At 46.1% G+C, this 71,094-nt stretch overlaps 1 protein-coding gene across 5 annotated transcripts; it reads left to right on the forward strand.

The window, feature by feature from the left end:
• The first annotated feature begins 7,949 nt into the window (after window positions 1-7,949).
• GPAM (glycerol-3-phosphate acyltransferase, mitochondrial) lies at window positions 7,950-41,238 on the forward strand. Of its 5 annotated transcripts, none has more exons than XM_040624478.1 (21): window positions 7,950-8,094; window positions 9,804-9,934; window positions 11,090-11,212; window positions 14,398-14,471; window positions 16,731-16,844; window positions 18,547-18,693; window positions 19,705-19,801; window positions 20,451-20,587; window positions 23,207-23,306; window positions 23,629-23,841; window positions 25,686-25,799; window positions 27,284-27,369; window positions 28,203-28,318; window positions 29,774-29,844; window positions 30,903-31,167; window positions 31,731-31,873; window positions 33,195-33,272; window positions 33,903-34,043; window positions 35,362-35,551; window positions 36,765-36,823; window positions 37,485-41,238. In XM_040624478.1, the coding sequence occupies exons 2-21, from the start codon at window positions 9,833-9,835 to the stop codon at window positions 37,599-37,601; spliced, it is 2,487 nt and encodes an 828-aa protein (XP_040480412.1). In that variant the 5' UTR covers window positions 7,950-8,094; window positions 9,804-9,832; the 3' UTR covers window positions 37,602-41,238. The 5 variants fall into 5 exon arrangements, with proteins under 5 accessions (XP_040480412.1, XP_040480413.1, XP_040480411.1 ...); XM_040624479.1 differs by having other exon boundaries at window positions 7,952-8,198; XM_040624477.1 differs by having other exon boundaries at window positions 7,952-8,138.
• The last annotated feature ends 29,856 nt before the right edge of the window (window positions 41,239-71,094 follow it).

Consider the following 71,094-nt stretch of genomic DNA (forward strand, 5'->3'; position numbering starts at 1 on the left):
CCTCCCTCAGTGACCTTTGTGAATAGAGCTTCTATAATAACCTGCAGTTTACATGTAGCATATGCAAGAAATAAACTTTGTTGTCTTAAGACTCTGAGACATTTGTTACAGTATCATAACCTAGGCCATCCTGACTGATACAGAGACACCCTTTCCAGAACAAAGTAACCTTAAGAGTTCACATGAGTTCCAAAGATTTTAGGACAAATTCTTTGCCAGGATTCAAGCTCAAAGAATTAGGATTTTTCTTTTGTCTCCAAAGTTTCTGCAAGAGGAGACTATTAACAGTCATAATAATAGCTACTTTTGTAAATCTTAACCAGGCAGCAGATGCAATGATCTTGCATACAGTATTCCATTTAATCTCAAAATAACCCAATAAGGACATGAGCAAATCCACTTTAAAAATGAGAGGATTGAGGCTCAGAGAGGTTAAATAACTTGCCCAGGGGTCACACAGCTGGTAAATGGCAGAATCAAGATTGGAATCCAGGATGTCTGGCTCCAAAGTCCTTGCAGAGTTCTCAGACATTCTGCTAGAAGGATTCAGGGTTGGCCCACTGATGTCCTCACTCGCAGCTCAGTTCTTAAGCCAGCCTCACCTGAGTATCTTTATAGAGTGGGGTTTACCATTAAGATGTGCTTTCAGACCTGGGACCTGACTACTCTAAGCTCTCACCTAAGCTGGCTGAAAATGTATGGTATGTGTTTGTGCTCTAAAAACAGATAGATCTAAAATTCAGATAGATCTGAATTCAAATTGAAGTTCTGCCAGGTACTGGATTTACCTGACATCTCCTCATGCCTCTGCATCTCCATCTGAAAAAATGCGGTTAATAGTTATTCCTGGCTCATGGGGCTGTGGGGAGGATGGGCCCCTTGTTTTTCTGTTTGCTCTCAGATCCATCCCCCATCCTCCCCTGCTCTACTTTATGTCTGGGAGGAGAGTGGTCCCTGTAAACTCATTCCTTAGGCTTCTTTGCAGTTTGCTTCAGCCAACAGGAGGGGCTTGCAGGTAGAGGGAGGGCAGAAAGGGGGGAAAGCCAGGGAGGGTGTCCCTCCTTTTTCAGGTAGCACCTCCAACCGTGGCGGCTCTGTGATTTGGGGTCCTCCTAGGCAGCCCCTCTCTCCTTGGTCCCTGGCTCCTGGTGGCTCTGGCTCCTGGTTCTGTTAATATCTTACTTTGTTGCTCCAACCCTAGGGTACTGATCTGTTGTTGCTAACCTCTGGGCTGCCCCATGATTCCCTTTTGTTCTTTCAGCTTTTCCAAGACCTTTCTAAGAAGGATTCTGTATGAAAATCACACTTCTGGTGGTCTGGCATGGACTGTTTTCCAAATTGTGCCACGACTGATTCAGAGGATTGCTTGAGATAATGCCTGTGAAGTACTGAGAACAGTGCTTGGCACATAAAACATGTTCAACCAATGGTAGCTTATAAAATGTGCTTACTTTCCTCTTACCCAGATTCTCTGTGGCCAGTTGGCCCCAGGCAGGCCCCTGCCCGCATCATAGCTCCTGAGTCACTGCTTCCTCCTTCTAGGTTGGCCAGGTCCATGGACCTGGGCTTCTGTTTTAATTCATCCTTCTCTAATCTTTACAGAATAAAGAGCATGTGAATTCCTCCATGATTTTTTTTTTAAGATTTTTATTTATTCATTTGACACAGAGAGACAGCCAGCGAGAGAGGGAACACAAGCAGGGGGGTGGGAGAGGAAGAAGCAGGCTCCCAGCAGAAAAGCCCGACGTGGGGCTCGATCCCAGAACTCCAGGATCATGCCCTGAGCCAAAGGCAGACGCTTAACAACTGAGCCACCCAGGCGCCCCATCCTCCATGATATTTTTGACTCATGTCACAATGTTATTCATAGTTTTCAAAACTTCTTACTATGGCATAAAAAGCCCTGCTTTATCTGGCCCCTCTGGCTTCCCAACACCTCCCTTTGCCACTTTCCTACTTGTTCCACTCCAGCCCACGCTGCTCACTTCTGTCTGCCGGCTCTGTCCTCCTGCAGGGCTTTGGCACCTGGACTTCCCTTCCTTGGAAAGGTCTTCTCTGGGCTCCTATCAGACAAGGTCCTTCTCACACCACAGCCTCGGAGTAGCTGCTCCTTCCTTAGAGAGGCCCTCCCTGATCACCTTCTCTCATGCTGGTCACCTCTGTTGTCCTCTCTGACAGGCTGTTTGGATCTTCATTATACTTTCCATTGTCTCCCTTCTGACCTGCCAGAGGCCATTAGACTCTTAACACCACCTGGGCAGGATCTGTGTGACATCCCCGTATCTTCATCTTGTATCCTCAGGCACTAAAAAGATTGGCAAAAAAGGGGCTCTCAGTCAGTATGTTATGAAAGGAAGGGTGTTGAAGTAATCTCATGTCAAGGGTCCGTAAAAGTCCAATAGCGATCATTTTTGGGATTCCCCTCTTCTCCCTTATCCTAACACTTGTGTTGTACAGAATGCCTGACAGCCAGTTTCCTTCACCATTGCTCCTTGCCCGGGCGGTGCATGGTATGGGAAGCTCCATTCCCTCCACAACACACTTGGCCAGCAGGATCTTCACGGAGGCTCCCAAGGCTCTAGACTTCCAGTCCTCTGAGTCCTCCCATGGTCACGCTCCTGCAGACTGGCCACCTCCACGGCCCTGCATGAGGCAATCTCAAATGGAATCCAGAGCCAGCACCCTCAACACTTAGCCCCTTCTCAGCATTTGGGCCATGCGGGTCCCTGCCCCCTTTTCAGACAACCTCTTCTCACACAACCCCACTTCATTCCACAGGAAAAACAAAAGGCCCATTCAGGGTTTGTCTTCTTGGTGACCAACCCAATTGTTTCTCATTTTTTGTTTTTCAGTAACAAAAAGGCAGTTAATTGCAATTACTCAGCCTCCCTTAAAGGCTTGGGGAATCTCAAGACTTAAACCAAAGCACCTGGCTACACTCCTGGGAGAAGGGGGAAAAATGCCTTCCATTTCTTAAGAATGAACTAATAGTTGGGGAAAAAAAAATCCGACTTACAAGCTAATTTCTTAATTACCCTGCTCCACGAGTTATCTGATCCAGTGCCCCAGATCCCCTCTGGAACTGGTGCCCTGCCCTGAGGCGCAGCTCATGGCTGAAACAAAGTCTGGAATCCTACCTAGTTCCTGCGGGCTTTCCTTCTGGGGGGTGGGGGGTTGGGGGCTGAGTCCTGTCAGGTAGCCCATCCCGTAGGAGATGCGAAGGCAGATCTCCCAGAAGCCTGCCTGTGTCCTGCTTGGGTTATTAGAAGTTTGTGGCTTAATTTACTAATAAAGCAGTTTTTAGTAGAATTGAAGTCCTTATTCTGCCACAAGTGTGGTAAAAGTGAGTCAGAGGGGTTCCACTGTCTTCTGGCTTAAGGTACTTTCTAAATGACAGGCTCTAAGGTCACTTCCATCGCCAAAAAACCCAGCATGATAACACTGGTAGGGACTACTTCTTAACTCTTCTCTCTTTTTTCCCCTATATAGTTGAGTCATTCTAGTGGCTAGAATTGTGCTCAAAATTAAATGTGAGTTAGGAATAACTAACTGTGAGTAGCAGAACACAAGATTTACTGGCTTAAACAGGTAGAGATTTAACAAAAATCCAGAGGTGTGTGATTGGTGGTGCTGGGTTTGGACATTAAGTTACAGAACCAATGGGGGAAAGAAGTGAAAAAGAAGCAGTACCAGCCATCTGTTCCCTTCTACTAAGAAAAGCTTCTCTGGAAATCCTCAAGTTTGACTTTGTCTTAGGTCTCATTGCCCAGAACTGGGTCATATGACCATGTTGGTTGCAACAGATGGTCAGAGTATGTATGTCAAAGAGTGTCTTTATTTTGTCTTGGTTTTGAAATATATAAATATTTGGGGGAAAGAATTCTAGATTGCCAGTTTTTTCTTTGAGTACTTTGTTTTTTATTCATTTATTTTTTAAAAGATTTTATTTATGTGAGAGAGAGAGAGAATAAGCCGGGAGAGGGGGTGAGGGAGAAGCAGGCTCCCCGCTGAGCAGCCCATCCTAGGACCCCTAGATCATGACCTAAGCCAAAAGCAGATGCTTAACCGACTGAGCTACCCAGGCACCCTCTTTGAGGACTTGAAAGGTGCCGCTTCCCTGATTTCTTGTTTGCAAATTTCTGATAAGAAATCTGTTGTTATTTTATCTTTGTTCCTTTGCATAGTGATGTATCTTCTCTCTGCTTTTAAGATTTTCACTTTACCGCTGGTTTTAAGCAATTTAATTGTGACGTTCCTTGGTATAGTCTTCTTCATATTTCTACTGAGAGTTTGTTGGGCTTCTTGGATTTGTGAGTTTATAGTTTTTATCAAATTTGGGAAGTTTTCAGCTACTATTTCTTCGACTTTTTTTCTGTCCCCTCCTCATTCCCATATTTCTTCTGTCCTTCAGGGACTCCAGTTATGTGTATGTTAAAGTCACTGATACTCTGTTTGTTTGTATTTTCAGGCTTTTTATTCCCTCTGTATTGCATTTTGGATAGTTTCTATTGCAATGTTTTCAGGTTCTTTAACCTTTTTTTTTTTTCTTTTCTAGTAATGTTTAATCTGCTGTTAGTCCCATAGAAATGTAGGGGTGTATGGGTTAAAAATCTCAGACAATGTTTTTATGATTTCTAGGTATTTACTTGGAGTCTTTTTAAAGATTTTCCATATCTCTACTTCCTTGGCCATATAGAATACAGTTATAATTATGTATGTCCTAATTTACTAATTCTATAATTTCTGTGACTCTTTCAATTGATTCATTTTTCTTTTAAAAAAAATTTATTTATTTATTGGAGAGAGAGAGAGAGCATGAGTGGGGTGGAGGGGCAAAAGGAGAGGGATAAGCAGACACCCCACTGAGCAGGGAGCCCTGTGTGGGGATCAATCCCAGGACCTTGGGGCCATGACCTGAGCCAAAGGCAGATGCTTAACTGACTGAACCACCCAGGCACCCCTCTGTGACCCTTTCAATTGATTGATTTTTCTCCTTATATGAGCCATTTTTTCCCATTTTTTTTGTTTGTTTTTTTGCATGCCTGATCATTTTTGATTGGATGCCAGACATTGTGAATTTTATCGTATTGGGTGCTGGGTATTTCTGATTTCCTATAAGTACTGTTGTGCTGTTTTGGGATACTTTGTTCTCAGAAACAGCTTGATTCTTTTGGTGCTGGCCTTTGAGATTTGTTTGGTAGGACCAGAACAGCATTTACTCTATGATTATTTTTACCCCACTATTGAGACAAGACCTTTTGAGTCATGAATTGTGAGGTTTCTGATTTGAGTGCCAGGATCAGGTCCTATATAATCCCTAGGTATCTTTCTTTCCCACTCTGATTTGTAGGAACAAGAACAATCCCCTGCCCTGTGGAAGCTTTGGTGATTGTTCTCACTCTCTGTCTAGGTGGCTCCTTCCCTAGCCATGGGTAGCTTCCTCATGCTCAGGGGCTAATCAGCTGAAGACTGGAACAAGGCCTTCTATAGGTCTCCAGAGCTCCCCCTTTCACTGTATAGTTCTCTTCTCTCCAGCACTCAACTCCCAGCTCCCACTGTTTTCGTTTTCCCAGTCTCCCAGTTCTATCTCCTCAATTTAGGAAGTCTGTCTAGTCCTTGACCCCCTTCTCTGCACTGCTGCCTGGCAGCTCTCTTAGGCAGTAAGCAGAGGCAGAGTGCTCACCTCCTTCATCTGCTTTCCCTTATGGACCACTGTTCTGCATTTATTTAATCAATTTATTTAGTTGTGTTAGCAACTAAATTCAGTCAATGTTGTTCCATCTTGGCTGGCTAGACTGAATTACTATAAATTATTGTTGTTCTGTTGAGGAAACAGATTGCTGTGTCAACTGTTTCCAAAACAGTTCTCATTATGTAACCTGAAACACCTTGCACTGCAATCCACATCTCCTGCAAGTACAGTACATCCTTGCACAATGGGTATTACAGAAGAGTCGCCTACAAATAAACTCTGTGTAAGATAATCTGATTTTTTCCTCTGGCTTCCATTTTCATTCCTGCAATGCTCGCTCTCCTTCATTTCTCATCACTTTCTCTTTAGCAGTGACTTCAAACCCTGAGACTTGCCTTTGTTTTCTCCTCTCGTTTTTTTTTTTTTTTCTTTTTAGTCAGGGACCAGTAATCCATACACAAAATGTCATGATGTTTTGGGATTGGAATTCATCATATTCTTGTCAACACAGTCCTTGAGTACTCAGGTGTGTGCTTGGAGTTAAGGGGTGTGTGGGGTTGAATAAAGGCGAGGTCTTTGACTTCAAGCAGCTCAGTTGTTTGTTTTTTTTTTTTTTTTTTTATGAATAGCTACTCCTACAGTTTTGGATTGTTTTAAAAGAAGGAAACCTCTGCCTTTTGAGATGGACTTAGAAGTAGAAAGTTCAAGAAAAGGAATTCTTGTTTTTCTTCCTGCTCCTCAGCTTCAACGGTATTTATTGAGTGTTTACTACAACAAAGTGTTATTGTATTACCTAAGAGACTGAGACAAGTCACTGACATTGATGATGAGTTCATGTTATGGAAGAATGAAACATATTGATAAAGACCCAAGGTGTGTCACCACAGTAAACCTGTCAGATTTCACAGAAGGGTGTGATTACTGAGGTCTGGAGAGATTAGGGAAGGCTTAGAGACTTAGCTCAAGAAAGAACTACAGAATTTAGGAAAACGTGGTGTGAGCGCAATTAGGAATATGGGAGCCCATGGCTTGTCTAGGGACAACCAGAGAGGTTGGAGTAGGAGCTTCTACTGGAGAACAGTGTGGAGAGTAGAGGCCTATCTGTAGAGTAGAGAGTAGAGGCCTATCTGTAGAGTAGAGAGTAGAGGCCTAGGCATTTGGACTGTGCAGAGCTCTGGATGGTTTTTTGATGGGAGGACATGGAAGATGTGTTTCCATGAGAGGGCTAGGGTTAATGTGTGCAGAGTTGATGAGGACTGGTGGCAGAGGTGTGAGAGCAGGGACTATGCTATGGTTTAATCATCTTTGTATTTCCATCTGCTGGTTCAAACTTAATGCTTGTTGCTAAGGTGCATGTAAAAGGTTATCCTTCCCTTCCCAAATTGCTAATATTCTTGATAACCACTGGCCCTGTCAAAGGCATGACAAACATTGCGAAAGAACTTCTTCGTGCCCCATGAAGCATTAAAGGTAGGCAAATTTGGACTCAGGGTCTTTCAAGCCTTGTTTCTCCTTCAACTCATTTTGTTCCCTTGAGGAAAAGGCACTTAGCCACTGTTACAGAAATTACACAACAGGGTCGTTCCCAATCCGCACCTCCCTCGACCCGAACAATTTCTTTTTTTTTTTTTTTAAACCTTTTTTTTTTTTTAAAGATTTTATTTATTCATTTGACAGAGATAGAGACAGCCAGCGAGAGAGGGAACACAAGCAGGGGGAGTGGGAGAGGAAGAAGCAGGCTCCCAGCAGAGGAGCCTGATGTGGGGCTCGATCCCAGAACGCCGGGATCACGCCCTGAGCCGAAGGCAGTCGCTTAACGACTGAGCCACCCAGGCGCCCCATGACCCGAACAATTTCTGCATGCTCTTACAGATCTCATAAGACAGACCACACATACACACGGGAACCAAAGAGCCCAAGCGAACACTCCCAAAGGAGGCCTGCGCAGGCACAGACTTCCAGATGGACAGAACTGACACAATGTAGCCTCAGGCGCACGTGCACGAGCGCGCACCGCCGCGCGCGCACACGCACATCCTCACGTGACTCAGCGCCCAGGCGGAGTAACCACTCGATTAGGCACTCACACTCCATTATTGGCCCCATCGGCCCCCTGGTGTGCACACTTTCTACTCCCATCCGCACGCGGAGCCCGGGAGCCGCCCCCCGCCCCCCGCCCCCAGGGACCGTCCCCCCACCCGGGGCCGGCGGACTCGCCGAGGCTCGGCTCACTGGCGGGCGCCGGTTGCGTCATCGGGACGCGACATTGCAGCAACACCGGTGGAGACTTGAAGTGCCGGCAGCTGCAGGAGCGGAAGCCCGAGCCGGCGGAGCTGCCCGGTGCGCACCGCGAGGGCGAGAGCGGCTGCGGGACGCTGCTCGGGCCCGGAGCACCGCGACAGGTGCGTCGTCGCTCTCTCCGCTGGACCCGGCGCGACTCCGGCAGGTTGTCCATCTCCCCGGAGCTCCAGGATTCCCCCGGAGAAATGGGCCCGGCTCGTGCCGGGTAGGGGTCGGGAGACCGAGCTGCCGCATGGGCTCCCGTGGGGAGGAGGGAAGTTCCTGTGGACTGAATAGCCTACGCACCTGAGGGGATCTTGGGGGGCATTGGCTTTCAGGCAGCTGGGGTGCTTTGCAAGCGGCTGGTGCTGGGAACAATCCCATGACACTTAACCAGTGATTGGCCTGAGCTCCCACCGTGTGCCAGACACTGTGTTAGGCGTTTTATAGGTACTGTCCAGCCCTCCCAGCCACCCCAGGAGGTAAGATCTATCATATTATACCCATTTTCCAGATGGGGAAACCAAGGCATAGAAGTTAAATCAACTTGTTCAAAGTCAACACAGATGGTCCGCAGTGGGGGATTCGAACTTGAGTATGGTTGGCCTCAGAGCTGATTCTGGTATCTCTGTTCCTTTAAAAATCCCAGAGTTGGTTCCCGTCAGTTGATAGTCTGGCGCCTCCAGATCTTGTTTTACTTCTCGACCTTGGATAAACGCTGTAGGGAGGGAGGAGCGAACCGTGACTTCCTATTGGCACCCGACGCTCTCCCTCCACTACTCCCATCGCTGGGGCCAGCAGCGACTTCTTTTTCGCAGGCAGCAATGGGGCTCCCCCTGTTGTAGCTACATTCTGCATATGAAACTGATAGCTGATTTATTTCATAATAGTGAAGAGCTTTCATGCCAGGTGCATTGCTTTACTGTTCTCTCAACTGGCCTATTATGTTAGGTTGATGTCATGTTAAATTGTTAAGGACGTACTATATGGTTGTGCGGAGGATAATAGTTACCGCAGCAAACCCATAACACTGGGGAGTAACACTGGTACCCCGGGCGTGACCTTTCAGAGTTTTAAAGGAATCATTTAAGACAGGGTGAGAAATAGCCAAAAGCTAATGCAATTTGAGAATTATGTTAGGGAGTTTTTATGTTTTAGGTTAATCTGTTTTCTTTAGCAGTTCATTGTTAAAGAACATTTTCCCTTAGGGTACGAAAAGGCTTATTGAAAAGGATGAAAACTTTTAAATCAGGTATTTCAAGATGGTATGGTTTTGATTTAGAGCTTTGTAGATGTATTAAAAGTGCAAATATTGCATTTAAGGCTTCGCAAGAAAATTGAGAGCTTAATTCATTTTAAGTGGGAAACTTTAGAGGTGCTCTCTTTGCCTTCACCATTTTTACATTGCATAGTGGGTATGACCAAAAATTCCTAGCACGTAATTTAAAAAAAATTATCTACTTGTGCAGGTACATGTAACTTCTATTTAATTAAGTAAACACATACCTTCATCCCCCCGGGAACCATTAATGCAAATGAAATAATTCTTTGTCACCTACCTGAAATAAGCTTGCACATTTATGGCGGTTTTGTTCAGGAAATCTAAAAATACAAATGTTGATTTAAAAAAAATAATCAGAACAGTCTGCCAGAGTTGTTGAGTTTAAAACACATCAAAGTCTGCTTTTACACATTGACTAAACATGGTGGCAGTCCACCAGTAGTTCATTTGACACCCTATAATGGAGCAAAATAATGTCGAGGTCAGAATTTAGAGTTTTGGTCTTTATCTGAATTAGTCATTAATTTAAATGGTGTATATTTTTTATAGCACATGATTTGGGAGTTACCTCTTGTGACATGGATGAATCTGCACTGACCCTTGGCACAATAGATGTTTCTTATCTGCCAAATTCATCAGAATACAGTGTTGGTCGATGTAAACATGCAAATGAGGAATGGGTAAGTGTAATACAGGTTAGAAACATTCAACCTAAAGATGTTTGTTCCAGTGTTGTTTATGAAGGTAGCTGGAAGCAACATGTCAAATAGAGGTTCATAGCTAAAGAAACTGCCTCCTGCTGTTTGAAGATATGTTTATGGAGCCTAATATTTAAACATTCTTATGGTTTTATGTTAATTGGAAAGAAAAAATTGGGTGGGATATTTAAGCATAGTGATTGTGTTAAAAAGCAAAATACTTTGCATAGAAAAAAACCTACTAGTTGTTTTAGGTGGTGTACTTATAAAGATACTTTCTGTATCTATTTTCCATAATGTGATAAGTATGAATTTCAAAATGGAAATAAAATTTTTAAAAAAGGAATAAATTTTAGTATGAATCTCCATTCAAAGGATATGCATTTTCCTGTATTTTTTTTTCTATTTTGACAACATGGCTTGTTTAAAATATTCCTTGAACACTATCTGCTTTATATAAAAAATGATGTCAGAGTTTTTTTGTTTTTTTGTTTTTTTTTTGCTTATTTTTGAGAATGTTGTATCAGTGGGATATGAGCAACTAATGAACTCAATGAGCAAAATGTTTAGAACAGAGGAGCAGAATTTGACCCTAATTGGACTGTACATACAGCTATGATTTAAATTCCAGCCTTTAAACTCTGTTGTCAGGCTAAAGGAATGTTATATAAGTTTACCTTGTTTTTTATTTAAAGTAAAATATTTTAAGCTGTGTGTAACAACTTGCTTACTGTGTAAGGCTTTGTAGTACTTTTGTGGGAGTCTGTGATTGAAGACGAATAAGATTAACTGTTAACATATGGATCCAGGAGTCTGGTTTTATTCATCCTGCTGCTGTCACGGGCTGTTTAACCTTGCACAACTGTTTTTGAACTTCTGAATGTTCAGTAGTAATTGCTAGCTATTACTATTCTTAGGTGCTCAGCTTTTGCTTATGTTCCAAGTTTTGTTCCAAGTGTTGATGACGGAGGGGAGTACCATGAAGGAAAATCACTCTGAGAAACTTATACTACCAAAAGAAACCTAAGTCTAGGTTTCTCTTATATCTGAAATATCTTAGTTTTAGAGATCAAGTGGAAAAATATGGTTGGTTCTCTTGCCATTCAGACACTTTTTTTCCCCATTAACATTTTTTAGGGTGAGTGTGGTTTCAGACCTACTGTCTTCAGATCTGCAACCTTAAAATGGAAAGAAAGCCTAATGAGCCGGAAAAGGCCATTTGTCGGAAGATGTTGTTATTCCTGTACTCCTCAGAGCTGGGTAAGAATGTAACTGCTTGTTGACCTTTAATAAACAGAGTGAAATTCCAACTTTGTGTGAATTTTATTATTGGGTAGTCTTAATGGACTTAATTCGTTTTTAGCACTTAGGCCCATGTTTATAAACCAGATATTCCAAGTAATGATGTTGACTCAGTTTTTCTTTCCATTCATTTATTCAGTAAATATTGGTCAAACAGTTGATGCTAAGTGATAATTTGGTTCTTTTTTAGTTTAGTTTTTTTTTTTTTAAAGATTTTATTTATTTGAGAGAGAGAGAGAATGGGTACACACTTGAGAGAGATAGAGCACGAGACGGGGGAGGGGCAGAGGGAGAAGCAGACTCCCTGTGGAGCAGGGAGCCCAACACAGGACTCGATCCCAGAACCCTGGAATCGTGACCTGAGCTGAAGGCAGCTGCTTAACTGACTGAGCCACCCAGGTGCCCTGGTTCTTTTTTGGTTTAGTCTGACTTTAGGGGAAGAGTAGATCTTACTTTTAGATCACTCTTCTTTTTTTATTTTTTATTTAAGTTCAGCTAGCCAACATATAGTACATAATTAGTTTTTGATGTAGTGTTCAATGATTCATTAGTTGCTTAACACTCAGTGCTCATCGATCACGTGCCTTCCTTAATTCTAAAGAGTTGGTGGGAACCTTCATATCACTTCTAGATGTTGAACTTTTGACTCACTGTTACAATCCTAGTGAGATGAGCAAGAGATAGCAGGACAGAGTGAAGTTTTAAAGCTGTGGCTTTGCCCTACTCTCCTTTTTCTAAGTTTCTATTGTGGGGGGATGGGTAGGGAGGGTGGGTGTCTGTTGACTATGATAGTGAAGGAGGGTTACTAAAATGTTAGGATGGGGGTGCCTGGATGGCTCAGTCAGATAGGTGTCTGACTCCTGATTTCTGCTCAGGTCATGATTTCAGGGTTGTGAGATGGAGCTGTGCATTGGGCTCTGTGCTCAGCGTGGAGTCTGTGGGGTCTGCTTGAGATTCTCTTTCTCTCCCCCCCCCAAAATAAATAAAATCTTTTTAAAACATAAAATAAGGGGTCCCTGGGTGGCGGAGTCAGTTAAGTATCTGCCTTTCACTCAGGTCATGATCTCAGGGTCCTGGGATCAAGTCCCGAGTCGAGTCTGCTTCTCCCTCTCCCTCTCCCTGCTGCTTGTACTTGCTCAGGTGCGCGTTCTCTCTCTCTCTCTCTCTCTCTCTCTCAAATAAATAAATAAGTCTTTAACAAATAAAATGTTGGGATGAAGATTTTAAATAGCGTATGTCTGGGTTTGTTTGTATTTTGGTGAAACAAGCACATGTCATGCAGAATCTTCCACGTTACAGTGTAGTACTTGAAGAGTCAGTTGGATGAAAGGCGAGCCTCTGTTGGTGATTTGCTAGAGGGCTGTGTTAGCCCAGGAGTACAGAACCGAATGTGGCTGTGTTCTTGAGCAGCAGAGTTACCCTTTAAAAGGTATACCTGGACGTTAAGCTCTCTTTGGAATGGGTCAGTTATCAGGACAGAAATTCTGCCATTTGAGTGCCTTTCATTTATAGACACTGCTTATAACCTGTGTGGATAGCTGACTGTGCTGTGTGAATTTTCTACTCAAGGTCTGCTTGGCAGGAAGTAGAATTCTGAGTCTGGTATAAAGGGATTCACTAACTTGGGAAAGATTTGTGTGGGACCCAAGCAATTTATGTTAAATATTCTGGTCTGCTCAAGAATGTCTTAATTATAAATATTGTTCCTTTTAAATCACAAGTGCCTTATTGCAGGAATTTGGTAAACTTGAAGGACCATGATATTTCTAATCCAGGAGTAAAGCCAGTTCAGATTAATAGGCCAATAGAAATACAAATTTAAATAAATGATCATGTGGCTTTTCTTTTTAGACTGGCACCTCATCTAATTCTAATGTCAAATGCTTAAAAGGTCAAAATAATACCTTGGCTTTAATGTGTTCTTTTTTTAAAAAAAAGATTTATTTATTTTAGAAAGAGAGAGCACACATGCATGAGCATGGGGGAGGGGCAGAAGGAGAGGGAGAGAAAGTCCCAAGCAGATTCTGTGCTGAGCAGGGAGCCCAATGTGGGGCTTGATCCCAGGACCGTGAGATCATGACCTGAGCTGAAACCAGGAGTCTGAAGCTCAATCTACTGAGCCTCCCAGGCGTCCTGACTCTGATGTGTTCTTAAGTCAGGAGAGAGTATAGGAGATTATTTGGTGGTGGTGGTGGGGGGGTGTTTTGGGATGGGCATAGATAAGTTGTATAGTAAGTAATTGATTTTTGTTTAGATACGGTACCTTATGGAGTTGAACTTGATCTTAAAGTTCTTCCATGGCATGTTTATTTAAAATAATTTTAAACAGTACTTTCATAGTAATTTTTTTATATTTGCTACCCTTTCTCTGATATCCTGTTTTCCTTATCTCTAAAGAGATTCCACGTAAATATTTTTATATCTTCTATTGAAAGTACATTATGCTTTCCCAGCATTTATTTGTGGAATGTTTACCTTTTTGTCCATACTGATAAAGCTACAGACTTTCTCTTTCCAGAAGAACTATCTCTGAGTTCTCCTTTAAGGTTTCCTATAAAAGAGAATGACCTTTAGTCATACATTTTCCAATTAAGTAAACAGTCATTTTAGAGAAATAAATACCATACTCTTCTGAGCAAGATGCAGATTTGAATATTAAAACCGCCGTCAGCCTCAATTTTCATATCTGTAAAATGGGGATAATAATTATTGTGTCAGGATTATTGCCAGATTTAATAATGTAATGATAACTATGTGGTACTTAGTATGGTATTTTTTCATTTGGGGAACACTGAACTCTCCAGTATTCCTGTCAGTAATTTAATAAGCTCTCAGTAGCTTCAGCTCTTTTGGGTTGGAGGTAGGCAGTGAGGCAGGAAAGGGAGGCGCAATTTCCTTTGCAAGGTGGTAAGCCTTAATTCTGAGTTTGTGACCTTCTTTGGAGACTAAAAAGTACTTTTCAATAAAACATAATTTTTCTTCATCACTTAGATTTTTGAGGCAATGCTTCACTTTATACTTGACTTTGCTTAACTATGCTTAACTTTATATACTTTGTAAAAGTTATCAAGAAGTAGTAATGTGAGCTCTTCACCAGCCATCCAGTTGTATACTTATGTCTACATTTATTTTGTTTCATGTAGGATAAGTTTTTCAACTCCAGTATCCCATCTTTGGGTTTGCGGAATGTTATTTATATCAATGAAACTCACACAAGGTAAAAAGAAATTTCTTTTATTTCTAATACATCTCAAAAGAAAAACTACAATAATCAGTGGATTTACTCTAAGAGGAATTACTTCCTCTTTTTGAGAATTAATAGAATTGAGCTTCTGACACAAGAGGTCTTATCTAAAAATTGGAAGCAGCACAGCCCCCTGAGAGACCGGTTACTATTACCACTATGTAATTATATAGTAACTATTTCATGAGAGTGTAGATATCACTTATAGCTTTCTCTTTTTATTTGCATATTGATTTTATATCTGAAGTGTGCCAAAACGTGATAAAGATTTGTCTGAGGAAAGGGTAAGTTCGAATGTCTTATCTATTATTATTATTTTATGCTTAAAAATTGAAATCAGCCTAATCTGTGGAGTTTTAGAAGATTCCTGTATTGAGCAAATTTTTTTCATTTTACTACTAGCTTAAGGCTTTCTTTAGAATTCTTCCAGACGTCAGGCACTTGGAGATGGGCTGTGGCATCCCAGTGAGAGAAAAGAGGCTTTGTTTTATGTGAATCTAGGCTAGGGGCTAGGGAGGAGGGAGGGGAAGTTGTGTGGATGTCTGTGAGGCAGGAGAGAATGGCAGCCAAAAATGCCGCCAGTCCTTATAATTAGTTCTAAGAGTAAATGCCTGGAATAGGTCAGCAGTAGGTTCAGGTGATGAGACATGCTTGAAATTGTGCGAAAGTTGATCCAAGACGTCAGACACTTAAATTTGAAGGCTTTCCAATGTTCCTGATCATATTTTGGTGATGAGATCATAAGTGAGCTTGACAATACCTGCATGTAAAAGTTTTTTTTTTTTTTTAATAGAACCAAAGTCAAGGGACATACTTTTTCCCATTCCCATGTTACCCTTCTCTCTCTCTCTCTGTCTTAAATTTAAAGGAGAGAGGAGAAATTCTGGCCCCCTGATTTTTCCCCTCTTTTTTGACTTAAGCTCCTAAGGGATCTCATAGAGTCTCTTCTTGTTTACATAAGTAGCCATGTTATCTATAAAGCCAAAGGATTCATTTGTTGTGTCCAATTGAAGGCAGTTAAGAAAAAAAGCATACGCTGTACTGACTAGGTGATCTGAAACCAGTCCGTGAGATGAGCTGCGTGTGCAGTTGAGCTGAGCTGGCTGCTTCGCTTCTCTGCGTGTTACATGAGGCAAACCCTGGACTTTTACACACACACACACACACACACTACTTTCAGTCCATTGCAAAAGGATTTCATCAAGAGCTGGGACTTTGCACATTCCAATAACAATTGTGAAAGTATTCACTCAAGGAAGAATTTAGAATTAAACACTTAACACAGTGGGTCAAGTTTGCAGAGAATTGAGACAAAGGAAAGGAGGTAGAAAAAGAGAATGTCAGGAAAAGAGATGAAGGAATGAGTGATTCATCAACAGTTCTGCCTCCAGTTACTTTTCCTTCACTGAGGGCTTTTCAGAATTCATGAATTTATATTTGAAATCTGTCCATTTGAATGTCTTTATGGGCGACATGATAATGAGGCATTATATAATCATTACAAATGGTTTCAGATCATTGCGTATGAAGGTTTGTAACATTGTCATTCTGAGGTCTCTGTCCCCAAGCCCCCATATAAATAACACATAGTTACCAACCCCAATGGGAATACATCCTATCCCTTAGGTATGTCAGATGTTGGGGGGTAAAAAGGTAAGAACTTCTGGCTTCATAAGCCCAGTGTACAAATGTCTAAACCATACTTAAGTTATCCTTGACTTTTCTCAGTTAATTAGCTTTGTCAATTCCATATGAGAGTCAGTGATTACCTTAGATTAAAAAATTACCTTTAATAAAAAAATTAGCCCTTCATGTAGAAAAGACTTCCAAATTATCTCTTTATAGTTTATAGGTATAAGTTATATAGCATATATATATATATATATATATGGCATTCAACATACTTGCTTTTTAAAAATGTATTAATAAAGTAAGACATTTTTATTTCTTTTGTTTTTATATTTGGTTTATTATTTGGCAGAGTAACACCATTCAAGCATTTTACTACAGAAATTCCAAGTTTAAATTTTAGTTGAGAGTACATGAAATCAGGAATGAAATTGTCTGCATGGGTCATCCTGAGCTACTAAGGACAGTTTGCTATAGGAGAATACCGCATTTCAGGAATAGATGAAACAAGGCTTTGTGTTTACAGAAGGGAAACTACAAGTCAAGCAGTTTGTTTTAGGTGTTCCTAGACTATTTCTCTGCTAAGTCTTTTTCACATTGCAGGCACCGAGGATGGCTTGCAAGGCGTCTTTCTTATGTGCTTTTTGTTCAAGAGCGAGATGTCCATAAAGGCTTGTTTGCCACCAATGTGGCTGAAAATGTACTGAACAGCAGTAGGTAAGGGTGAGGATGATGTTATAAAGGGAAGAGGCAGGGATGAGGGAGTGGGAGGGGGGAGTGGGGTAGGAATTGCCTTCCTTTATTAACCTTTAGTTTCTCTGGGACTCTGTCTCAAGAGGGATTTCCATTTCCAAATGTTAAATGTTAAACTCCAAAGGGAAGCAAGGAAAGGCAGTAAAACAGATGGTTTTGTTCTTAGCAGTCTTGTTTTATGCATTAACAGTCGAATGGGCTTCTTATTGGAATTCAGAGATACACGTATTTCCAGTTCTCTGTTAAGTGTTCTGTAATATGAATGTTTGGGACATTGTGTTTCCTATCATTATAGCCAAAAGAGAAACACATGTGATATTTCTGTTAAACAGTTATTGAGTACCTAGGCACAAATTTTTGTGCTAGAAAATCCTTAGTAGAAATTTTAAGAGAATAAGGTTCTGTCCTTGCTCTCAGAACAGCTTGCTTACAAATGGGAGGGACTGACTTGAATTCAGATGGAGTGGGGAAATAAATCATTCTCAAGTTTAGGCATTGAAATACGGGAGTTTTCATGAAGGTTGGTCTCTGATCCACCTCACTGATGTCACCATGGTAGATGTCTACCTGGATTTGGGGAACCAGAGGCCAGAGTGGTTTGAAAGGTTGCTTAGAAACGGAGGCCCTGTAGTGTGGTTGTTGAGGCCTGAACGGTGGTGGCACATAGTAGGTACTTAATAAGTGTTTATTGAATGAATGAGTAAATAAGATTTTGTTATCTTTTCAGTTACTTGTAAAAACATTCCTGGCCAGATTGAAATAAAGGTATTAAAGGAATAGGCCTAGGGTGCATCTGTGTCCTGTGGAATTGGTCTTTTGTATTAATGAATTATGGGGCTATGTGGGATTTTGCTGTGTACTAGTCTAAAATCAGTAGTAACAGTGGGAGAAAACATAATTATTTGAAACTCTTTTGGGTTATTGTATATTCTTTATTCTAGGTAAAAACCTTCAAGTGTGTTTCATTCCATCCAGATGTTTTGACTAATAACTAGGATATTAAAAGTGATTTAAAGAGGTTTAACCTCATGTTCTTCCCTAAGTCACATGGAAAATTCACAAAACTGGATTAAATCTTACCTCTTACTTCACTGCTTATTGCTCTGTGTTGTTTTAATCTTGAGCTGTGCCTTTCTTAAATTACTGGGTTGATATGGAAAACACTTGTAAATATTTATGCTCCTCTTTGATCCCTCCTAGAGAGTTTTACGTATAGTTCTAATAAAGTCACCATAAAAATGAGTAATACATTAGTACTTTAAAAGAAAAATCACACATTGCTTTGGCAGTGGGCTTTGGATACCTCTGAATTATATGCCTAAAAGGATAACCTTTCTTTCTCTCCCCTCTGCTGGAGTGTAACTTTGTATCCCCCGTAGCATACCTGGAACACTCCAAATCAGGTGGTTGTTACCCAGTGAATTTGAGTTAAAATCTTCAAGATGCCTTCCAGATTCCTCAGGGATCCATTGATTTAGGAATATAATATCCTTAATATTTATTAGGCAGCCAAACAAAACATATCTCATTTGAGCTTATTTTCATGTTAATCACAGATAAAGGAAAAGATACATGTTGTTTTGTAATTTATAGCTACGACTTAGAAAATACTGAAAGCAGAATGTAGCCTAGAATGAATTACATTGTCTTTCTGTTTTGAAATCAGAGTACAAGAGGCAATTGCACAAGTGGCTGCTGAATTAAACCCCGATGGTTCTGCTCAGCAGCAGTCAAAAGCCATCAATAAAGTGAAAAAGAAAGCCGAGAAGATCCTTCAAGAAATGGTTGCCACCGTCTCACCAACAATGATCAGGTACTAAAAGGCAAAGCAAAAAGCTTTCAGTGAGAGCCGTCCTGTTTTGAGCAAACAGGGACTGAACCATTGGACTTTCCTAGCACAGTGGTTTTGGTCCAAAGGAAGTTTGGACATATTCTGATGTTAAAACTCCTTTTTATTTTATTTATTTTTTATTTTTTTAAAGATTTTATTTATTTGAGAGAGAGATCATGAGTAAGGGGGAAAGGTAGAGGGAGAAGCAGAGTGCCCGCTGATCAGGGAGCCCAATGCAGGACTAGATCCCGGACCCTGGGATCATGACCTGAGCTGAAGGCAGACGCTTAACCGACTGAGCCACCCAGGGGCCCAAACTCCTTTTTATATTCTTTTTTTTTTTTTTTAAGATTTTATTTATTTGACAGAGATAGAGACAGCCAGCGAGAGAGGGAACACAAGCAGGGGGAGTGAGAGAGGAAGAAGCAGGCTCATAGCGGAAGAGCCTGACATGTGGCTCGATCCCATAACTCCAGGATCACGCCCTGAGCCGAAGGCAGACGCTTAACCGCTGTGCCACCCAGGCGCCCCTCCTTTTTATATTCTTATTCAACTTCCATGGGAATGTGCCTTCCATGGGGAGTAGGCTTTAAGGGTCCTTAATCTTTGTTAATCGATAGCAGCCACTGTATGACTGCGACCTCTCTTTAGACTTGTGAGCTGGGTTTCACATATCCATATCTTAAACAGAGTGGTTTTATACTGCTTTCTGCTCACCTAAATGTTTGGTTGATGATTTGCTTCTGAAGTGTAAAGTGTGCTATTTGAGTGAAATGTGAGACTTCAGTCTGTAATAAATACATGTATCTCTAAGTATGCATGTAAAGGTCAGCTCTTTAATCCAGTAGTTCAGGTATAGACACAGACATACACTAAGTTACTTACAAGTGCTTTTAGATTGTAGGTTCAGAAACTTAAGTAGACAAAAGTCAACTCTCTCTAAATGTATGTATATACATTTAAATATCTTTTTTTTTTTCAACCTTCTTTTAGACTGACGGGATGGGTGTTGCTCAAATTGTTCAACAGCTTCTTCTGGAATATTCAGATTCACAAAGGCCAACTTGAGATGGTTAAAGCTGCAACTGAGGCAAGAATTTGTGTGATATGTCATTCCGTTGTCCCCATGTTTGCGGAGTGATTTCAGAGTTCTTTTGTATGGAAATGTTCTCTTGTGTCCGGTGTGCGTCCATCCCATTTGGAAGATTTCCCCCATGTGACATGACCACAGTAGCTGTGCTTGCGGGGCGGGGGGTGAGTAAAGGAGGACCTGCCAGAAATATGCTGGATTCCTTTCGTGAGTTACCTTGCAACAACTCGGAAATGAGGTAGAACAATCCGTATTTATAAGTGAAGAAATAAAAGCACAGATAGATTAAGATTTCCCAATCATGGCTAGTAAGTGACTGCCCATGATTTCAAGCCAAACCAAGCTTGACGTAAACCCTCTGCTCTTTTGACATGATCAGAGCGGCCCCTCACAAGATACATAAAGTTCATTTGAATTCTCGATTGTGCTGCTCCTTCCCCAACTCTTTTTTTTTTTTTTAAATTGTGGTAGTTGTTGTTTTCAGCTAAGAAAGTATTGAATTGGAAGAAGTTCCTGTTGCTGGAAAATGTTTTTAAAGAATGAGTCATTGATCAGCCAGCATTTGCGTGATTCTATCCAAAAATGAAGTTGCAAAATGTGATTGAAGCTCACATTTGAATTTTAAATTTGGCATTTTTTCTTTTACTAGATGAATTTGCCACTTATATTTCTACCAGTTCACAGATCACATATTGACTATCTTCTGCTGACTTTCATTCTCTTCTGCCATAACATCAAAGCACCATACATTGCTTCAGGCAACAATCTTAACATTCCCATTTTCAGGTAAGAACAACTTATTTTGAAATTTAAGGTATGGAAAAGATTATATTTTGAATTTTTGTTTTTTTCATTATATGTTTTGAAACATGTTATTGTAAAGATGACATTAGCTTTTTTGCTTTCATTATAAAAGTAATGCATGTTTATTGTGGAAAATTTGAAAGGTACAAAAAAACATTAAGACTATCCCCCATTATTTCTATGTTTTATGTGGGATACTTGGTGAACTGTGAATACCTCAGCTTCGTGGGCAATATTTATCAAATGGCTAAAGGCAATTAGAAAGACAAGATAGCAAATTACCATATCGGGCTTGGCAGTAGGGAAGGTGGTGTGGGGATATGGGTCACAGTGTTGGTATAAAGTCAGTAAGAAGAACCATAATATCTGTTAACTTTGACCTGATAATTTAGTAATGCTAGACACGTAATAATTATAATATGACACAAAAAGTATATTTTAGAGGTTTTCAGTGCATTCCATTCAGAGGAAATAGTATGTGAAGAGGCCAAGAGGTTCAAATGCACGGTATGGTCAAGAAACGGCAGATGATTCAGTAGGGTTAGAATGCAGGATGCAATGGGAAGGGTCAGAGGCCAGAAGTGATCATTGCATAAGGAGTGAGAGCTAGATCACAGCAGTTTTTAAGCCGAGAATTCAGAGTGTATCCTGTAGTTGAAAAGTGATCAGATTTGCATTTTGAAAAGTCATTCTGGATTAGAGGGGGTTAGAACGATTCTGACTCTATTACAGTAGTTCAGGCAAAAGATAATGAAGGCTTAAATTAAAATTTGTAGTGGTGCTCTTGGTGAGGAGGGCATAGAGTGGGAAAGTATTTGGTAAGGTGAATTGGTAAGACAAAATGCTAGTCTAGAGAGGGGGAGATGAGGGAGGAAGACTCCCAGATATTGGCCACTGGGGAGCTGGATAGGTGGTAGAGCCGATCACCAATGGGGAATGGGTGAGGAGGAGGTTTGGTTGGTTGGGGACATTGAAGGTTCAGATTTAAAAGCAGAGAGCATCTGTGACTTCAGCTCTGAGCAGTAGGGGGTATGAGGAGGATGGATTTACAGTAACTGGAGGGCAAGTAGGCTGGCAGGTTGTGCAGGTAAGGTCTCACAAATGGCCCTCATAACCTTTGTGCATTGTGAAATCTGACCCTCAGCCTCACAGTCCAAGGAGCTCCTTCCTAATCCATTGGCTCAGAGTTCTGTGGCTAACTGGACTCATGGGAATGGCTGAAGGGAAGCCATTCATTCGTGTAGTCAGCGGATACTTACCCCGCTGTACTTTAGACAAGAGTGAAGAAGTTACATAGTCCTTGCCTTCGAATAGTTCATAATCTACTGGGGAATATAGACAAACAGCTATAATGCAATGCGATACACCCCTACGGGGCAGACATGCTCCTCTGGGACCAGAATATCTGTGTTTACTCTCTTGGGAGCCTCTTCCCAGTACTGGGGAAACTGGGAAGTTGCGTTAGAAAGTCACCAGAAAGTTGGTAGCAGGCATAGACTTAGAGCAAAGAAGACTGTTCCCTTGGGGCTTTGGGGAGGCCCTGCCCCTTAAGTTACTCATCAGAGTAACTCCTGTACTCATTCCCTCCAGGTTCTCAGCTTGCAATTGCTCCTGGAAGGATCGCATTGAAATGTGTGTTAGAAGTTGATCATTTCTCATAATTCAGCTTTCCTTTTCATGAGCTCTGTGCCAGTCGTTGTTTAGCTCATCCTTCCTTCAGAGGTGACAGTCGATGACCTGGCCTGTGTATTGCCCCTTTCTTTTGTTACACGCCAGTCTGCCCATTCACGAACCACTTTTCAGGGTGGGTTGTTCCTGTGGGAGGTTCATCTCATTCATTATGAACTTTTCTGTAGTTTTGCTCTCAGAGAGTGATAGAAGATAGTGAAAACATATATTAATATCACTATTTGAAAAGAATAGGAGGAGGTTCTGAGTTTAGAAAGGTTGCCTTAAGTATTATAAAATTTCAGCTCAGTATCAAAATACATCAGTGTCGTGGAAAGAACCATGGGGTTGAGAAAAGAATCATTTTATCCCCGTGTAAGTGTATACGAAGCACATTTTTGTTTCATGTTTTGGGAAAATGGTTATGCTTGGTTTTGGTTTGGTAAAATTACCCTTGTCTTACAGAGACACTCTCTAAGCAGTACTTTCTTGAGAAAATTTCCCCAAAGGAGCTTTTGTAACATCACATTCATTTTGTAATAAATGTGCCCAAGGCAGATTCCAGGATGTCTTAACAGTGTCCTGAGATCCTTGACAGTTTTAAGATTTAGCAGTATTTCATCATCCTCTTAAAATCTGTACCATTACCTTTGCAGGGTACTATATTGTACAAACTTCTTTTGGTTTGGAAGACACGTTAGTAGGTTAGTAGAGCTTCAGTACCCAAAGTGATATTCTAAAGGCTGACGAATGATGCAAATGATTGAAACATGTCAATAACATGGAAAATGGAAAAAGGCCACATTTTCACTGTCAGCAGCTTGAACAACACATGTGGTGTATATTCCTATGGCATATGTTTTGAAGTAACTTGGAATTTGAGTATTCTTACATTTTTCTTTGTAAATAATGGATGCATTCTTCAATTTATAGTACCTTGATCCGTAAGCTTGGGGGCTTTTTCATACGACGGAGGCTGGATGAAACGCCAGATGGACGGAAGGATATTCTCTATAGAGCTTTGCTCCATGGGGTATGTATGCTCTCTCATCATCCTTAAAGCCCTTATAGTAGTTATCACAGCAGAAGGAAAAACAGACTTGATTGAGATTATTAAAAAAAAAAAAAGTTGTCTATGTAATTATTTAAGTGGTTATTTTTCGGGTATCGGGTTGATGATTATGTCTTTTATCACCAAAATACAGCATTGGAGGAGCTGTCTTACTGTTATTCATGTGAGTAAAATATTTTGTCAGTAGTGAAGTTACAGGTTTTTGTTTAAGATTTAACTTTGCTGAGCTTATCCTAAGTTGGGCGGTCTTGAATTCATGGTTTACATTCTCCTTACATTCCAGCATATAGTGGAACTACTTCGACAGCAGCAGTTCTTAGAGATTTTTCTGGAAGGCACACGCTCTAGGAGTGGGAAAACCTCCTGTGCTCGGGCAGGACTTTTGTCAGTGGTGGTAGATACTTTGTCTATGAATACCATCCCAGACATCTTGATAATACCTGTTGGAATCTCCTATGATCGTATTATCGAAGGTCACTACAATGGCGAACAGCTGGTAAGAGGACTGCCTTCCCAAACGTCTTCTTCACTTTCAAGTCTTTTGCTTTCAGATGCGGGCTTTTGGAATCAGCTAGGGATTTTATGCTACTATTTAAAGCACTGTAAGAAACATGGTAGAGTGGGTGTGGTGAGTGGCTTTCATCTCTTGTGTCCTTCTGGTGGTGCTGATGTGTTTTCCTGCACATCTTCTTTATCCATAAATTCTTCTGTTGGTAGACACTTGGGCTGCTTCCATACTTTGGCTGATGTAAATGATGCTGCAGTAAACATGGGGTGCATGTATCCCTTTGAATTAGTGTTTTTGTATTTTTGGGTAAATACCCAGTAGTGTGATTATGGGATTGTAGGGTAGCTCTGTGTTTAATTTTTTGAGGAACCTCCATACTGTTTTCCACAGTGGCTGCACCAGTTTGCATTCCCACCAGCAGTGCGTGAGGGTTCCTTTTTCTCCACATCTTTGAAACACTTGTTCTTGTGTTTTTGAAGCTAGCCATTCTGACAGGTGTGATCTCATTGTAGTTTTGATTTGCATTTCCCTGATTATGTGTCTGTTGGCATCTGTATGTCTTCTTTGGAGAACTCTCTGTTCATGTCTTCTGCCCATTTTTTAAAAAAGATTTATTTATTTATTTGAGAGAAAGAAGGTGCGTGGAGGCAGGGTGAGGAGGGGCAGAGGGATAGGGAGAGAGAGAATCTCAAGCAGACTCTGTGCTGAGCATGGAGCCTGATGTGGGGCTTGATCTCATGACGCTGCGATGATGACCTAAGCCAAAACCCAGAGTCGGATGCCCAAGTGACTGCACTACCCAGGTGCCCCTGCCCATTTTTTAATTGGATTATTTGATTTTTAGGTGTTGACTTGTGTAAGTTCTTTATATCTTTTGAATACTCTTTATCGCATATGTTGTTTGCAAATATCTTCTCCCATGCAATAGGTTGTCTTTATTTAGTTTTGTTGAATATTTCCCTTGCTGTTCAGAAACTTTTTATTTTCATGTAGTCCTAATAATTTATTTTTGCTTTTATTTCCCTTGTTGCGAGACATACCTAGAAAAATGTCGTTATGGTCAGTGTCAGAGAAATTACTGCCTGTGCTCTCTCAGGGATTTTCATGGTTTCAGGTCTCACATTTAGGTCTTTAATCCATTTTGAGTCTATGTTTGTGTATGGTGTAAGAAAGTGGTCCAGTTTCATTCTTTTGCATATAGCTGTCCAGTTTTCCCAACACCATTTGTAGAAAGGACAGTCTTTTTCCCAATGCATGTTCTTGCCTCCTTTGTTGAAGAGTAATTGATCAAATAATTGTGGGTAAATTTCTGGACTTTCTATTGTGTCCCATTGATCTATGTGTCTATTTTTGTGCCAGTACCGTAATTTGCAGTGGTGTTTTCGTGAATGGCGTAAACAGTGTACTAAGTGAATTAGTGTTAGGTGTTCTGGTTTTCATTGACCAAACCGCCTCTCCCAATAAAAGGATTACATCTTTTAGCATCTTTGCATGCTAAACATTTTATGACAGGTCTCCGTCAATGACTACGTATTTTCCTTCTTTATTTAGTGTTGTCCTTTTCAGTACAAGCCTCCAGTTTCCATTAAAAAAAATAAATAAATGGCGGGTACCTGGGTGGCTCAGTTGGTTAAGCGTGCGAGCCTTGGTTTTGACTCAGGTCATGATCTCAGGCTCGTGAGATGGAGCCCTGCGTCAGGCTCTGCGCTTGGTGGGGAGTCTGCTGGAGATTCTTTTTCCCTCTGCACCTCCTTCAAGTGGCATTTTTTGGATAACAGAGTACCTGTTAGCTTTATTTCTTACCATGCTCTTCTTTCAAAATTGGAATTTAGGGGAAACCTAAGAAGAATGAGAGCCTTTGGAGCATAGCTAGAGGAGTTATCAGAATGTTACGAAAAAACTATGGATGTGTCAGAGTGGATTTTGCACAGCCATTTTCCTTAAAGGTGAGTATCTGTTGGAATGAAGCAGTGTGAAAGCGTTGGCAAGCCCTGTGTCAAAGATGTGGGCTTTGGTCCTGCCTCTGCTGCCTCCTCTCCATGTGCCCACGATTTCTTCTCTTGTAAAATGAGGACTATGTCAAGAATGGCGGTTCCTACATTTTCCCACCAAAGTATGCCTGTTGACAGAGGACAGCAAATGTCTGTCTTTGGGAGATGCCAGGGTCAACATTTATTGCTATTGTTTGTTTTTTAGTTCATGAGAATTCTGCATGTTGCTTCATAATATATGTTGGTATTTTATATTATGTTTTAAAATTGCCTTTAGAGGAAATTTTGCAAAACCCCAAAAATCTGGGTAAAATTGACAGTCTAGGATGATGTTCTACTGAGTGGAATCCAGCACGCACCCATGCAAAGGGAGAGTGCCATTCTTGTGCAGAAGCCTGGCGCTGGTGGGTCCCTGAGTTCCTGGCAGTTTTAAATTCCTACGATTTTCAAAGTGGTGATGGAGAAGGAGAGGGATGAGTAAGGGAATCGGGAGCCCAGGGATAAGGAGCAGAGGTCCTGCTTTTCCTTTTGTTCCATTCTTAGTTTTACATTAAAGATCCCAACTGCCATATAGATGCTTTCTGGCCTTGCACGCTTTCCACTTCAAGGAGCCTTGTCATGGTACCACTTTATCTTTTTCAAAATGATTGCACAATTTCTCCATATTGTTATGATTCGCTTTTGGATTGAGGTTCTTTTGAATATTATGTGACCCTTAGGTTGTCAGATTTCCTTTAAAAAGCATGGTTGTGTTAATTATTACTAATAAAAATATTGGGAATGTCAGATAATTTTGTGTAGTTGTGAGAAAAGTTAAGTGTTTTCCTTTAACTTTTTTTTTTTTTTTAAAGATTTTATTTATTTATGTGATAGAGAGACAGCCAGTGAGAGAGGGAACACAGCAGGGGAGTGGGAGAGGAAGAAGCAGGCTCCCAGTGGAGGAGCCCGATGTGGGACTCGATCCCGGAATGCCGGGATCACTCCCTGAGCCGAAGGCAGACACCTAACGACTGCGCTACCCAGGCACCCCTCCTTTAACTTTTAAATAATTTTGCTTAAGGGGTACGTGGCCAGCTCAGTTGGTAGAGCATGCAACTCTTGATGTTGGGGTCATGAGTTCAAGCCCCACGCTGGGCATGGGGCCTACTTAAAAACATTTTTTTAAAATTTAAATTAAAAAATACATAATTTTGCTTAAGCATCATTGTCCCATCCTTTTATCATCGGTCCTTGGATTTCATGCTTGCCAAAATTCTAGGCATCGTCCTGCACTTCCAAAGGTAGTTTATGATCTAGAAAGTACTTCTACTCTGTAGCATGGCTCATTTTATAAAGTACTTCCTTTTTACTTTTCGAAGATCAAATTATATTTTATATATGTTTATGTAAGCAAGACAATGAGAGTTAATAACTGCGTTGTATCCACCCTTCCTCCCCAGGAATATTTAGAAAGCCAACGTCAGAAACCTGCATCTGCCCCCCTGTCTCTGGAGCAGGCATTGTTACCAGCTATACTTCCTCTACGGTAAGATTTGTGGACATTTTTATCCCAACGAAACTGTCAAATATCTGTTATTTCTGGCATTGCCCAGAAAAAGAGGTTAAGTTTACGAAGAATGTGCACATTCTCATTTTCACTTCCTCACTTTGGGTGACTTTTCTCTTGGTGTCCGGTACAGGAGAGTGAAGTGACACGTTTGCATATTAGTCCGGAGGTTTTCGATTATTGGAGTTATAACATCTTTTTGATCGTATGAATCAGCTAGGAGTTCTTATCTGATTTCTGCTTTTGAATGTTGGAACTGAATTCCTTTTGGTAGTAGCTTAGGTGATGCATCTTAACCGTAAGTGCAGCGTATAAAAGAGTGTTCCCGTGTACGTTTTCCAGAATTCAAGTTGAATGGTAACTTAGAGAAATCAAATATTAAGCCCTTCCCCTAATGTGTTCAGGTGTCAAAATGTTAGAAATGTTTTAAAATGAGGTATCTTGTTTTCTGTAGTTTTTTCAGCCAGTGGATTTTGGGGGTGATGTACCAATAGGTTATTTAATCGTAACTCAATAAAATCTTTTGGTCAGGAAAATGTCTTAGATAAAATAAGGTATATTTTGGAGGAAAACAGTGCATAGAAATCATCTATCTGTGGTTTAAATTTAGACTATGTAGTAATTGCAAGTATTTAAGACATTGATACCTTAGTTCTAGATAGTTTGCTTAGAAAAGAGTGTGGTCATCGAACCTTCCATCAGGAACCAGGGATGTACTGTATGGTGACTAACATAATGTAATAAAAAAAATTAAAAAAGAAAAAAAAGAAAAGAGTGTGGTTGTAGAGTCTAATTAAAAAAAATCTTTTCAGACCCAGTGATGCTGCTGACGAAGGTGCAGACACGTCCGTTAATGAGTCCAGAAATGCGACAGACGACGCCTTACGAAGGAGACTGATTGCGAATCTGGCTGAGCACGTTCTGTTCAGTAAGTACGGTACCAAACCCTTCGTCCTGCCGTTCAGACCCAGCATGGCGCAGGGCACCGCACTGCCTGTGGAATCTGCTGGACTTAGATTCCCTTCCGGTGCCTCCTACACACGTGTCCTGCGCTCGTCCGGGGGCACAGGTGCGCGCAGCTAATTCAGGCGCCAGTGAGCCAGAGCAGAGTGAGTTACGCGCAGAACTAGCTTTCTCGAAGTCCCGGATGCCAACATGTGCCCTGTCGTAGGAACTGCTTCAGAATCCTGTGGCAGTGGCTGGCCCCTTGGTGCGCAGCCCAGGTGGGCTCTCCTTGCCATGCCCTGAGCCTCCCTCCTAGGCGGGCCGGACCCTCAGCACTTCCCGGAGGCCCCGTCGTGGGGACTTCCTCACCTCCTCTGGCTCCTGCCACTCCAGCTGTTCCTACTCCTGCTTCACGGGAGGTTGGGGTGTGCTTTCTTAAGCACATCCCTTTGTGTCTCTCTACCCAGATAACCAGGGATGTGGCCGTCTGGTCTCTAAAAATGTTATTTTATGGTTTTGTATTGTGCTGTTTTCCATTTATAACACAAATATTTATTCATGTTTTTTAAAAAACTCTTTATAAATATTCTTTTTAATGGCTATGACTTTTTTCGTTTTTTAAACACTGGAGACAACACTAACTGTGAATGAAATATTCACAAATTCACTATCAGAAAATTCACACACGGTGTGTTAGTTTCAGATTATTCCATAGATGTTCTTTTATTTGATTTATATGATTCTAATTTTCTACAAATTCCGAGTATTGGGTTGTGGACTACAGTAATTCTCAAACGTATTTCTGTCCTCTCCCTCCGTACCTCGGACCTGGCAGGTGGGTCGTTTCCTCCTCGGCCCGGTGAACGAGGCAGCATTTTCATCTTACCCATGAGGAAGCTGCGGCATGGGGCTTGAAGTAATCTCCCCCCAAGTTATGAAATTAGGCAGTGTAGAAATTAGACTCGAGCCCAGATTTTCTGACTTCAGATCTGCCCCTTCTCCCACTGCACCTCTGGAGTGACGGCATCTCTGCCCGCAGGAGAGAGCAGTAGAGGGGCGGCTGCCAGAGCCCGGAGCCAGAAGCGCAGAAGGGGGAGACCCCGTAGAACTGCCAGGACAGGCTTCTCCTTCGGGTCTGGGTATTTCCGTGAAGGTGTCCCTTGGCCATTCGGTAACTAAATTCCACTGGCCTGTTTGCGAAGCGGAGCTGTCTTCGGCGGGATTCTGCTAGTGATGCTCGTGATCTCTAATGAGGGTCTGTGGGCCGGAACGTGGTGTCACATTGTCATTTCCTTTTGGTAAATTCTAGTTACAGGAAATGTGGTAGATGTAGAGGTATTTATAGTTGTAAATACTCCCATTTGAGATTTAGGTACTTTTAGAGACTTCCAGCTGTATTTGAAAAAAGGTAACCTAAAGCTCTGTGTTCGCCTTCCAGCTGCTAGCAAGTCCTGTGCCATTATGTCCACACACATTGTGGCCTGCCTGCTTCTCTACAGACACAGGCAGGTACGTGTGCGGTGTCCCCTGCGGGGGGCGGGGGGAGGTGGCGCGTGGGAATGCCTCGGCAGCTGCTCAGACGCTTGTTCGCCACTGGACATGGCCCAGGCCTGGCTTATGCTTCTGAGATGAGCAGTAACGTAAGCCAAGCACCTGCCCACAGGAGCTTACAGACCTGATGGAGGAAGGAGTCTGCGTGAAAAAAACTCAGACTGCGTAACACAGACGACAGTAGGACATTCTTTGAGTAACATAGTTCACGTAAAGAAGGCATATTGTTGCGTTGACGTGCAGTAAGTGTTCTGACAGCTGATGACAGCTATTTGACGTGTATTTAGGGCCACACTCCCTTCATGCGCTCGTCTAAGTGCTGTGATGGCAAAGACCACATCTGTTCCATTCACAGTCGTGTTCTCAACACCAAACATAGTGCCTACGTGTGCATGTGTGTGTACACACATAGATATACATACATGTACATACTACTTATGTACACACATCTTACACACACACACACACACACACACATATATATGTAAGCACCAAGTAAGTGGTTGTCAGATAAATATTTAAAATGAGGAAAATTGGGGCGCCTGGGTGGCTCAGTCAGTTAAGCAGCTGCCTTCGGCTCAGCTCATGATCCTGGGGTCCTGGGACTCCGTGGGGAATCTGCTTCTCCCTCTCCCTGCTTGTGCTGTCTCGTTCTCTCTCACTCTCAAATAAATAAAGTCATTTAAAAAAAAAATAAAATGGGGGGATTACTGCTGAAACATAAGCACTTCTTTCTTTTAGATGGCTTCTTCTGCCCTTTGTGATCTTACATGCTCCTGTCATGTGTTGTGACCAGAGCGTTCTCTGGATGTGAATATTTTGACTTTCTGGAGGACCAGCTTTTTTCACCAGTTTTCTGACATCCTGTGTCCTAATATTCTGGCCCCTTTTCTCTCTGTGGCAACAGCGGGCTGCAGGAAAGCCAAGGCAAGAAATAAAATCCTCGGAATGGCGTCTTGGCCTTTTGGGAGGCAGGTTTTCCACTGTCGTGAGACCATTTCTGTCTGTTTCTCCAGGGAATTGATCTCTCCACATTGGTGGAGGACTTCTTTGTGATGAAGGAGGAAGTCCTGGCTCGTGATTTTGACCTGGGCTTCTCAGGAAACTCCGAAGATGTAGTCATGCACGCCATACAGCTGCTGGGAAATTGTGTCACAATCACGCACACCAGCAGGAACGATGAGTTTTTTATTACTCCCAGCACAACTGTCCCGTCAGTCTTTGAACTCAACTTCTACAGCAACGGGGTGCTCCATGTCTTCATCATGGAGGCCATCATAGGTGCGGCCTGCCCTGAAGTAGCTTCGTGGGGGGAGAAAGGGCCTAAAGCACATAGTGGTGTCTGTCGATTTGGATGGTAGCCTCTCGTTGGAGGGGATGTGTTGCTATAGTTTTAGTTTTCAAATGGAAATGTAATCTTTGTATCACTCTAGCTCGTGTTTACATTTATCCATCAGTGAGCAGTTACTGAGCTGCCGTGCATAGTATTACACTTACTACTGAGGACGAGAGGGGAGGCGTTCTGCTGTCAGGAGCTGGGAACCTGAGTGGGACGAGACGTACACATGGCAGTACCGTGCGTGTAGGCGATGAAGAGGGAACAGAGGAGAAGGAGAGCGGGAGGGACCGAAGCCCCTGAGGAAGGGGTTGGATGGAGTGGGATCACATGGAATCACGAGGAGTGAATCCTGAAGGGATTTACTCGACAGTTTTCTCCAGTGAACGCAGATAATTCTTTTTGATGTGTTCACGGTCTAGTAAGGCAATCCAAGTTTTCTGAGCCAGTTGAAGTTTTTCTTGGATCGGTAAGGCTGCTGGCTTCATTGATGCTGTTCTCTCCTCAGCCTGCAGCCTTTACGCAGTTCTGAACAAGAGGGGCTCGGGAGGGCCTGCGGGGCCGTCCCCCAGCTTGGTCAGCCAGGAGCAGCTGGTGCGGAAGGCCGCCAGCCTGTGCTACCTGCTGTCTAATGAAGGCACCATATCGCTCGTAAGTGAAGACTCTTCAGTGTTGCCTGTGGTCTTTTTCTTGAGAATTTTTATGGAAACATAAGCCACTTTTGTTTTTCTCTCAGAGAATGGTGTGTTATTGAAGCTTTACGTTCTCCCCCGAGTCTCAGGCCGGTATGCTATCTTGTTTGCTACTGGGGTCACTGCTCCACTGAACACATCATGTAGTTACGAGGCGTGATAGGACAGGTTGTTCAACGTTCTCCGTGAGTCAGATCCATAGTTACTGCGCTCTTATTATACATAAGGCACTGGGTCAGAGGCTTGTAAATAATTAACAGGCCCAGAGGATAAGAGCCAGAAACAGTCTTAAAAATCATCTGTTCAAGCCCTTGTCATTTTACAAATGGGAAAACTAAGGCTCAGCAGGACCCATGAGCATTTATGTTATATACAAGCACTTCTAGACATTCAGAATGAGGCGTACGTATTAAGCAATACATTCTTTTTCCTCAAAATCATCAGCAAATAGTATTCATATTCTATTTAAAGTCTAATACTCTCACTTATTTGAATGTGTCCTGGGACATTTGTGCGTACCTGTATTGTGAATATGGTCCTCACAGCGTTCTTTGCATATGGTATATTGTTGCCCTGTTGGGGAATCTGTTTTGCATGAACCTTGGGGCACAGGGTGAGTTGGGATGGGTGGACAGAGCTCCCAAGATTGTCCTTTTCCTGGGTCATTTTTGAGTTATTTGAATATTTGTTTCCTCCTGCACCACCTCTATGTACAGTGTTTACTGTAAGGGAGCATTTGCAGAGAAACTGTCTTACGAAGGAAAAGAAATTGGCGGTAGGGGCCTGATGAGCAGCCCTTCTGAGGACTTGCTCTACTGTGGGAGAGACTGTGCTCAGGGCGCCTGTGCGGGTGGTGTGGCACTGGGTGCTCTGCCAGACACACAACAAGGGCTCTTCTTGGGCGTTGCCCTTGACCATGCATTTATCAGGAGGGTGGGCCTGGGGAATCTTTGGACTTGCGCAGTAGAACCAGGTAGTTGATATGGAAGCATTTGGCCGTTACCTCGTACAGTGGTTTCGGTCTATAAAAAGGTCAGTGACAGGGCGCCTGGGTGGCTCAGTCCATTAAGCATCTGGCTTTGGCTCAGGTCATGATCCCAGGACCATGGGATCGAGCCCCATGTCGGGCTCCCTGCTCAGCAGGGAGCCTGCTTCTCCATCTCTCTTTGCCTCTCCCTGCCCCCACTCATGCTTTGTTTCTCTCTCAAATAAATAAAATCTTAAAAAAAAAAAAAAGAAAAGGTCAGTGACATTTATATTGAAATGCCTTTTCTTTTCAGCCCTGCCAGACGTTTTACCAAATTTGCCATGAAACAGTGGGAAGGTTTATCCAGTATGGCATTCTGGTAGTGGCAGAGGTAAGAGGAGTGCTTTCCTTCATTTGCCTTTATTTAGTTTGCTCTTTCTTATCTTTTCTACCAATTATTTTAACCAGTGTTACAACCGATTATTTTAGCCACTAATTACATTCAATATGTAGTCAAGTCCACATGAAGAGAAAAGTAAGAATAGGAAGAGTAAACATCTTTTGGGATTGTTTTTAATATTTTGGTTTCCTTTGTGTAACTGGTGTTGTCTAGAACATATTGACTCCGTGACACCCCAGGGTTTTCATTCCAGGAGGAGATGTTTTACATATTTGTGTGCTTGTAGCTTGCACACGCGCATTTTTCTCTTTTGAGATTTTAATTTTTGTCGATTTAGTGTAGCGAGTATGGCCTGGGAAAATAGACAGCAGTTTAGAGGAGGTGAGGGTGTCTTTATCTGTTCTGTCCGGTAGCTTCCCCCCACTACCTCTTTCTTTCCTTCTTTCCTTCCGCTCTGTTTCCCGAGTGTCTCTGAGTTTGGAACTGGAGGTGGGTTGACAGCGTGAACGGCTAACAGAGAGTAGGGAGGCAGGGAGAGGGGCTGCTCACCTGACCGCCAGCCACGCAGAGGTCCGTGCGCCCATGCATGCTTATTTCCTGTTCGCCATCTCTTTGGCCTAGCAAGATGATCAGGAAGATATTAGTCCTGGTCTTGCTGAGCAGCAGTGGGACAAGAAGCTTCCTGAGCCTTTGTCTTGGAGGAGTGACGAAGAAGATGAAGACAGTGATTTTGGTGAGGAGCAGCGAGATTGCTACCTGAAGGTACTTCGGTGGAGAATTCTGGTGGACGTTACAGGGAGGAGTTGAGGTTTATGTTGCCCTAGTTAATGAGCTTCTTAGAAACTGAGCCTCTGTAGACGTGGTGATATTTCTGGCACCCACAGACCAGCTGCGGTCCTTTCTGCCCAATAAACACACTCAGATGTTTGAGGTGAGTGAATACCCCCAGTTGCTCACTTTGGCACAGGTGGTGGCAAAGGAAACAAAAGTGCAGATTGGGAAGATGAACACCACCACGAGTGAGACCCTTCCCGACCCCGTCAGTAGAATGCCTGGGGCACAAACTGGTTTCCCCGCACCTGCGCTCTCTCCTGAAGAGGCAGGACTGTGTTCAGTCATTAGCAAGGCCGGGCCGCGCCAGGCCAGGATGGTGCAGGGATTGCTCCTCAGCTGCCACGGCCGGTGGCTCTTTCGGAGGCATGCTCGGTCTTGCCAGCCCTCCTCAAATTTCATACATTGAGCCCTTTGCCTTGAATTAAAACAAATCCCATCATAGGAGAAACTTTAGATTTTTTAAAAGATTGATTGTCCCTGATTTATAATTTTGATTATATTTTGATTAGATTTGATTATAATTTTGATTAGATTTTTTAAAAGATTGATTGTCCCTGATAATGACCCATTTTCCCCAACTACCTTAAATGGATGACTGTATAATAGCCCAGATACACACACACACACACACACACACACACACACACAGAGCCTCAGGACAGGTCACTTCTGGAGAGTCCACCTGGCCTTTTTGGGTGTGATCAGCTGTGAGATGGGGCAGTGGCCTTGCTGCTACCCTGCAGAGGGGCTGAGCCGAGTGTGCCTGATTTGGGTGGGGGCAGTGAGAGCCCCCTGTGCCACCCAGCACCCCATCACCACTACCGTCACTCCCCGCGGTGCCAGCCTGTGGGCCAAAGGCCGTGGGGGGTGGCAGGAGGTGAGGGCTGGGGAGGACTGAGCTGACTTTGGTGGTCTTGGCACGTGCCCTCTTTCACACTTGAGCGAAACCCGGGAGGGTCCAGCCTGGGACCAGCTGTGTTCAGTGATGACGCTATGTCATTCAGGTAGGCCAGTTTCTTTCCAGGGAGCTGTTCAGTGAGTGCAAACCTCAAATACTGTAGAAAACAATGACTCCGATAAAGAACGCATTTCAAAAGCCGGAGTCCTTTTCAGCAGAGGGTCTGTGCCCCCGAGCGGGGGGCTGCTCCCCCGGGGGTCGCCTGGCCACTGACGGCTCTGAGGACGTTGCGTGTCAGCCTGCGTGTTCTCTCCCTTCTCCGTGACCATCCCCCCCTTGCTGTCCCAGGTGAGCCAGTCCAAGGAGCACCAGCAGTTCATCACCTTCTTACAGAGGCTCCTCGGGCCTTTGCTGGAGGCCTACAGCTCCGCCGCCATCTTCGTGCACAACTTCAGCGGTCCGGTTCCCGAGCCTGAGTACCTGCAGAAGCTGCACAAGTACCTGGTCACCAGAACGGAACGAAGCGTTGCCGTGTACGGTAGGCCTGTCCCTGCTTCGCTGCTCGGAGAAGCTCCGCTTTGTTGATTACGGGAATCCGCTACCTGTAGACCGTTGGGAAGAAATTATCCTGCCCTCTAACTTCCTAGACTCCTGTTGTTACCTGTTCCAGAATGTTCTCTAAATGGAACGATACAGTTTATATACTCTTGTGTGTGGCTTTTCCACTGAGCGTTACAAGTGGGAGGCCTCCGTGTTCGTCCACGTGGTTGTTTGTTTACTCTTGTTGCTTCATGGGGATCCCCCGTATAAATATTTACTGCATTTTATTTGTGTCCATCATTGAGGGATAGTCGGGGTGTCTGCACTCGAGAGCTGCGGTGACTGGTGTTGCCCCGAACATGTTTGAGCGCATGGGTGCGGGCCTTAGCTCATTGACGCTGGGCGGCAGGTAGGCCCAGAGCTGCCTGTCAGAGCCTCCGTGGGCCCCGCGCGTGGTTCCTGGGGGGCGTGCCGCTCTGCAGTCCGGCAGCGGCGTGTTTCCGGGGCTCGCCTCTGGCCAGTGCTCGGTCATGTCTGCGTGATGAGAGGAGCGACTGAGGTGGGAGCAGTGTTTTCTACAGTGATGGCTTAGGACTGAAACTGCTGGGAATCCAGACTTTTTAGACCCAGAAGGGCTCTCGAGATAATTTCTCTCTAGACGTCTCTCCATATATAGACCTATATAGTTCTAGATTTCTCTCTAGATAGACATCTGGAGATAGAGCCACCCACTTTACAGATGAGGAAACTATCGTAGATCGCATAGCTAGTTAATGCATACACTGGGTTCAACACTCTTTTTTTCTGACCTCTGGATTTGTGCTCTTCCGGTTGCACTGATACAGGACTCGTCTATGCGTCACTGCAGTTGAACAGAAATTCTACCCACTGTCTTGTTTGCTTCTCTAAAAATCCTTCAAGATGGATGTTGTAGGTGTTTCTCCTTCTCTTCCTTTCTCTCGTTCCCTCCCTTCCTCTCTCTCTTTTCTTCTTGCTCTTTTTGCCTTAAAAGATGACAAAATAGGTTTAAAGAAAAACAGCAAATCCTTTGGGACCTCCCGGGCTGCCAGTGGCCGGAGTGGAGCTTGACCCCAGTCTGCTGACTTGCTCAAACCCTCTCCAGGGCCTCCTACACTTTCTTACTGTGGACATTGGGGTTTTCGTGTTTGCTGGGCCTCAGCTTTTGACAAGGTTTTATCCTTTTTCTGCAGCTGAGAGTGCCACGTACTGCCTTGTGAAGAATGCTGTGAAAATGTTTAAGGATATCGGGGTGAGTACCCACCGCTTATGGTAGGAAGGCATGTGTTAACTTCTGTTTCTGCTCAGATCTGGTTTGAGCCACCTGCATTTGGGGTGGGCCCTGAGAAAGCAGTTTCTGCTGGACTGATCATGAACACATTTCTGGGGATTGGGAAGGGGACAGGCATGTTGAAGGTGAGGCCCATCAGTACAGATTTATTTGAATGTTCCAGAATTGTCCTGGTTTTCACCTTCATCCCCAAACCATTTACATATAACAGGTGGCAGTGTGTTTCAACATGTTACTGCAGTTTTCGGCAGGGATGTTATGCCATATGATTTTCAGTTACTGTGTTTCTACCGGTATTGCTGGAAGTTTCCTCCCGTGTACTGTACTCCATGTGTCACGTGGGACGGGAATTCCATGGAGGTACTAATGGCCTTTGTGAGGGACTCTGTGACTTTATTCTAACACAGATTTTAAAGTATAGTACACTGATTGGACTCTACCCAAAAAACCCCACACCTGCATCCGTAACCCTACTGATGAACACCCACACGTCTGTTTACTTAAAGCCAGGATATCGTTTTACGTGCCTTGACTGCCTTTTGGGGTCTAGAACACAGGTCAGGGTTGGGGACAGAAATATCTTCTTGTTTTGGTTTGTCTTTAATTTCAACTTTCTCTCTAGGTTTTCAAAGAGACCAAACAAAAGAGAGTGTCTGTTTTAGAACTCAGCAGCACGTTTCTACCTCAGGGCAACCGGCAAAAGCTCCTCGAGTACATTCTGAGTTTTGTGGTGCTATAGGTCACTCCTAGGACCTCTGGCAAGTGGGGGGCCTTGGACGAGTCCCTCGCGGGCTCTGGCCTCTGGCTCGCGAGCTGAAGGTGCCAGCGTGTGGGCAGGCCTGCCCTGTCCTGCTGTGACGTGCTGGAAGACAAGTGCCTTCCCCCCCATGGGGCTGTGCTTACCCCTACTCTGAGATGACACGGCGGCGTCCATGTGATGCTAGGGGGCCCCCGGCCTCTGCTTGCAACTCGTCATCGGTAGATGACACAGTGAAATCTCAAAAAATTATTTTGGAGTTTATTAAAGATTTCCCTTTTAAGTATAACCGTTAAGGACTAAGTTACTGTGATGGGCACAAAAATGTAGATTCATTCTAGAACCGAATCTTATATAGTACACTTAATACTGTCAGATAATTTGTCGGTATATTTTCTGATTAATGGTTAATGCTTCCTTTAAACATAATTGAGTCATCCGTTCACTGTTCTTTGTTTTGTTTTGTTTTTTTAGTCTTATCTTTGTCAATAGTAGCTAAATTTTAAAGGGGACACCTTTCATCCCAAAGTGCTTTACAAACGAATGGGCTGATCTGTGTCACATCCAGGTATCACTGTGCTGTCCTTTGCAGTCAGATTTAGAAAGTGTTTGAAGAGCTATCTGAAAACACAATATTCGTTTAGGTCGGAAATAGAGCTAATGGGATCAAACAGTTAACATCAGGAGGTAAATTTGGCCAGAACACAGACTTTGAACTTCTGCTCATATAAAAAAGTGCCATTGAGTTTTAAATGACCAGCAAGTATTTAGGAGCAACTCCTGTTTCATGTCTGTACCCCTTCCCGCCTCTCAGGTGGCACCTGCCTCTCACAGGTACAGCGGTTTCTGGGAGGTTCTCGGTAGACTGCGTGAGCGGGAAGTGCCGTGGCCAGAGGCTGCTGACCTGGGGCTCTCACGTACCGTGTACAGGTTGCGCCCTGCAGCAGTCCGTGTGACTGGGGCCTGCTCAAGTTGTGTGGCGTACAGCCGTGTGCCATGTGGGTGGTAGCCCTGTCGACTGCTCAGTGGTTGGAGGCAGTTCGCGATTCTTAGCTGTGAGGAAAAACCATGGTTTTCTAAAAACGTGTATGGGTTACATGCCTAAACCCAATGCCACATAGTGGCAAATTATTATGAAAAATTGTCTGTTCATAATGGGTAGGTGCCTTCTTATGAGCAGGGAGCATAACTGTTCATTGTAATTTTGGTGATTTCATAAAGATCATGTGATATTGAAACATTTTCTAACAGCTTATTCCTTCTCTCCACGGTATTATGGAATTAGGAATTTTTCCTGACGAATATTGTGTATAGTCTTTGAATGGAAAATACTGAGAATTAAGTTTGTACTTTTATAAGCTTGGACTTGAAACACTAATGGTATCTCATGGATATCCTGTGTCTGTCGGGGACTGATCGGTATCACGTCGTATGAAGGATCTTGTCTGAAACTCATAGCAATAATGCTGTGCTGGTGTGAGCTTTTTCCAGTCTTCTCAAATTCCATGTTTAAAATCTGTTTGTTCTTTATAGGAATTCACGTGCCCTTAAGCCATTGTCAGTGTTGTCACGGCCCTGGTGTGGAGCAGGGTCTCTGCCAGGTATCCCTCCGTTGCACAAACGGGGGGACGAAGGAACACTTCTGTTGGCTGGAGCTGTGCATGTGGGGGAACACCCAGGGAGAGTTATTTATCCCCGGGGGTGTTCCTTTCCTGGGCGGGCAGTCACTGCACTAGTCTCTCTCATTCTCCCTCTAGATTACAGATCACGGGTTGCTCAAGTTCTCTCTCAGCTACCTGGGAAGTCAAGGTTGGGACTGATTTCGAGTGGTCTGTGCTGTCCCACCTGTGACTTCCGCTAAGAGCTGCTGCTTCGCCAGCCTGAGCAGGGAACAGTGGCTTCCCTGGCTTTATTTTCCTTTTCTGTTGGTTCGTTTTCTAGAAATATAATCAGATGCTTTGGGGAATGCAATGTATGATTTGCTAGCTCGCAACTTAACTCACTGTGAGAATAAATATGCATGCTTTTTGTAATTAACTGGTGCTTTGAAAACCTTTTTTAAGGAAGAAAAATCTCAACCAAAGCTATGCTCATCCAGACAAGCTGACCCTGAGTTAATTTCGCACAACTCATTCTTCAGTGCCTCATTACTGACAAACATACATCATCACAGTAAGGCTTCCAGTTAGCACTGTTTTGCTTAAAGATTTATTCTCACTGTTTTCCAAAAGCGAATGGCTTCCATGTTAAGATTATACAAACTAGGTGCTTGTAAATAATTTATTACAGTTTACTCTACTGCATTTCTGTAAAACTGAAATGCATGCCCTCCAGGGGAAGACTGTGAGTCAAATTAAAAAACAAAATCCAATAATAAGCACTATGAATCTGCACGCTTTCCAACCGAGAATGTCCTAAGTGATTTCAGAAAAGAGGAAGAATGTTTTGCTCCCTTAAATTTCAAGAAAAGCAAAGGGAAGGAACTTGTGTGAGACGTGTAGAACTAGTAAAAGAGAAAGTACTCCCAAGTCCTCCTTCTCAGATCTGTTCAGTCTTTCAAAGTCATGAGGATGAGTGGAGAAAATACATCAGGTATTGCCACGAAATGTAGACGCAGAGTGTGGGACTTCCCGGCGCCTGAAGGGAAAAGCATTTCCCGTGGTTCTCCACGTAATCTCGGTGTTCTGTGAGACGTTCATAGGTGTTTTGTAGAAGATGCGTTGCTGGTAAATGTGTACGTGGATCCTCTTTTTTAGATACAGCGTGCTCTAGCTCGGCGTAGGCTCAGGGCGTGCCAGTCCCAAGCCTGTTTAACCCAGCGTTTCCAAACTGTTGTGACCCCGGGACCTCTTTCCCCCTTGGCGTCCCTATGAACCTCTCACTAGTATGCCGTGGAAAACATTTTGGGAAGCGCTACGTTCGATAGTTCTGTAAGGGGACAAAACCATACGAGACGGCAGGGAGGCAGACTTTGCAGGCGTTCTGTACGATCACCTGCTCTACTTAGTGGATGTAGGTTTCCCCCTGGAGATGATAAGCACAGAAAACTGTAATATAGGAGGTCAGGTCTCTTTCCTTTGATGGAGAGATCAGCCATCCATGATCCTGGGTTTTTCCCTCAAAGTAATAAAATTAACACAAGGATTAACTGGGGTAAATAATTAAGATTTTAATTCAGATCTAGAAGAAAATATTGCACAACTGAATGCAGATTTTTATCCACAGATAGTTCTAGTGTTTAGAAATGATAAGACCTATCATTGAAGTTTATAAGACTTAATTTGGATGTAAATCTGTTTTTTAAAACACTCTTTTTAGGAACTTGAGACTTGGCATCTGGCGTTCTAGTTTAATACAAACTAATGATTGCATTTGAAAGAATTTTGACTTTATTTCTAAACATCTGAATCTCTGAAATGCCTTGATGGAAGGTGTTATTTTCCTGTTGTACAAAGAAATGTTAAATTGTTGTAAAAAGAATTACTATAAAGTACTGTGAAATAATACTGCGTGATTTTGTGAGTGAAACTTACTTGGAAACGTTGATTGATTTTTATGCCCGTTAATGTAAGAAGCACAGAAGTGTAGTTTTGTTTTAATAAACCAAACAATGAATATATTCTTGATGTCTTGCATTTGTAGTTAACAGTTCCCGACGTAATTCATTAGACAATTATTCTTGTTTGACTTTACATAGAACTTTATTAAAATGCTTATAAGAAATAATCTTGTGTAAATGTGTGAGCCTGCAGTGCATGGTTTTATTACCGATCCATAGCTCTCCAACTTTGATCAAGCATTTGCTCTCCTTAGTAAATGTTCACATTACAGAGATACACTTTGAGTTCCTATAAAGATTCCTTTAAACTTGGTGCTTCTGTCATATTTTTATATACTAAAGTTTTAGGTCTTTTTTCCACTAGTTCATAGTATTCACTCAAAAAATAGTAGTTGACTTTTTTGACAAGTAAGGCAAGTACTTCCTTACGGGACTATTTTCTGTGGATCCCTTGAAATCACTCAGTGCAGCCATCTCAAGAGCATGCCCTCTTGCTGTCCATGTCCTTTGGGTACGTAACATGCCTGCGAACCTGACATTCAAGACCGTCCCATCTGTTCTCCACCAGACCCTCTATCTGAACTTTGCCCTTTGCCCCCTCTGGTTTGCTCTGGAAGGTGTTGCCAGGACTATGTCCTTGCTCTTTGGTGCATTCATTTCTTTCTTTGCATTAGCAGCTCTCTTGCGGCGGCCAAATGTGACCTTCCCTTTATCATATCAAATTCCATTTTTTACAACCACTCACTCGAAGAGGATGTTCATTTTGAAGGCTAATCTCTTAATGTTCCGTTCTGTGCCCACTCATTTTAGTCCTTTTTATTCCTTTTTTAAACACCTTGCAGTCTGCTACACACACACCTAGTGAAATTCTTGTGTCCTTTTTTGACAAATACAAAGGCGTTTTCCTAATTGTTGTCCATGGCACCTGCGATGTCCATACCGCAGCCTGGCCTCTCCGTGAGAAGCCACTTCTGCCCTTCTAGTTTCCTTGGCCCTCTGGTCTTCTGTCTCCTTTGCAACTCCACCTTCTCCAGCTCTTCCTTGCCTCCACTCTTTATCGGATTGTCCTGGTGTTGTTGCTGGAGCCTCTGAGTTATTCTGAAACCTGTATTGGTTTTGTATGAAAGTACCCAATTTTTTTGTGTTGGTACAACAAACGATGTGATCGTGTGCACTGGCTTGCTGGGCCATTTCTGCCTCGTCAGCGGCCATTCCGTGCCTTCTGGCCTGGGAGAAAGCAGCTATGAGAGCGCTAGTTCCAGAGGCCCCTTCTGGGAGCCAGAGGGCGATCCGTGGTTGGGAGATGGTTAACCTTGCTCGTCTGTATTAAGCAGGGATGAAGTCTCAAAGCAAAGCTTTGATGAGGACTACTGGGTAATGTTTAACCAGGCAGGCAGTGGGCATCTGAGTCAGCCTTTGATGTCGGGCTCATTGCCATGCCCACGTCAAGGAAAGGGTACGTCAAAACAAGCCAGGGTTGCCACTGTCCGTGGCCTTGGTACTAGTGCCAAAGTTGCTTCTGGCAAGGAATGATGAGAAGAAGCAAACAAGCTCAATTTCCAGCCTTCTGGGAAAATGTCTTGCCACCTGCACATTGCAGGTCAGTTGAAAATTAGAAAAGAATCCATACAGAGACCCCCTCAAGCACCTGTCAAAAGTCCTTAACTTACACAGCCAAGATAGAGAACTTAGTAAAGTGATGTGATTACATAAGGCAAGAGCAGATGTAGATAACCTTTCCCCTTGCTTCCTTTTGGGTTCTGTATTGGTGGGCTGATCCTATACCTAGACCCCCATTTGCTTGCCGTGGTCCCTTGTAACTATTAGTAATGCCCTTTTTGACTCTCGGAAGAGTCTAGGTGCGGATAATAGCTTACGCGGTCACTGTATCCATGGGGCATGCACCTGCCAGTCAGCGACAGAGAGGATCCTGCTAGAGTTGAGAGAGAAGCTACTTTTTTTGTGATACCATTAGCTTGTTATAAAAGAGAGACGTGGAAATTATTTACATGATAAAAGATTTCACAAGTTCACTGGAATGGCCAGCTTCACTGGGTGCCATTTCAATAATGATTTATCTCAGGCTACATGCTTTCTGAGAATGTCACCATCTCTAAAGAAGAAATAATCCATGTCATGTAGAACTACTTCGGTGTCTCCTTACTCTGGGAGAACTTTATCTCTAACTTTCATGCTAACTGATTGAATCTCTCCACTCTCTCCTTTAGAGTGTGATCCGACAGCTATGACTATTGCTTGCAATATTTTTCCTTGAGATTTTTCTGGAAGCATAATGCATCCTTTGGTTACAGTTTCGGCTACACTCCTTTCAACTAAAACTCGTTCAAAGTGGGGAAGAAACTTTCTAGACACCTGTACTGCCAGGACTTTGGCCACTGTAGTTTGTGCTTGACTACTTTTTTTTTTTTTTAAAAAAACATACTCAGGGTTCACTACCTGAGAACTTTAACCATTTTTGAATTTACTTGTAAGGAAATGTTTATAAACATCTAGCTTCTGCTTCTTGAACCAGTCTGAGCACTTATGGGGAGACAGAAGAGAAACAGCCCACATAGTCTCCAAGTAAACTTTCAGTTTTCCAGAATCCCACTAAGCCCATCTCCTTTAGTACTTCTGGAGGGTTTGAGACCAAATGAATATGCTTCGTTATTTCTCTATGGTTCCAATGGTGAGCAAAATATCCCTGCTTCTATTTGTATGATTCTAGGCATGCATGGTGGGGAAGAGAGCTACCTGTCTCTCTTCACCTAATAAGGAAAAACCACAACAACATGGGGCCCATGACGATTTCAAGGCGGGCTTGAATATGGCCACTTTCTGTTGGTCAGTGGTTCTCAAGGGGGAATTGCCAGACAAGCAGTATCAGCACCACCTGGGAACTTGTTGGGAAAACAAATACTTTTGGCCCCACCCCAGCGCTCCGGAATCTGTTCTAACAAACCCTCAGTGATTCATAGTTTGAGAACCCCCACTCAGATACACTGCCTTGGCAAAAATTGGAGTTTCACCCTATATTCAGGAAGTGAAAACAAGGGACGAAGATGGGTAATAAATACTCTTTCCAGAATGGCTTCTTCTCAGGAAAGTATGAACGCCATCAAGTCAACTTGACCGCACTGGGCTGCAGGATGACGGGCCTTGGACCCTCTGCATGTTGGGGTGCATCTCCATTGGGCAATGGTAATACTGAGCCTCGTCATTGCTCAGCCATGTCTGTAGGTGAAGGCAGGCGTACCTTCAGCTTGTGCGACTTGTCATCTGGTGGTTCTCAGCACTCAATTTATCAAAAGCAAGGCTTACCCAAGTTTTGTTGTGTGTGTGAATTTTATACGGCCCTTCAAATCCGTTTTTATTATTTTTAATAAAAAGTCTTTTGCTTGAGCCAGTTAACTTTCTTCCAGTTTCACATCATCATGTAATTTTCCAAGTTCCACACTAAATGCAGAAATTACCTCGACATCACTGCACGGGAGTGCGATCACGTCACTTACTGGTTTGCATTCCGTTTGGCCGGGTGGTCAGATGATCATGTTTCTGTTCTAGATTTCTTTCATCAGCTTCCTGTGTGAGCACGGGCGATTTCCTCCTTCGTAAAACTTGGGGGCTGAATGCTAGGTGATTCCTCATTTCCCCTTCAGAGCTAAACTTTTCTGAAGTAGAGAAAAGCAAATTCCACCCAATTGCAACATTTCAAATTTACAAAACACTTCCACATTCATTCCACCTAATTTCTTCTTCAAGAATGAATTGTGGGGGTGCCTGGGTGGCTCAGTCGGTTAAATGTCTGCCTTCAGCTCAGGTCATGATCCCGGGGTCCTGGGATCAAGTCCCGGGTAGGGCTGTCTGCTCAGCGGGGAGTCTGCTTCTCTCTGCCCCTCCTCCCTGCTCATGCGACTCGCTCAGAGGACTTGCAGAAGCCCTCTTCAACCGTGCTGCTGGCACAGAGTCGAGCAGGAGGAGAGCCTCCGAGGTTGAACATGGCTAAAACCGGCCACCGTTTGTCTGTCTGTCACGGCTCAGAGCCAACGCAGTGATCACCATACGTGTTGGAGGAGGCTATGGAGAGAACGTGACCTCCCGTTGACCCGCAGGCTGGACCAGGGCCCCAGGAGGCTCGCACCCCTCCCCTGTACATTTCGCCTGGAATGTACATTTCGCCTACCATTTCCGCCCTAGCGGCCATTTCCAGGAGGTAGCGCTGAGAGAGCAAGGAGTCGTTCAGGTCTTCTAGAGGGCTCCGTGACGGAACCCAGTGAAGGTCTCTATGTGAACTGCAAAGATGCTGGTGCGGAGACCTACTTGTTTTGCGGCTGCCCAGGACAAGCCTCGTAAGTAAGTTCCCTCGTTTGCTTAAGGCTGCACTACCCATCTGGAGTGGTCTGCCTCCTCGGTGTCTCTTTGCCCTTAGTATACAAGGGCCGGTTTGTGAATAATCGTCTGATAGTATTTTTCGTATCCTGTGTGTCAGGCACCATACCAGTCACTTGGTGGTGGTCCCAAGACCCTCAGAGGAAACTGAGTGGAAGCAATTAGTCAAGGTCACGTGGCTGGCAGGCTGTGATCCTCAGCGCTGTGTTTTACGAATGCTCATTGAAGGCACTCAGGCTCCCTGGTGGGTCCACGTCTGCAAGAGAGAATGAATAACATGGACGCAGAATCTGTACTTTATTTGGGAGGTGTTTTGAACACCAGGCAGGCTTTGGTTGGGCTCACCCCGAAGTCTTCCACTGTGTTCACTGGGTTGCAAAAGTCACTGTCTCTCCTATGGAGGGAAGAGGTGAGGTTCCATCCTGTCCTCCCCCAGGGCAGTCTGCGGTCCTGGCCCCTCCGTCTGGGGTCAGAAGATCTCCCCTCCCCTACAAAGCACCGAATAAATCACTTCTAAGTCTGCACTCCTGGGACAGTAATGGTATAAACAGGGTCAGAGCTCCATCATGCTCTAAGGCTCAAAACTGCAAGTCATTTTTTAATGGAAAGTTTGTTTCTATCTCTGGATTGGGGGGGTGGGGGTTAGAATCTGCTTTGTAGGAGCCTTCCAGCCTGATTAACTTTTCTCCACTGGAGTTCCCGCTCACTGTAGGCACAAAGCAGGCAAATTAATTTGGAAAGAATGTCTCAGATGGGCAGTGGAACACAGCCGTTGTTTTTGATCAGGACGAAACTTAATTTTTATTGGCAACAACCTTCCATTGAGGTCATTCCCAATGAAAGTTCACTGTGCTCTCTAATCCATTGTACCGGGAGTGTCGGTGTAAATGGTGTGTCCATGGTTGCTGTTTTAATTCAATTTTCTTAACAGTAAAATCTTGCCACTGCCCAGGAAACAGTTTTGCATAAATAAAGGTGAAATGTACAAGTTGAAAGAGTACTTGCCAGAAAGGGCATTCAGAGCTCTCGGCACTGGAAGGGGCCAGAATGTGGCAGACATCAAATCCCTGCAACATCGATTTCTGCAGCAGAGCTGACCCTCAAGCACACAATGACAGATGCACCAGGAGCCAGACAAATTCCTAAAAAGATGTGAGGAAATCAGCTTTAAAAATTACCAAATAATTTGAAGGGATGAGATGCTTGGCTATGCGTAAAATAACCCCCTGGCAAGGTCTTTAGTGATACAAAGTTCAGCAAGTCTGCAAATTAGAGTCAGTGACTGTTTCTATTGATCTGGGCAAACACTTGATTTCTCCCATTTGTAAATTACAGCAGCGAGTCGGAGCCCCGTGCCCATCATGGGGAACCGAGATGGGCCAGCGGGCCGGGCTTTGCAAGTATAATTCATTCTCTCAGTCTTCTGGAGGCAGAGTTCTTGCACGAGATTCTGTAGGACTCTGCCTATACCCTCTTGGCCACGTGGGGGTCACCTAAGGATGTTCTGGCACCCCTTGTCTGCCTGGATGTCCCTGCTGAGGGCAATCTCTGACTGGGAAGCATGAGAGACCCACAGAGCAAACCAGAAGTGCTGGGGTGTTAGTATCCCAAGAGTGACCCTCTACCAAGGAGGGGTGGGGACCAGAAGATACATAGTTGGCTTTTTTGCCCCTTTGGAACAGTTCAGAGGATCCCCAGTGGGATTAAGCTCCACTGGCCATGGCAGTGACACATGCATTATACTTTTTTCTTGGTTTTCCCCCCTTCTGTGTCTCCCTTTCCCCATCCCTTACTGGTGCTTCCTGGCGTCAGCTCACACATAAATGACTTGTAGATAAATTCTTGTCTCAGGAGCTGCTTTTAGGGGAACCCAACTAAGACAGCCATCATGACTACTCGCTGGCTAGACCCTGAGCTACCAAGCGATGTTAAGAGTGTATCCAAACACTGTTAAGTTGGACTTCCCAATGCACTGTCATGCCAGCTAGCAGAAAAACTAAAGAGAGAGGGAGAGAACCTGACATTTCTAATTTCCAGTTTGCGATCCATGTTCAAAGGTGGTGATGAGGAATGATCTATAAACATTGCCCTGCCTTTTTTGTTGGTTGCCAGTGGGAAAGATCAACATGGTGCTTGGAGAGATTAGAATCCAGGTGGTAAATGTTCGGGGAGTGTTATTGTTATCGGTTGCCAACACCGACAGAGTTTAATAGGCTGGAGGGGATAGGCTAGGAAGTGTAAAGCGTGCTGCTCACCCTGGAGCAGCTCCCTGTCTCCTATGAGACACAACACAGGACTTTTCCCAAGAAAAGTTACCTGGAGGCAAATACCTAACCTCCTGTGGGAGATCAGGTGGTGACCGAGGGGGGTGCACAGCAGAATCAGTCTTCAGTTGGGTCTGGAAGGAAGGGTGAGAATCAGGCGGTGGGAACAGGAATCCTTGCAAAACCTCACTCGATAATTAAATTTCATAGTACTGTTAAGTTGCTCATATGCAAAACCCTTGCACCTGGGTCACCTGTGGGCTTCGTTCAGCCCGCAGACCTACCTTGTTGGGTAACTTTGAAATGCCAAGCAAATGGAGTCAATGTGCAAGCTATCAAAAGATTTCTAAATTCTAAAATTCTAGCTTTTCTAAAGATTACTAGAAGATCTGGCAGCGCTGGGTCTATATTCCACCTGGAACAATGGGTTCAGATGGGGCCTGTGGCTTTTAGTGTGCTACAGCCCCTCCCCCACCCCCACCTGATTGTTCCCTGGCACTGAGGCCAAGGGTCAGAGGTCACTGAATCACCGAGCTTGCAGTTTTTAATTTTTCCCCCCAAATACTGAGCAATGTCTCCAAATGCATGTCTTTACTTAACATGACAAAAAAGAAAGCCATCTGAGTGTGCAGATGGGAAATGTATTTTTTTCAGGGGAGAATAAAATGGTACATATTGAGCCCGAGCTAATTGCCGGTGGCTGAGCTAACAGCTTTCCAGGCGCAGCCAGCCACTCCCCGTTTTACAGATGAAGAAGTGGAGGCGGGAATGTCTCGGGGAAACGCCTCAAGCTTCTTAAAGGAAGGAAGCATGGCCAGCCTGGTGCTGGAACCTTTGCTCTTTCCACCGAGCCCCAGGGCTTCCTGGACCTTGAGCTTCTTCCTGAGGGCTTGAATTTCATGAGCTGGGTGTGGTAAGTCCCCACAGTCACCACATTGGGGGGTGGGTTAGGGGTGAGGGTAGTGGGAGGGAGAGCCTGGTGACGCACAGGAAGTGGGGCCTTATGGTCACCCCAATGACTTGAAGCCCACCTCCCAGGACCCACATGTCTGCCTCAGGACTTACACCTGCCCACCCCAGAACAGAGAGATGTTTCGGGAGGGGAAGTGAGGGCTGGCGTTGGGTGTGCGGGATAGGCGAATCCCAAGTCTGGAAGAGGAAAAGCAGGCCATGACCAGGAAGTCATGGGTGACTCCATGTTCACAGCTTTCTTCAGGTACAGAGCCCTGAACTGCCAACATAGTTTTGAACAAGGAGGGTCCCGCGCAGGAGTCTGGGGGCTTCTGGGTTAATGTCTTCCTGCCATGACTGCTGCTGACATGTCCATAGCTCTGTGATTCCATCAGTGCCTCGCATCGGCCCAGGCTCCCTGGCTTCAAGCCCCAGCTCCCTACTGACCAGCCCAGAGACCTCCTGGCTGTTCCTTGATTACCTGCCTCCACCCACAGGGGATGACACTGAAATAAGGAATGTTCAGGAAGCATTTAGCACCAAGCCTGGCACATAGCAAATGCTTTATACACGTTAGCTCTGTCAAGGGTCTGTCCCTTTCCAGATGACTCAGAAACTTTCCCCAGGACCCTCTGCTTTTTCTATTTCCATCTGCCCACTCTCTCCCTCAGCCGGAGATCTCCGGAACACTCTGGCAAACGCTATGGCAGCCATACTACAGGGGCAGCAGTTCCTGAACAGTGTTTTGTGCTTGCCTAGCCTCCTCAGCCCTCCTGCGGTCCTGAAGCCTCAGACCGGGTTGCCGGAATCTGGTCCCACCTGTACCGGGATGCAGGGTGTGGGCACGCCGCGCATTCCCGCTCTGTCCACTAGGTGGTGCTAGCACTTCACCTAGGGCTCCCAGACCCCGGGCTGAAAAGCAGTCCCGCCAGCGCCCAGGCGGTGGGACTAGAATGTGTGCTTCCCGGGAGGGCTTTGAGAAGCTCCTTCTGCTCCTTAGCAACAGCGGCCACAGATGAGCCCTCAGGATGGATCCTCCTAAGTGGAGGAAAGCGAAGGGAAGAGACAGCAACGGGGTGGGGTGGGATAGAAAAGGGCAGCAGTGGGTGTGGTTCCTGCAGCCCTAGGTCCCCTGTCTGCTGTCCCCCTGGAGCAAGGATGCCAGTGGGTGAGGCCTGAGGGAGCCCTGTCCCCTCTGCCTTGGGCTTATGTCTGTGGCTGTGCCTGAGCCCATCCCCTGTGTGAGTTCAGGCTCTGGCCACTCTGTCACTCTCTCCCATCCCCCTACCCCCTGTCCCCTCTGCCTTGCTGTTCATCTTCCACGAGCCTTACTGCTCCTCTTCTAATACCTCCCAGAGCCCTCCAAGACCACGTCCCCTCTCCTGGCCCTCACTGTTCACTATTGTCAAGCCCAGCCACTCGAGCCTGCCTTGGACACACCCCTCCCCTGCAGCCTTGTCACCACCTCTGCACGTTCAAATCTCATCTTTTCCCCCGGGTCCCCTGCAAGTGATTGTTCCTTCTTCTGAACCCCTGTTGAGTCTCTCCCATGGCACTGGACACCTTCATCCATTCCACTGAGCCCCTACTATGTGCAGCAAGGTGTGGGGATATAATGGTGAACTACACTGACATCCTGGCCCTTGGGGAGCTTACATTCCAGGCTCTGAGGTCGGTGTCAGAGGAGTGAACGGGAGTGTAAATAAAGCACAGATGAGGATAAGTGCCGCGAACAAAGCCAATGGGGTGCTGTGAGATGGCATAACTGTGGGATGTGGACTGGGGGAGTCTTCTCTGAGCAGGTTGACGGTTAAGCTGAGAGCCTTAAGGCTGATAAAAAGCCAGCTTTGCAAGGGCGCTCAGGAGTGGGCTGCTCCTGCCTAGGGGACAGCACGAGTGGGGCCCTAAGACTAGGACGGGAAGGTACTGGGCTGTAGAGAAGATGGGAGAAGGCTGGAACCCAGCACCAGAGCACAACGTAGGAAGTCACCAAAGGGAAATCAACAAGGCTACAGCCCTGTAAAGGGTACTGTTGCTGCTTGGTGTGCCATGGCCTGGGGGGAAGGGGAAGAAAGGAAACCATAGCACAGATGATGCTGTCCGGGACACGGTGGGGATGAGCTGGGAAGTGGGCCCATTGGCTTGTGCTCTAGAGATCGACAGGCAGCTCTTCCCTGTCACAAAGGGGTGGGGTCTTGTGTCACGCTGAATACCTACTCCAATGGCTTGGGCTGGGGTGGAGGAGTCATGGTCTCCCAGAGTACTGGGAGGGAGGGATTCTAAGGCCGTTTGTCGGCTGAGAAGTGAAGGGTGACAAGATGGAGCAGGCAGCTGGGGGGCGGGGGTTTGCACAGGAGAGGCAGAGTGACCCGGACAGTTGATTTGACATTTGGCTCCTAGACTCAAAGCTTCCAGAGGGCAGGAACTCTGCTTGATTAATTGTTGTGTCCCCAAAAACATTTCCCAGGGTGGCCTCCCTTGGGCAGAACAAGCATCAGGATTTGATACCGTTGGGGATACAGGTTCCAGCGGGGCTGAAGCAGGGTCCCCTTCACTGCCTGCCAGTGTGAGGAATGCTTGCTATGCATGCAGACGGTGAGGGGCCCGGCTGGGCCATCTCTTTTCCCCTTTGCCTCTTTTCCCCCTTGCTCTGTGCCCACGGGGCTCTAAGCCCACTTGGCCCTCACTGCTATTGCTTAAGCAGTGAGTTCCAGATCCCTCGTGTTCTCCCTTGGTGGCCCCGGCTGTGGGCTTCTTCACGTCTGGAAAGCGGAGTGCTTTAGGAGTTCCTTAGTCCAGATGGCCTTGCAGAAGGGGACAGTGGGCGCCTCCCACACCGCCCAGAAACACATCGCTGATGCCTGAATCAGATCCGAACTTCACTCCTAACAAAAACTTTGCTGACTGTAAACTGTCTTCCTCTCGAGAAGGCTGCCCTGTTAGGTCTTGTTTACAGTGTAAATTTTGCACCTTGCTAAAGCTGGGGGCCACAGAGCAAGCTGGGGGGTGGTAGCGAGGATGTGTCACTGCCTCTGGGATCCGCGGGAAGACGGCAAACGCTGAGGAGGGGTCAAGGCAGGGACTGGAAGCCGGCAGGCTCCTGTCCCGCGCTGCACGGTTTTGCTCCGGCCCTGCCCCTCTGGGAACGTGAGCCTTTCTCCCGCCGCAGGGAAGAAACCCCCCAAGCCGGAGTTCCCGGCGCGGTCGAGGAGGACCGTCTGCACTTCCGCCGCTAGAGGGCGCTAGCAGCCTTCAGTGCCGCCGGGAGTTGCCGGTGCCCAGGCTTGAAGGGCTGCTGATAGTGGGAGAGGTTTGGGGTGTCTCAGGGACCTCCGGGTGGACATACTGTAGGGCCTGGAACTGCTGTCTGGCATCCCCTGTACCCCCTCCTCCGCTCCGGAGGTCACACGTGGCTGCTGCTTCCTTGGGCCTCTCACCCACCAGCTCTGGCCCCACTATTGGCCATGGGAGCCCTAGAGTGGGGACCCCTGGCCAGGGCCCCCCACCCCAGGGCTCTGGGCAACTGTGGTAAACATTAGAAGGCCTCCCCGAGTTGGCCCCGGTGTGTGTAGTCAGGTCTGCCTGTCCAGGATCCTGTGGGTGCCTCCGGCCTCCTCCCTCCAGGGTGACTTTCCTAGGGGAGCACCCGTCTTTGGCCCGTCTGTCCCTCTGCCCTCCGGGCCGAGCTGGGTGCTGCACTCAGTAGGAGCTCATCAGATGCACTAGGGCCGTGTGTCTCCTGGGGGCTGGCTCCCTGCGCGCCGCTGGCTGGGCTGGTGGCAAGGCCTTGGCTGACAATGAGTGGGGGAGAAGGTGGTGCCGCGGGGCTCAGCTGGGGTCCTGCAGGGTGAGGCTCAGAAGCAGCGGAAGGGCTGGGGGCCCTGAGTGAGGAAGGAGGGCCCAGTAGGGAGGAGGGGGAGGCGGGACCACACACCTAGTGGAAGAAGGGGAGCAGGAGGTGGCCAGGGAGGGCAGTGAGCTGCTCTTGGAAGCCTGGAGGAGGATTCAGACAGGTGGGGAGGATCTGCATCATGTGAAGGTTTGGCCCGGTGGCCAGTCCAGCTTGCCACTGTTCGAGAACCAACCCGTGGAGCTGGCTCTGCTCCCGTCTTCCAAATCTGTTTCCTCCAGGCTGCTCTGGGCCAGGGAGCCAAGGGATGTTTTCTTTATTCTGCTCTGGCCTTAAACCATGGGGCCAGGCTCTCCAGAGGACACAGGGAGAGCCCCCATCCTGGGCTGCTGGGGCTTGTACGCCCCACGGGGTCCACGGACGTCCTGACAGCTGCGGGCACAGGTGTCATGTTTCCGCTGGCCTGGCTCTCGCCGTCAGCATCTCTGAACATGGCCAACCTGGGGGTGGGGTTGCGTAAAGTTCTTGGATCCCCCGCCTTACCATGTGGGCTGGGGGCAGGCCAGGCGGGCTGCACTTTCTTCTCCGGGTACATACAGCCTCTACCCTGGGAGCCGGAGGACGCTGCTCACGTGCGAATCTCCAGCAGCCATTTCTCGGGTCTGAAAATAAACCCTCCCTGCATATAGGGCTGGTCTGAAATGTTAATACATTTGATTTTAAATGTCATTGGCGGATGATTGTCATCAAAAAGAGAGCCTTAGCGGTGGACATTGTCCAGAGCCTGAGGACTTGTGCAGAGTCTGTGTGGAGCACAAGGGAGTCTAATGAGGGGAAGGCCAGTGGGTTGGAGGTGGTAGCCAGGCTTCTGAAGGCCAGGATGGAGAGAGGAGGCACATTATCTATGCAGGGTCACCGGAAACCAGGAGGCGGTGGGCCACAGCCAGATTTCTACTCATTCTCTATTGCAATGGGACAGTAAGTGTGACTTTTTTGGAGGAGAGGCTCAGAGAGGTTTAGATTCTTGCCCAGGGCCACACAGCAAAGCAGAGGCAGAGCAAGGCTCAGGAGGCAGATTCTGCCTCTAGATCTTCAGAGTTCTTTCTTCAAAATACTTATTCACTCGGTCAAATAATCTTCACCACGTGCTTACTTCATGCTAGGCGTTGAGGACAGCTTGGGGTCTGATGGGGGATGCAGACAAGTTGACAGGGTATTACCACGTAAGGATGATGGGTACACAATGTGACAAGCCCAGGTGGGGTGTCAGGGTGGCTCAGAGGAGGGACTCACTCTGTCTGAGTTAGGTAGCAAGCAAGGCTTCTTAGAGGAAGTGAAAAGTGATTGAACTCTGATGGAGGAGAATCCAGTAATGTGATACCCTATGGAGAACGTTCCAGGAGAAACAGAGGAAACACTAACAAAAGGACAAATAAGTAGCAAAAGTAGCTCCACTGACATGGAGCTTTCACTAGACTCTAGTCCCTGGGAGCAGGAATCCATACCCCGAGGGGACTAGCTCTGGGGGGACCCAGGAATGGCCAGGGGCCCCTAGCTGGTCAGTGGTGGGGTTGGGAGTCTACTGGCCAGAGGCCTTTTGCTTTCCTTTTTTTTAAAAAAAAATTACTGTTCATCATGGGAAATTTCAAACATGTACAACAGAGGAGAGAAGAGTTTAACAAAGCCCCACGCTCGCATCAGCCAGCTTCAACAATTGCCAACTTCAGGCCAATTCTGTTTTGTCTGTTTCCTCCCCGCTCCCCCACCTCCAGATTATTTCAAAGCAAATCCCTGACATCGGATCATTTTATCCATAAATATTTCAGCAGGCAGCTCTAAAGGATAATGAAACTTTAAAAAACATAATCACAATAGCATTATCACACCTAAAAACAGCAGTCATTCTAGTCGGTGTTCAACGTTCAATTGCTTCAAGTTTTTTTTTAACAGTTGGTTTGTTCAAGTCAGGATCCCAGCAAGAGCCACACGTTGCAAGCAGTTAGGTCTTTTAAGTTTCTTCTGAGCTGCATTTTTTTCTCCCTCCTTTCCCCCTGCCTTGCAATGTAATTGTTAAGACAGCTGGGGCATTGTTCTGTGGTTGCCCACATCTAGCTCTTGCTGTTGGCATCCTCAGGGTCCTGTATAATCTGTTCCTCTGTCCCCTGTATTTCCCATAATCTGGAAGTCTGGAACTTGGATCTGGAGGCTGGATCCCATTCAGGTGCAATTTTTGTATCTCTGGCATTCTTAAAGCACAAAATCAAAAGGCAGCTTGCTGAGCAATGTGTGTGTGTGTGTGTGTGTGTGTGTTTGCTGGTGTGTGTTTGCTGGTGTGTGCACACATATGTGCATATGCCTATGGGCTACTTTCTTCCCCCTTTGGCCACTTCGCAGCAGCCACTGCTTTCCACTGTTCACAGGCTCCTCTCAAGGTTGCAAAACTCCTTCCAGGCTACTTGCTGAACAAAGAGAAGGCCAGGAAACCATCAAACTATCCCCTTTCTTGAAGTCAGTCCCTGGGATGCTGCCACCAAAAGGCCTTCTTCAGCGGGGACAGAATTCTTTGCAATGTCTGCACATGAGTTTCCTCCTGCTGCCTCCTTCCATTGCTCATCTTTTGACTTAGGGTCCTGAGAATCCAGCCTTCTCCCGCTCCCTCCTATCATTCCGTGCCAGCTCAATGCCAAAGCTGAGAAGTCAGACGTAAACCTCTGGTTCTGGCCTGAAGATCCTCAGGGGCTGAAGTGACAGTAGTCACCCCAGAGCCCAGAGTGTCCTGGAAACAGCAGGAGGGCTGGGGGAAGGTCAGGGAGCACAGGTCTGCTCTCTGCCTATCCTTTGGGATGGGAAGCCCCACACAAGCCAAAGACGGAGTGTGGAGAGGACAGCTGCGAGTAGAAAAAGAGGCCTTGTGCTCGCTTTCTAGGATTCCTGTCCTGGCAGAGACTTGTGTGCTCTGTGAACCATCCACCAACACATGGGGACTGGGGAGGAACACCCGTGGGGAAGACGGTGTCATTTTGTACCCTCACAGTGTGTCTGGTTCCGCGGCCAAACAACGGGGAGGCATTCTTGATCCTCTCCTTTGTCCCTCACATCCCATCCATGGCCAATGGTGTCAACTCAACCCTCAACACAGATTTAGAATTTGTCCCCTTGTCTCCACCTCCCCCAGCCCTGCCCCCGCTTCCATCCCTCCCCACAGTTCCCCAGACTCTTAACTTTCCCTATTCCTTGCCCTAATCCAGCCCTCACACAGCAGCCGGAGTCATAGTTTTGAAACATAAATCCTATCCTAGCCATCCCTTGCCTAAAAATCGTGTGGCAGGTGGACTAGTTTCCCCAAAATCACGTCTACCCGGGACCTTGGAATGTGACCTTATTTGGAAGTAGATTCCTCACATATGTTATTAAAACGAGGTCCTACTGGGTGAAGGTGGGCCTTAAACCCAGTGCCTGGTGTCCTTACAAGAAGAGGAGAGGACACGGAGAAGAAGGCCACACGAAGACAGGCAGATTGGAGCAATGCATACAAGCCGAGGAAGGCCCAGGAGGGCTGGCAACCTCTAGCAGCGAGGAGAAAGCATGGAAGGATTCTTCCCTAGAGCCTTCAGAGGGAGCATGGCCCTGCCACACCTGGAGTTTGGATCGTACCTTCCAGAACTGTGAGAGAATAAATGTGAGTTGTTTCAAGCCACCCAGTTGGTGGTACTTTGTGATGGTAACCCCAGAAAATAACAATAACCCTTACTAAATGGCATTTGAAGTTGTATCTAGAATAAGGCCGCCCATCGTGCCCTGCCACCAGGCCCCCGCTCTGGGCACGCCCCCCACCCCACCTGTCCTCCTGATCATTCCACAGGCTTCCCTTCAAATGCTGGCTCCCAGAGCGGCCCCCCAGCCGGTGCTAATCAGCATCCGGGACCTGTCAGTCTGTCTCATATCATTCTGTTGTAACTTCCTTCATGGTATTATTCCAGCTTGTAATTTTGAATAGGCTGTGTTTTGTCCCCTCACCAGATCAACAGGCATGCGTGTCTTTTGGCCCCTACGCCTGGCTGTTCAGGCTGGGTCTGGCTCACTGTACGTGCTTTGTCAATATTTGCTGAGTAAATGAACCCAACATACACATGTGATAATGTTTCATGGGGTGAGGCTGGGCAGAGGGTCAATCAGTGAGGCATGGGGAGGAGGGGAAGTCAGAAATGACCCAATCCACGGTCCCCGGGTAGGACATGTTGGTGAAGGCGGGTCAGGGCCAGCCAGCTCTGTTTCCCTGTGACTTCGGGGAGCCACGTGCTTGCCACTATGAGCTGGTTCCTCGGCTCTGCTTGCCTGCGAGGCGTGCCCTGCGTCCGAGCAGGAAAGGCCCTCCGGCTCTCTGTGCTGTGATATATGGGTCCCAGACAGAGGGCAGGTGGTCCTGATTTACACGAGCCACAGACCCTTTGGGGCAGCGACTGTGGTGAATTATTACATCACCTGACAGAGGAGATTTATGGCAGGGGCCAGATGCCAGAGCCTCCGGGAGCCGCTACTCCCACTCCAAGTTTACAGATGGGTCCGCCGAGGCCTGTGGCTTGTTCAGGGTCAAACATGGGCATCCTCCCTCGGGGCAGGGCAGGACTGGAATCCAGGTGTCCTTGGACTCTTCTGGAGTCCCCTGAGGACTTTCCTCAGGAAAACGGTCAAAACGAAGCAGATCACATCCCCCTCCTTCTACCCCCAGCTTGCTGGGAGGCTGGCATTTAAATCCCTTGATCTGGCCTAGCTTTTGCTTAAAGATAATAAAGGTGACAGTTCTATTTTATTGAAAAGTGAAGCTTTGGAAACCTTCCTGGTCTTTCCACTGATGGAGCCAACACTGAGAGGTCAGGGCTGTCCTTCTGCAGCCTCTGTCTTCGCTGCCCTTTTGATTCTTTGATGTCTGGGCACCTGAGCCAGACGTGGGTGAAAGGGGGCCAAGTGTGGCAGGCAAGAGGGGGCCTGCGTCCTCCTTCACCTGTCCTGATTTCTCATGAGGCTGCCCACCCCCTCCAAGTAGGGCCTAAAAACCTGGCTTTGGGCTGCGCACGCAGTGGTGCCTCGTTGGGGCGGACGGATGCAAGGAAGAGCCAGGGATGGCTTGAGCCTGCAGTTCGGATGATCCTTTTTGTGATTCGCCCCATCCCCTGCCTCGTCGTCGACTTCCTCACTGATCAGACATGTGGCCTCCCAGGGCTAAGGTGGCTGGGAGCCCGTCTGCACCCCGCTACTCAGGTCAGAACCCTCTTCATCATTTTTTTTTTTTTAAAGATTTTATTTATTTATTCGACAGAGATAGAGACAGCCAGCGAGAGAGGGAACACAAGCAGGGGGAGTGGGAGAGGAAGAAGTAGGCTCATAGCGGAGGAGCCTGATGTGGGGCTCGATCCCACAACGCTGGGATCACGCCCTGAGCCGAAGGCAGGCGCTTAACCGCTGTGCCACCCAGGCGCCCCTCTCTTCATCATTCTTGTCTTTCCTTTGCTCCCCAGCGCAAGCCATCCAGCTGCGAGAGCCGTGGGCTTGATGTCTCCAGTGTGTCTCCAATGCTCCTCTGCTCTCCATTGCCATGGTCACCACCTCAGCACAGCCCACCCCCGCCCAGGTCCAGAGAGATGCCTTTCCCCTTTCCCCGGGGCCCTGCTGCCGCCCTCGTCTGTCCTAGAGCTCCTGTTTCCCACAGTGGCTGTACCCGGGGCAATGCTTGTAAGATGGAACACACCCAAATCATGGGAACTCTGCTTAAAACAGTCCATGGCTTTCTGCGGCCCCTGGAGTAAAATTCGGACTCCTTGGACGGCCCACAGGGAGGGTCTGCCCATGCAGGGACCCCCGCCGGTGCTGACAGCCCCTTTAGCACCCCCCCTCCCCCAGCACTGCCCACTCGGCTCACAGCCCATCCCAGCCCTGGGTTCCCTCTGCTGGGAGGCTCTCTCCTTTTGCTTTATGCGGCTGACTGCCCCTCACCCTTCCAGCCTTAGCTTACATGTTACCCTCTTAGGGACGCGCCCTCCACCTCCCCACCCCCGACGCATCATGCACAGGGGTCACCGAGCTGTGTGGGCCGATCTCATAAATGAGGCTTTGCTGGAACACAGCCACACCTGTTCTGTTACCTCGGGCTTATAGGGGCAGAGCCAAGAGGTTGAGACACAGGCCGTATGGTCCGCAAAGCAGAAAGTAGTTACCATCTGGCCCTTTTTAGGAAAAAAACACACAAAACAACTTGTTGACAATCCTGTTCTAGCTCAGCCTTTTGTTTGCTTTTTTATTGTCATTTTTCACATACAAGATTCAATTTGCATAATTTCACGTTTACTTTTGTTTTGGCCTATCTTCCTGTAAAAGTGTGAATTCGCTGGGCGTGGGGCATTATATGAGGGGTGACACCTGTATGCCCAGTCTGAGCGTGGGGATGGGCATACATGAGGCATTCAGTTATTATTTGACCAAAATGAAAAAGAATGAAGATGTTGACCAGCATTTTCTAGGACTCATCAAGTGATTAATTACCGGTCAGATGAGTATTTTTGGATTATGTGGAGACTCCTTGCTGTAAACACACGTACACGCCCCCTGCGTGGGACAGATGAATGTTGAGTGTGTATTAACGTCACTCTTGCAGGCACACCTGAGCACAGACTCTTCTGTTTCTCTCCCAACCCGATTGGTCTCCCAGATCATCATTGGGAATGAAATGTTTACAAAGGGTAAAAAATGGATAAATCATTTTCCCTGCCGGGAGTCAACAGGATGGAGGGTAGACGACCAGGAGGCTGGTTTCTGGAAGAAGGAAACGGAGCCCAGGATCATGTTGAGGTCTTGATGCCATGAACTTGTTATGAACGGTCTCAATTTATTTGCAAGTATGTAGATGATAAATTATAGCTAACTAACTATGAGAGCCTGTTTTCTCTGGGCCATCGTGTCTTCATCTGGAAAATGGTTCCTGAAGAGTACGGATTACTATTTAGTCTCCTGGGGCTCTGATGTTAGAGTCAGATGCCATCCCTGTGTGACCTGGTTATTTTGACTCGTAGCCAGCCCCTCTGCATTAAAGGGAGTGTGGATTTTCTCCCATATCTCATATTCTTTTTTTTTTTTTTTTTTAAGATTCTATTTATTTATTTGAGAGAGAGCACAAGTAGGGAGGAAGGGGTGAGGGAGAAGCAGACTCCCCGTGGAGCAGGGAGCCTGACACAGGGCTCGATCCCAGGACCCTGAGATCATGCCCTGAGCGGAAGGCAGACGCTTAGCTGACTGAGCCACCCAGACGTCCCCCCCCCCATATCTCCTATTCTTGATGCTAACTTCTGGCTCAGGTCCTTCACAAGCATTTGCTCTGTGTCTTTGGGCCAGATACCGCATGTCTCTGAGACCGTCTCTTAACCCACGGTAGGATCATATTTTAAAAATATTAACTTGATTGTTATTTCTCTTTCCTTTTTGTCTCTTCCATCAGTGGGAATCCTGTCTTTCTCCATAGGCCTCCCTGTGAGAGCAGAAAGGAGAAGGGAAAACTCTCTCTTCCTGGCTTTTGAATTTCAAAAGCCTAGAAAGGGCTCCTATCAGAGGAAGCAAGACACATGAGATTAAGACCTTCTTCCCATGCCTGTCTCTGACTAGAAAAAGACTCTCAAGGCTGCAGGCAGGGAGGCAAATTTCAGGGGATGCAGGGAAGGAGTAGACAGACATGGAGAGATCCCACGAGAGCTTGGCTTCCTGCTCCCCAGACTGAGCCCTGGAGAAGGAGCAGCCGTGCCGGATGTATTTGAGGCTAGAAGAGACTTAAGTCCCTCTTCCACAGATGCAGGGGAAAATGGCATCCTACTGAGTCTTGCTAAAGAACTCCCTGATTGCCTCAGTTTATCCCCAGCCTAAAACGAAAAAAGAGCAGATCGTTCCAGAAGGGTCATGAGGCCAAAGGGGCCTCAGGGGCAGGAATGGGGATGAGACCCATTCACCACCCATAGTGACCTCCAAGGGCAGATGACGTCAACATGTTCCCCCTCCCCCCACTGCAGCAGTCCATGGGCCTTCCCGAAACTTCCACGCAACTTCATGGCAAAAGGAGGGTGGGCCTGAATTAGCTGGTGTTATCCCACTGCCCAAATCAGACAAAAAAAGAGTAGCTTCACCGCTGGCTAATACAAATTTGAGGTTGGGCTTGAAAATGGGGACAAATGGAGTATGGGGTTGTAAACCCATGAGAAGTTTGGCTTGGAATAAAAATGCAGAGAGGGAGAAGGGGAGAGAGATTGAAAAATCATTCCCCCAGCCACCAGCAGCCCAGCTGTAGGCAGCAGATGGGAAAACGATGATGAGCATATCAGGTGCTGTTAACAAGGCTGAGAGCAACCACGAGAAGCCACCTGCAGCCGGCTTGGTGGAAAATCTGGCTCCCGAGCAAGGGGCTTTGAGTAATCCATCTCGGGCGCCACTGAGCCATGAACTTGTTATGTGGTAGCCACTGGAGGCCCGATCATCTTACACTCAGCTGCAAACAGTGGTGGAATCTCTGGCCCTGAAAGGCCAGATGGCGCCCATGGCATTGCGGTCGCCCGGTCCCATTGCAGCGAGCACGCACCGCAGCAGACGCCCGGGTTGGCAGCTCCTGGATCAGCTGAACGCGCGGTGCTGGAGCTCCCGGAGCATGTGAGAGGTGCGTCTGTTCGCTGCGTGAATGCTGTTTCCTTCCTGCCAATGTCCATTCTCTGCCGACCAGCTTTGTCCCTCTGCTCTGGTGGAGCCTGGTGCTTCGGCTCGCTTCCCTCTGGATGGGTCGGGCTGGTCCTGATGAGGATTGAGGCTGCTGCACGCAGAAGGGATGGAGAGTGGAGCAGAGTGGATGCCAGAGCTCTGGGCTCAGATGAACTTGGACCCTGATCCTGGCTCCACCCCCATCGGTGGGACTCTGGGCAAGTGACTAAAGCACTTGCAACCTCATTTTCTTCCCCTGTCAGAGGAGGATACCTACCTCATGGAGTAGATACAGGGATAAAATGAAGTCATGTGAACAGAGTACTTAGGTCAGTACTTGGCACCAAGTACCTAGTACCTACCCAGTAAGGATGACTGGAAGACCAACCAGCCACAACCAACCACACCCATGCAGGGCCTGCATCGCCCGTGACACAGGAATGGCCCCTGGGACACTGGCACAGCACAGGGGCCAGGGCTCACTCTCCTTGTGGGACTGTCTCTGCCCCAGACCTCGGTGATCTTGTCTGTTTTCCCCACTCCTCCTGGAATGTGCCCACTTTCCTGCTCCCAGGACAGGCCTTGCGAGAGTCCCAGCTGCACGTGACGGTGGGAGCCGACTCTTCCCAGGCAGGATTGTATCAGAGGACCCCTTTGCCTGTGCCTCTGCCCGTCGGAGATCGCCTGTTTCCAATTGCTGTCCCTACCCGTAATTAGATGAGAACACGCTGGAAAACTGGCTTTCAGGGGAGCCAGTGGCACTGGATTGGCTTCAAAGCTGTCAGCCTCATTATGAATAATCAACATTTTGGGGATGAACTTTCCACCAGGCACTCATCGAACATTCATTCCTCATGAGCGCCCTTCACTGGACAGGCGGTGTGTGTGGGGGGGAAGGGACTGCCCTTGAAATCGGAAAGTCGGAGGTCACGTCCTGGGTTGTGCTTGAAAACTCGGCTCCTCTCTCTGTGGCTCAGCTTCCTCATATAACATGAGATGGTTAGAATGGATGACCCCTGGGGGAAAACCGCTTTTCTTTTTTTTTTTTTTTTAAAGATTTTATTTATTTGACAGAGACAGACAGCCAGCGAGAAAGAACACAAACAGGGGGAGTGGGAGAGGAAGAAGCAGGCTCCCAGAGGAGGAGCCCGATGCGGGGCTCGATTCCAGAACGCCGGGATCACACCCTGAGCCGAAGGCAAACGCTTAACGACTGCGCCACCCAGGCACCCCGAAAACCGCTTTTCTGAGCTTCAATCTTTGCAGGAGAAACACCACCAAGCTCTAGAGTGAGTAGCTCAGAGCGGCAGCGACCCGTCAGTGCCCTTTGATTTTTAAAATTACTTCTCTGGGAATCAACTTTGGTGAGTGATGATGCTCCGGGACCCTTTAGGAGGAAACTGTTGGGAAATGACCCTGAGTGGACACAGTTTTTGTGAGAATAATTTTTCATTCCAAGGAAGCTCTGGATGCGATGAATCATGTCTTTCTAAGTAGTTCTTGACCTTGGCTTTTTATTAGAGTTATCGCAAAACTTCGGTGCTTGGATCGGACCTCAGAACAATTACAACAGAGTCTCTGGGAGGGGGCAGGGGCCTCAGTCCTTTGTAGAAATTGCCCGTGTGATTGCATTGTGTGGGTGAGGTTGAGAATCACGGAGCAGGAATAGGACGTCTTACACTTTCATGAGGACGTGAATCACTGGGGATTTTGCTAAAATGCAGATTTGGATTCAGTAGGGCTGTGGTGGGACCTGGAGTCTAACAAGCTCCGCGGTGAGAAGCATCTGGCAAACATCTCTCCCCATCCCCATCCAGGAGAATGAGACTGGAAAGTGTAGGTGTCCTTATCGGGCTAATAATTTGTCCCCCCTTCAAAAGGATAGTCTTTAAATATTTGTTCAACATTTTTTTTTTAAGTGGAGGTGGCATTGGTATTGGCAAGGGTTTTTAGAAATTGTGACTTGAATGTTCTGTCCCAAGGAGTGTGGGCAATTTATTACTTTCAGAGCCAGACAGCATCTAATGCTTCTTTTGTGCTTTGGGAATGATCCGTGGCGCATCTCACTAGGGAAGCCCTACTGCCATCCATGGAAACTGGTGTAGCAGCCAGGGGACGACCTGGGCCTTAGCCTGGAATATTGGGTGCTTCAGGCTAAGACGTTGACTCGAGCATGAGTGTGCCTCAAAGACACAAGAACAGTTAGAGTTGACTAACTACAGTGAGTATACCCAGGTCTAGGGGTGGCAGTGACGACAATGGTGACCCATGTTCCATGGTGGTGGCAGTTGTTGCTAGCTGGGCCCTGACCGGGGTTTGCCCCCGGCTGGGATCCTGGGCATCCAGTGTTGCTTGGTTCCAGTTATCCCAATGCTCTTGTGAGCTACTCCATACTCTTTGAAATGAATGTACTTTCTGCTTAAAACGCCTTGCTTTCTATTGTGTGAACTCAGATTCCTGATTGATCCAGAGGGTTGTTGCTGGATTAACTGAGACAATCCACGCAGAGAGCTTACGATTCTACCCAACACAGAAGAAACAACCAGTGAGTGTTCTGTTGATGGGGAAGAAGAGGAAGAAGAAGGTATGGGGTGGGGGTGGGGGAAGAAAAGAAGCCGAGGAAGCTGAGAGGGACAATATGGAGGGCACTTGCCTTCAGTACAGTGGTGAGGAAGGCCCTTCCAAGGCCATACCATAGAAGTTCAGACTTGAACAATGAAAAGACAGCCCCTGGGCAAGATTAGGACACGTGTGGTTTGTCTTGGGGGTCGAGTGTCCACTTCCTTGGATGGGTTCCCCTCGTGCAGGCTCAAATACTCACTCCCTTCCTCTGCCCGGCTGTGGAAGTCTTTCTTCAGAAGACATCCCAGTTGGTCACTCTAGCATAGGCTATGCTCTGCCGACCAATACTCCCCGAATCTCGGGGACATAACACGGTAGATGTGGGTCTAGCGATTCTCCAGGACAGCTGCTCTTCCCGAGTAACTCAGTGATTCTGGCTGCTTTGAGCTCGTGGTTCCATCAGCTCTTCATAAGGCTCCTTGTTGTGGTGGCAAGAGAGAAGAGGTGGAGAGCGTCAAAGACCAGCTCTTGTCTGTCAGACGCAGCCCACTGGCCAGGACTGGTGCTATAGCCTCACTTAGACGCGAGAGAGCTGGGAGCACAGGGAGTGTTGGGGAGTATGTGCAGTCCTGCCGCAAGCTCCCATCAAATCCAGTTGAGTTTCTTCCCTTGCAAGAAACTGGCATTAAAGGCCGACATGTTATACTTGTTGCTGGATCTTGGTTAAACCTCACAATGACCACAGGTGATTAAAAACTGATATCATCTCCACTGTCCCAGGAAGAAACAGAGGCTTGGAGAGTGTATTACTGGGGACTTGTGGTGGCGAATGTTAAGAATCCAGGTCCAGTTGAGGTAGGCGGATAGAGAGGAATTTATTTATGTCAGTAGACATTCTAAGGCTTCAGACACAGCCGGATCTAGGATCGTCACGATGTCATCAGGACTCACTTATTCTCTTGGGTGTGCTTTCTGCTGTGTTGGTGGGCTTTCTTGGTGCGGTGGACCCAGCAGGTTCAGGTGTGTGCCTTTTCTGTTTCAAATACAGTTAAAAAAAAAAAAAAAAGTGGGGGAAGATTTTCTTCTCAGAGATCCCAACTCCGAATCCCAGGATTGAGTGCCTTTGGTGTACCCAGGTTCATGGGCTGATTCGATTGCTGTGGCTGAGGGGATGGCCTGTGCTCCTGACCTCCTGGGCTACGTGCCCATCTCTAAAGCCAGGGATGGAGTGGTTCACTACCATCATGATTCTGTTACCTGCAGAAGAAGAAATGAAATTTCAATAATGTGCATGAATTTTTATAGCTAGTAGTGGCAGTCACAGAATGTGCATGAAGGCCCATGGTTCTCCCGGGTACTGCTGTATCACTGCGTGACTCGCCATATGACCTCCTGGGCCCATAGTCAACCCGGGGGAGCCATGTCCCTCCAGTGGCAGGAAAGTTCTNNGATCTATTTCACTTCTGCAGAGTGCTCATGTGGCATGAAATGTGCTTTCTTCTTGTTAGGGGGAACAAATTTCAGTCTAAATGTTCCCTTCCATGGAGAAGACTGCAGGGTAATCCTGGCTCTAGGCATGCCATCCAAGGAAGGCCCCCCATGGAAGGAACTAGGGAGATCATTGTGGAGGGGAGGGCAGAGGATGTGGGTATCCTTCAGGCCCTGAGATTTACAGCATGTTAGTCTCCTGCCTGCGCCCGGGGCTTGAAGCTCCAAGACTTGCCCGACGTCTAGACTGGGGTCAGGAAGGCTGCTTAAGGCAGGGAAGGATGAACAGAAACAGAGCGTGGCCCTCCATCCCCCTTACACACACACCCAACCCGATAACCTTGTGTCTGACTTTGATTCAAGTGGCTTTGTCCATAGGTGTATGGGCATGCTTATGCCCTCGTCATGGAGGCTTCTCCTTCCTCTTCGCAGATTCAAAAATCCCTTGAGGTAGGGACTGTGAGTTCTACTTCCAGCAAGCTATGGGTGGCTTTAGAGATGTCATTTCTGAAAGCTCCTTGAGCAAGTAGGCTGGAGAGGAAAAAAGTAGGTTTCTGGCCATGTCTGTGTGCTGTCATTACCAAGACCGCATGAGTGTGTGTGTGGGTGTATGTGTGTCTGTGTGCCTGTCGTGTATGTGTGTGAGTGTGTGTCCCTGTGTGTGTCTGTTGTGTATATGTGAGTATTCTTGTGTGTGGATGCGTGCATTCATGTGTGCCTGATTCTTTGTGGGGGGCTGTTCTGGGCGCTGCAGGATGGACGGTAAGCAGCATTCCTGGCCTCTACCCACTAGGTGCTGTAGCAATCCCAACTCCCACTTCGCACAATCAGAAATGTCTCCAGACACGATCAGTGTCTCCTGGAGTAAAATGGCCCCCGGCTGAACCACCGCCATAGACGCTGCTTCCACTGGGCCCCTGCAGTCACACACTCTGATGAACACACACAGTTGTTGGAAGAGAGGGTCACATCACGCCCGAGGCAGAGATGCCCCTGCATGAAGCCCACCCATGTGGCTTTGATCCTGGCAATAGCCTGAGAGAGAGGCACGTCTCCTCTGGGGCACCCCTGGAGGGTGGGGGGCCTGCCATAGCAGCACCTAACGCACACCCTCGAGGGGCAGGGGGTCCGCCGACTTCCCCCAGCTCCAGAGGCCACTTGGGCACCGTGAGCTGGAGGATCCAGGCTTCTTTGTCGCGTCGGAAAGTCAGCATCCCAATAACGAGTGTTGACCGAGGGCTGGCTTTATGAGGGCTCTGTGCTGAGTGCTTCGCATAGGTGATCGTGTTTGATCTTCCCGGCAACCTGACGGCGTAGTATCTGTTATTATCCCTATTAAACAAAAGAGAAAAGGGTGTGTTAAATCATGTGTCCAAGTGGTTGACCTGACGTTTGAACCTGGACACTCGGACTCCAGAGACCGTGTTGTAAACCCCTGTACTGCATATATCTGCATGCCTCTCCCCATTTCCCGAAAAATACACCCCCGTCCTGCCCAAATGCCAGAGAAATACGATTTTAGGTGAAAACAAATGATAATAAGCATGAAACACTAGGGGATGCTTTTTGAGCAAATTTTAATAAGCGTTAAGCGATCCTTTTTGAGTCAAGCCTCCCTGATGGACGACCAGAATACCTCGGCCGGGCCGTGTTTTGCTCCCTGGGGAGCAGCATAGGCAGGAAGTCCCACCAGGGCATGTGGCCAGGCACTTCCTTTGTCCACGTTCCTGTTCCTGCCTGTTTGAAAAGTTTGGAGTGTCAGGGAGTGCAGGGGCAGTGGGCGAGGTGGGGGTGAAGCTGAGGGCCGGAGAACAGAGTGGGGCTCAGATGTGGATCCACCTTGCCACTGGGAGGTTTTAGGCAAAATTCTTTGTGAATTTTTACAAATGCCATCAGCAAGCCCCATGGATAATAGGAGCTTTGGGTTGAAAGGTGCTGGGAGGATTCCCACTGTGGCTGGCTTTACTCCCTAAAGATTAGCAGTAGGGGCGAAGCAAAGGCATAATTTAGATTGGTTTTGCTTCCGCTAATGAGCACACCGCTAGGGTAGTTAAAAACCCGTTAGTTTAGATGTGGATTGGAAATAGAGAAAAGCAAGGGGAAGTCGAGCAGAGGTGAGTGTACCTGCAGAGGGCCCGTGAGCTGGGCATGTCTTGTGAGATGCTGCCGAACTCTGATCAGCGGGTCAAGGTTATTATCTGGTAGCTGAAGATATTGAGTAGATCGTGTTAAAGGAGCAGGATGGTGAGTTGAGTGGGTCCTGTGCTATCGTGGGACAGGTTACAAATGGTTACAAGAGAGGAAAGAGGCATCCATCATTAAGGGCAAGTCAGTGGAGAGGACAGCTGGCATGGTTAGTGGAACCTGAAAGTGATTTGCCTTATCCGTACCTAAGGAGAGTGTGGTCAAGGCACAAACAGGTGTGTTCAGATAGTAGCCCCCGTGCTGAAGGGGGTCCATGTGCGTAGGATGGTGATGGTGGGAAAAATTCTAAGTCATGTGCCCATTGGGACCTCTGTTTGCAAGTAACAGAATCTCAATTTAAACTGATTTAGGCAAAACACAAAACAAAGCAGAAAACAAGAGTGAGAGTGTGTGTGTGTATGTAGCAGAAGGTCATTAATTAACCTAATGGAAAATTCTGGAGGCAATTCATTTCTGGCACAGAGTGTCAAGAAGCTCAAAGGATTTCAACAGGGCTCTGTGTCTCTTTATCTTTTGACAGTACTTCCCTCTCTTGACCACTCCCACGGGCAGGTTCTCAGCAGGATGGCCCCAAACATGCCTTGCTTCAAGTCCTTAGAATGAAAAGTCTTCTCTTGTTGGTCCAAGTTAACGTTCTGACTTTCGTCTCAGAGGACAGTCCTGGGTTCTGGGCTTCCCTTAGGTGGGGGTTTAGGCCAGGCCCACCCCAACTGCATGGCCTGGGAGTAAGGGAGGGTCCTCACTGGAAGCAGGGGTGGGGGAGTGAGGGTTGGGGGAACTCATGGGCTCTTGATGGATTCAGATGCACACCTTTCATTCCATATGGAACACCGAGCTACAGCCACAAGCTTGCTTGTCATATGGGGGTCACACAAAGTATTCCTGCCCCCCAATTTCCCATCTGTTCTATTGTAAGCTTGGCTGGTGATTTGATTTCATTGATAGTCACATCCTAACAGGTGGTTTTGGGTTTAAAAAACGGCCAACTCCAGGGTTGGCTTAACTGATAAATACCACACAAAGTCATAGAAATAAGCATAAAATATCACTTTCTTTTTTAATGTCTAAGCTTCTCAAAGCGAGACCAGGTCTTTGCATGTCTTCTAAGCCTTCCATCACGCAACCCAGTGGTTCCTTGATTTCCTGTAACACAAGCTGCCTCATGCAAACCTCAGGACGAGGAGCCCTGCCTTGGCCTTCCGTCTTCCCCTTTGCCGTGCCTCCTTCCTGCAGTGAGGCTGCCAGTGAGAGAAGGAACGTGGAGGGGAGCTCACTAACACTTAGTATATTTAAGAGTGACCAAGACCACAGCTGTGGTGACAATTGGTTTGCAGTCCAAGAAGTTTCTGACTGAAAGGCTCAGGACAGCCTTCCCACTCTGGGGTTTACAACCTTAGACCCTCTTCTTATGATCCATTCATTGCTCCAAAGCCCCCTTAGGATCAAAGCAAGGTCCTAAAGAGGCTTTGTGCAAGCCCCTCTCAAACTCCAACCAGATCTTACCACGAGGCTAGTCAGCAAGACCACGTGCTGCTCTGCCTCAAATTCTCATTATTTTATCAGTGTATGACATTTTTCCTCATGAGGTCATCCACACGAGGGCATGACTGGAGCCAAGGGGGTGGTGCCTGCTTAGTCAAGCCTCTGCGGGAGCCTCCCTGCTTGCTGGAACTTGAGTGGGACTCTTGCTTCTATTCTCTCTAGAAGCCCAAGAACATAATTTTCCACCCACAATTCACCTTGATTACATTTTCCAGCATCTTCCCTGAAATCACTGATGGTACTTACGGGTTCTATTGATATTATAGGGACTTATAGGTTCTTTGGCTTTGTAGTATTGTTTATGTTCTCAAAAGACAGTTTTCATTTTGATGTAGGAAGAAAAAAAAGTCTGAATCACATTCTAGAACTTTACGCTTCAAAAAGCCATGGACATCGTTAGCCACGAGGGAAATAGAAATCAGGACCCAGATGGCGCTTAGGAATCACTAGGATGGCTATAATGAAAAAGATGGACAGTAACACGTGTTGGTGAGGACGTAGAGAGAGTGAAACCCTCAAACACTTCTAGTGGGAATTTCAAATGGTGCAATGATTTGGAGAATAGTCTTGTTCTTCCTCAAAATGTAAAACATAGAGTTACCATGTGGCTCAGCAATTCTACTCTGAGGTACATCTATTTAAGAGAAATAGAGACACACATATTTGTATGTGAATGTTCATAGCAACTGTATTCGTAATGGGCAAAAATGAAAACAACCCAAATGTCTATCAACTAGAAATGGAAAAACAAAATGTGGATGAACCTTAGAAACATTATGCTAAGTGAGAGAAGCGTGTCACAAAGGACTATGTACAGTATAATTTCCTTTCCGTGGGGTTTCTTTGGGGGGTGATGAATGATCTGCTGTTGGATGGTGGTGGTGGTTGCACGATTGCGTGAATATACTAAAAACCATTGAATTGCACATTTTAAATGGGTGAATTGTTTCATGTGTGAATTATACCTCAAATATATATATATGGAGAGAGAGAGAGAGAGAGAGTGAGTCTGTGATAGGAATAGAAAGTAACCAAAGAAAATATTCAGTGGTAAAGTTACTTCATAAATAATAATGGTAGTGTGTCCTCCACCCCCCCCAATCACTTCTGATCATGTGTTAGGTCTCTAATTCCTTATACTAATTAATGACAACTCTTGTTGGTGAGCAGAAAGATGGAAAATTCTCAATTTCGAGGACAAATGTATAAATCTTAACTTTGATGGGGTCGTTGCATGAGCCCATGTTTGCTATGAGACGTGGGCTGTGTTTTCTGATTATGGAGTAATGGGGAAGCATCTTCCAAGTGAAAGGGAACAAATGAGACTCTTAAAGCAAGTACAATTTCTCGCTCACTTAAGAATGGAAAGTGTTATATTTATAAGAGCAATCCAAAGTGTTTTATTAATCTCAGGTCTCTCCTAGTGTGATGACTTATGGGAGCTCTGTTCTCCCCATGCTGTGCTGTCTTTGGATTTAGTGTCAGGGCCAGACCTAGAGGGGCACTTCAGAGGCTGGTACAGGGAGACCAGAGGGAGTTTCTTTTCTACAGAGTCAGAATCTGTGCCCTTAGCTCACCAAGAGGACGTTACTGGAATCACAGCTGGCTATAAGCCATTCGATATTAGAAACTGGGTCCTGGCCAACTGGACATCCTGAGGACCCAGCATTGCATCTGACACATAGTAGGCACTTCATATTATTTTCTTGACAGTGAAATGTTAACTGGAATACAGTGGGCAATGCAGACACAGGCCCTTACAGAAATAGTAAGGGAGACGTTACGCAAATAATCACATTCAAACGCAATTATAAACTGTGAAGTACCTTGAGGGGGAAACATGCAAGGGCATGTAGAATCATTGATGACCGAATGTCCACATGACACCCTTGTAAACTTTGCCTCTGGCACGCTCTGGTCTCTCTAAGCGGATGTGTTTAG

The sequence above is a fragment of the Ursus maritimus genome, unplaced genomic scaffold (genome assembly GCF_017311325.1).
Source record: "Ursus maritimus isolate PB19 unplaced genomic scaffold, ASM1731132v1 scaffold_7, whole genome shotgun sequence".
Lineage (NCBI taxonomy): Eukaryota > Metazoa > Chordata > Mammalia > Carnivora > Ursidae > Ursus > Ursus maritimus.

Bases quoted from the DNA above. Each gene is read 5' to 3' on its own strand.
- GPAM (XM_008684492.2), top strand. The intron at 16,845-18,546 runs GTAAGGGTGAGG...TTTTGAAATCAG, and splicing joins AATGTACTGAACAGCAGTAG to AGTACAAGAGGCAATTGCAC. The intron at 31,168-31,730 runs GTGCGGCCTGCC...TTCTCTCCTCAG, and splicing joins CATCATGGAGGCCATCATAG to CCTGCAGCCTTTACGCAGTT.